We start from the raw sequence: 72,089 nt of genomic DNA on the forward strand, positions 1-72,089 counted from the left end.
TAACAGAATCTCTTAGGGAACAGAGGGCACGGGTGAAGAACTCAGGCACCTTGAACTGCAGGTCTAGCAAAGTCTCTATTTCCACCCAGAGAGTAGCCACTCGCAGCTGGGTACTTCAAGGCTGAACAGATCTCTAGCCAGAGATCATGACAGTCAGCACGTTGACTCAAACTTAAACAATCAACTAAGGGTGAATAGAAACCTTTTTCCTCCGTACCTGGAACGTTTTCCGTTTCCTCAATGGCACTGGAAAAGTGTGAATTTGTCAATGTCCTTCTCAACTCAGTAACCAGGCACTTCTCAGGTTGCCACTTGCCGGCCCTCTTCTGAAGAGTCTTCCTCCGGTCACTTCCATGAGCTGCGGTGTCCCTCCAAGCCGAGAGCACACCCGGACACTCTGAATCCTCCCTCAGTTACTGCGCCTCAGACCAGCAGGTTCCGAGACTCGGGAACGGACAGATCCCTACCCAAGACCAAGCAGGTCTATCAGGGGCCACTGACAGGAACATGTTGCGGGTGTCGAACACCCTGTGACCGGGAACCCTCACGGGTCTGGAACCAGGCCAGACCACACGGGTCTAACGAACAACTCCGGAACCCCGAAAACGTGACCCACATCCCCTTAAGTACACCTTCCCAGACTCCTCAGCGGGCCCCGACACTCCCACTGATTGGCTCACTGAAGGCCGATAGCTAAACATCCAACCAGACCTGGTTCTGGCCTGTCATGTGCGCCTCACCGTTCACATGACCAGGCAGAACTTCCAAACACAGCCTGGCCAGACTGGTGTTAAGGCCAACCTACACAATTAACCCTCAGAACCCCTACTGTTCTGAAGCCAAAAACTACATTTACATGCATATGACATTTGATCCCAAATGTGATCCGCTACAAGAATATCCCTTAATCCCCTATAAAAGACCAAAAGGAGGGTCCCTAGTACAGGGAATGATTCTCCGATGGTCAAACAACTCCCCAAAAGCTTATATGACAGGTGATCCAAATAATTCTCCTCTCAAAATAATGAAGGGGGAGATAGATCACGCAGTGGGGTAAATCCCTCCCTCCCCCAATATAACACCCCCTATGAGAACCTGTTAATTCCCCAAGCCACCTAGGGCGAGATCTGAACTGGATAACTCCTGAAGGGGACAGTGTGATTCTGTCACCACAGAAATAGTCCACACTTTTCCACTTCTGAAATAATACACGATGACCAATCATTGAGATACACGTCATTCCCACAGTAGGTCAATCAGTCAGTCAGGGAAAGAGGCCACATTAAAAAAAGATTTTTATAAACCAAAAAAGGAAAAAAAGAAGGCGAGAAAAAAAGTATCTCCTCATGATGATATGATATGTCCTCAGATATACAAAAATCCTGCTGTATTATCTTGATAGCGGCATTTGAATAATTAAACAGTAGGAGACACTGAATTGAGCTGGATGGATGACTAGACACTCCAATCCCAAACCAGTCAGGTATATTACAAGCATGAGTAGTATTGTCACGCTGCCACCAAGAAGACAAACAGAGGCCTGTTGAGCCCATAGTGCCCTTCCTGCTGCATTTTCCAATCCTAATTGGGAACCCACCACTTCTGCAGCCCCCGTACTTCCCCCATTTACTGGCCAACCCGGAATTCAGGTGGAAACAGTTGATTTTATGTCACAGACCTTTCTGGGCCTATCCCTCGACATGGGCATAACTAAAAAGAGTGAGTTGCGGTCACATTGGTCCACTGACTGTGATATGCAGTGAGGAGTGAAATCGCCATTTTACACCCTTAGAAAGCCTGAAGGCGGTGATTGGATTTCAGGGCCCCGTACGCGGGTAGGCTCCCAAAAAGTCTCACACGTGTGGTATCCTCGTACTCAGGAGAAGCAGCAGAATGTATTTTGGGGTGTCATTCCACATATGCCCATGGCATGTTTGAGCAATATATCATTTAGTGACAACTTTGTGTAATTTATTTTTTTGTCATTTTTCAATGACTTGTGACAAAAAAATAAAATAATCAACAGGCTCAACATGCCTCTCAGCAATTTCCTTGGGGTATCTACTTTCCAAAATGGGGTCATTGGGGGGGGGGTTGGTACTGCCCTGCCATTTTAGCACCTCAAGAAATGAGATAGACAGTCAAACTAAAAGCTGCATAAATTCCAGAAAATGTATCCCAGTTTGTAGACGCTATAACTTTTGCGCAAACCAATAAGTATACACTTATTGAGATTCTTTTTACCAAAGACATGTGGCTGAATACATTTTGGCCTAAATGTATGACTAAAATTTAGTTTATTGGATTTTTTTAATCACAAAAATTAAAAAATATAATTTTTTTCCCCAAATTTTCGGTCTTTTTCCATTTATATCGCAAAAATTAAAAATGGCAGAGGCAATTAAATACCATCAAAAGAAAGCTCTATTTGTGGGAAGAAAAGGACTCAAATTTCATTTGGGTACAACATTGCATGACCGCGCAATTACCAGTTAAAACAACGCAGTGCCAAATTGTAAAAAGTGCTCTGGTCATAGAGTAGCCAAATCCTCCGGGGCTGAAGTGGTTAAGGTAACTGCTGAGGAACAGGAAGTATTGACGTGCAACCCAGGTAAGTGTCCCAGCAGAACAGCGATTGCGAGAAAAAAAAACAGTACCCTTGGATCTTGTAAACAAAAGGACCCTGTAATTCTCTTAAAAGGCCACTAGAGCCCGCCAGCAGCCATATTAAGAGACGTAACAGAGCTCGTCAAGCTGCAACTATATGTTTTGAAGGTAGAGAAAATTCCCCATTACTTTTCCATTGTAAAAGAAGACATCAGCATATTTTCCCATAGGAGGTTGCCAATGGCAACAGGTGGCAACACAGCATATGGAATACAGCAGGATATTCCACAGTTCAGTGACAGATAAAAGGTTAACTAGAAAAAACACCTGGGTTTACCAGGGGCACAGTTCTTCAGTGGGTTACTTGAGAGGAACACGGTAGGCACAACAGGTGCAAAATAACAACTTGGTGGTGCACATAGGCAACGGTTTTAGCCGGTAATGACCCTGCACAGGAAATCAGCAGTTCAGAGCAGTCACCCGACCCAAAAAGGACTCAAAGCCTACAGACTCCTGCAGGGCATTGGGAAAAGGATGTAGAGCTCACCTCCCAATGGTGCCGTGGCCAAGATTCCAGCCAGGAGGATGCATCTCTGGGTGATGTAAAGAAACTGGTAGTTTTGCCATGTTGGACCCGCAGCCGGGCCATAAAGAGGACACTGTAGCGAATACCCCGGGTACGCATGGCAGCTTTAACCTGGTCAAAGGATCGCCTCAGCTTCTGTGTCTCCACCAAATAATCTGGGAAGATTCAAAGTTTAGTGTTCTGATAGTCGACATCCCTCTGTAACCTGGCAGCTCAGAGCACCTCATCCCTGTCTCTAAAGTTCAGGAGTTTCAGGATTAGGGTGCATGGCCATGTCCCCAGGGGCCCAGGTTTGGGGGGAATACGGTGGGCTCTCTCCACAGCATAGAAAGGTGAGAACTGGGCCGCAGGCAGGAGGGTATGCAGCAGCTTCTCCACAAACTTCATCGGGTGGGGACACTCCACCCCATCTGCTAGGCCCACTACGCAGAGATTGTTCCTCAGGTTGCGATTTTCTGCATCTTCAGTCTTGTATTCAAGGGCATGGATCTTGGTTTGCAGGGAGCAGAAATCATTGGAATGTTCTACAACAGTGTCCTCCACATGCCTCAGTCTTTGCTCAGCAGAGGACAGCCTGGATCTCACTTTGTCCATGTCCTGCCTGAGTAGTCCCACATCCAGCTGCACAACATCCACTTTGGATGTTAGAGTAGTGGTAGAAGCCTGGCAGGTGGCTATGGCCGCCAGGACTTCAGCCAGGCCCAGCTGTGTAGAAGAGGTTTGTCCCCCCTGCTCAGTCTGGGACGCCATATTGGCAAAGGAGCATGCAGATCTCTCCATGTGGCCCTCGCAGGCCGGGAATGATTCCTCCAGTATAGGGGGAAATGGAGCCTCTTACCCTGTCCTTTAGTTGCCCCAGAGGATCGATGTCGCATGTGGGTGTCAGCAGGCGATATTGGAGCCGGGTGGCAGGAGATTGGCCCTGCTTAACAACAGAGCTCCAGCACAGACATCCACTCAGTGTGCCATCTTGGCCACGCCCCCATGGTTGTTGTTTTTGTAGTTATTATATTTTTTTGTATTCGAATGGCTGAGATTGTTATGTGTTGTATTGTAACCAGAGATATGTAGGCCCCGTGCACTGTGTTGTTTTAACTCTTGGCCAATGAGGTGCTGACTAACTCAACTGGTTCTCCTTTCCGGTCGATGTGGGGGTGGTGCCTGGACTGGTTTTTACTCCAGCGAGTGTGTGGTCCCTTATGCAGGACACTGTGGACACCTTGCAGTCTATCTGCCATCCATTAGCTGTCACTGGGATGACATCATGTGACGACAATATCCTGTATTGCCCAGGGTGGCCAATGGATTGGACATTGTCAGCTTTCCATGGCAACCCTCCTGAGACACTACGCATGTGCTGTTTTCGGTGCATGTGCAGTACGGGATCGGGCCCGCTGACATCACCAGCAGCTGGGCAAGAGCCAGGGCTATATATAAGGGGATGGGCTCCCCTAAAATTGTCACAGACCCTCTGGCAGTGATATGCAATATTTTGAACCTGTTGGTAAGATAGAAACTTTGTATTTTCATTTTTTAAGGGATTTACCTGAATCGGTCGATCAGCTGAATTCACTTATATGTATCTTACCATGATTGTCCTGTTTTTCAATTATAGCTTTCCCTCAACTTACCCTTATCTCTCAGTCTGTGAAACTATCAGCACATAAATTATACCTTTACATGTTTTAATGGAATTACACTTATTTGCTCCACGGATGGCTGGAACATTATATGCTTAGGATTATGACATCATTACAAGTGGTATATACATCTGGAAAGGAATTGGGGGAAAGCACTGCGCTAGGGCTAAAGGTTGGGGGTCAGCAGCTAACACCTAAACAAACAAAGTTCAGTGGAAATGGGGGAAAAGTGGTGTAGCGCTAGTAATTGAATTGGTGAAAAACTCAAAAGAATATATATTAAAAGGAGGTAATAATAAAACCAATACTACAACACATACATGTAACAGAATGTGCGAAAATACGTGAAATCAAAAATGAGTAAAAATAATGATTCACTAAGTATGTAAATACAATATATATATATATATATATATATATATATATATATATATATATATATATAAGTGCACGTGAATCTTGGATATCAGTAGCTGAAATAAAAGTCCCAATACAACAGTCCACATATATTAGGTAGTGGAAATTGTCAGTGTTGGTCTTCCCAGCGATAAAATCAGGCAACCACACAATTCATTTGGACCTGGAACAGCGACTTGTCTGGAGTAATTTAGAGAGAATTAAATACTCTTACCAGAGGAAGTGGACTCATCTGTCATATGACAGTGGGTCAAATGCGCTTGTAATCCAATGTGGTGTTAATCAGGTGTTGTGCGTTGTCGGTAGGTCCCCGTTGATCACCGCACTGTCTCCGGATTTCACTGGCTCCCGATATCAGTGGCTGGAACGTATGTCTCCAGGGACAGCAGGGTCCAGTTATTCTCATTGGGGTGCCATCCCAAGTATGGTAAATCGTAGAAAAGGGGTTCAAAAAGGAAAAAAAAAGGCTCCAAATGGTGCAGGTCAGACGGTAACCAATAGGTTTTCGGGCAAATATCTCCTAAACCTATATGGCTTGGACCTACAGGTAAGCCTTAATCTAGGCTTACCTGTAGGTCAAAGTGGTTTGTAAGGGTTTACAACCACTTTAATGATTACTAGTGTTGGGTGAACCTTTCAGGCCGAACATGAGTGTGGGCCAAACATTGGCTTTTCGCCCCATTCAGGGAATACCTGAATTTGCAGGTCGTTCGGTGGGTGTTTGCACAGTGCATTCTGCACCCTGATTGGGCAAAGCTTTGCCCAATCAGGGTGCAGTAAAAGCTGGTTGTTAAGGAGCAGGGCTGGGTAGCCGGCCTAGGCTTCCTTAACAACTGATGAGCCATCAGTTGTCAATGAGCTTCCCCGCTGAGAGCTGAATAAAACAAAAAAAACATTTGCCGGTAAAAAATCTTAAACAAAACCCCCAAAGGGCCTGGTATGGAGTAGGGGGGGGGGGGCTCCACGGCATTTTTTTTCTTTTTTTTTCCCCATAACCAGGGCAATTGCAACCGTGAGTCAAATTAAATGAAATTTGACTTTGTTTTCTTTAGAAATTTCATTTTTGCTGCAACAGGTTCTATACATGCTACAGATGCGCCACTTTAGAGGCAGACTAAGGGGACTCTCACCCGGAATTTATATTTAAAGGAATTTTTCATTTTTATTGTTGCACTTTAAAAATTTTTTTTGCATTGATACATATCCCCCAGGGCAGTACCCAGCCCACATATCCCTTTTATGGCCATTAACTAGCATATAAGCCATGAAAATGGGGACTTTTTGATTTTTTTTCCCTGTTCGGCTCCCATAGACTTCAATAGGGGTTTCACTGTTTGGGTTAGAACTTTTCCCCTGTTCAGGAGTTCTGCTGTGAACTGAACCCAGGAGTGTTTGGCCCATCTCTAATGATTTCTCTCTACTTATCTATATAGGTTTGGTTTTGACCAGCTAGTACTTTTGAAGGATTCCTATTTCTTTGATCAGGCACTTTCAGTGTACAATATTCTAGGATCCTTACATCTCCTTGGTGTGTACTTTGTGCACTATGTACAACATCTTATTGGCTACCCTTACAATGCTATAATATTAAGAAATACTTATATCAAACAGAGCTTATCAGCCCTCACCTTACCTGGCTTCCAGACTGACCGAGGAGACCACCATATGTGATGTTCCCTTCCTGGATGGGTCTGTTTGAATTTTCAGGTGAGTGTTGCCCCCCTTCTCTTGTTTTCATTGGCCATATGAGTTTCCTGTACAGTACATGTGGTGATGCATTGCATATAGTGAATTATGTGTGTAAATCTTGTGTGGGCATGTGTATGTGTGTTTTATCATATATGTATACATGGGCACATACTGTATGTCTATACATGTTTTCTTGGTGTTCTATGATTTATGTCTTGTGCTCTGTAGATTATTACTCTCTTCTAAAACTCCTGAGGAAGCGGTTACCCCGCGAAACATGTTGGCAGGAAGGCTGGACTAACATCTATTCTAGGTTCCTTACATTTATAGGGGACTATATGAAGACATCCAGTCTTTGAAGGGATTTAGTTCCCTTGACTTCTTTTTTATATTATTACATTTTGTCGCTGTTGTGTGATGTATTTATTAATGATTTTGTATAACTTTTGTAATAAACATAATGATTTTACACTATATTTAGTGTTGTGAGTTCAATGGTACCATGAAAGTCCTCAGTGCCTCAAAACATTTCTATTTCTAACCTTCAACGTATCCCAGAAGTGACCCCCAGACTCTGGTGAGTAGAAAAATGGCCAATTACAGCTATTCATTCAAAAAGTGAACCCCCCAATCCTCCAGCCCCCGCTTCTATCACCATTCCTATTTTCTATTGCCTGCAGTTAGTGTCCTCTCCCCTCTGCAGATCTGACATCTCTTCTGATCCTCCATGGGCTTTCATCACCCCGTTTCCTCTGATCCCCTCCCCATTTCCACTGATCCCCCTCCCCCATGTGCTTCAAGGGACATGTATATGTACAGCTGCAGGGTGAGGAATGTCTCCTCCACTTATGATTGGCTGTCTGTGGTGCACCAACACACATGAGAATCCTTCACACTAGCAGTCGGGGGGTGGTATAACCCCCTGGTTGAGCCCAAAACTGCTCCCCCTTTAGCTGCAGAGTCAGCAGTCAGGGGTGAACACATGTTGTGGCCTCAAAGCAAAGCAGGTACCCCTTACCATCCCCCACCAAACATGACCCATTCATAGATTTCATTGGATCTGCTTCCCATCACATGATTCTGATTGCAGCTTCCAGGTCGGTCGTGCCCAGAGGAACCCTTCCCCCGGACTCTACAGTAGATAGGGACACTCTGCCACCACCCCATATCCATGTGTAATGCACACAGTTGCAGGGTGGTGGCGTTGCTTTAAGGGGTTAAAATGGGTGGTGAGGAGGTGAGATATTGTCAAACACCTCTGAAAAGTGATCTGAGTATGGACCACTTTTCGAAGGAGTGTCAGTCCCTGCCCCTAGTGTGAATGAGCCCTAAAGCTGCCCATACATGGATGGAAATTCAGCCGGTTCAGCGGGGATCGGCTCGATGTCGATCGGTGTGCGGCCGTCCCTGCTCAGCAGAAGTCAATCATTAGAACGATTTCTATAATAAGGGGCGTGTTGTAAAAATGTTCTCAATCACAACTGGCTGCCGCCATTGGTCAGTGTAAGTCGCCTATTTACAGTTCTGTGTTCCTTCAATTCTCACTGGTTTACAAAAAAAACACAAAAATTTACAAATTTGTTATTTATTAGCTCAATACAGGTCCATGTTCTAGAATTAGAAGGAATTTTGTAAGTTATGTTGTATTTGTATCCGCTAATAATGATTTTCCTGTATTTCCAGCAAAAATATTCTTTTGATAAACATTTGCGAAATTATCATGTGACTTAAATCTAAAAATCTAATAAAGCAAAAACCTAAAAATCAGTATAAGTGATATAATATAAAATCATTAGTTATAAAAATGATCCCATAGAATTCTATTGGTGATCCATTCTATGGGGACACATTATATTAGGATCCATTATAAAAGTGATATAATATATGAAATAATAATGTAGATACACTTATCAATCACACATGATGACAGCGATATATGATGGAAAAGAATGACATAATCTTCAAACTTATATTCTTATTTCTACTACATATTGTAATCTTATATTATAGATAGATAGATAGATAGATCTGGTCTTAAAGGGCCAGTACACCTCCATCGGTGCCTCCCATAAGTCATGTTACACTCTGCACTCTGTCTCAGGTTCAGCACTCTATACAATGTCCCATCTCTCTATACATAATGATCATGTACTGGGAGGAGCCATAGGAAATAATGCTCCGCCCCTTCTGTAAGTAATGCAGCAGCCGTACACCCCCTATAGAGTCTCCATGTACATCCACACTCAGAGCCGGAGAAGTGTACACTGTTATATTGCAGTCTATAGAGAACAGTAAGTACATCTCTCCAGGTAAGTACTGCACCCCCAGATCAGTGCACCCATCACCTCTTACCACTGAACATAGTCATACTGACTGAGGAACCTTTGGTCAGCCCAGAGGCGGGATAACAAGACTCCACCCACTTTGTCCTTTCAGGGTAAAGTGGGAGGTTCTCTTGAAAACCCTCCAAGCCCCCCCTATATATTCTCCTTTGCTGTTCCCCAATATGTTGTTGGTCCATCAAAGCCCTTGATAGGTTCCCAATTTCCCGGATATGAGGGATCATGTGATCTTCTCCCAGCATACAATGTTCAAGGCTAAGAAGCCAATCACCAGGCTTGAATACTGTCACATGAGGAGGGTGAAAGGTGACATCATCAATCCTGTGTAAGCTCTGACATATTCCAACATGGAACCTATACGGTGGAGGGGATGGAGCAGCAGAGGAGATCAATATTGGGGAATATAAAGGGGTTGGGATGGGCCCTGAGTGGACAAATGTCAGAGTCTCTTTAAGACCATTTGGGGTCCCAAAATAATGTGATATATTTGGGTCTCCAAAAAAATAAGTAAAGCCTCATATAGGATCCCTAGGTATTGAGACACACTTGGGGCCCCAGACAGACTCCTTTAACCCCCAAGTCAAAAAATCAAAGTGTCCGCCCCCATGAGCTGTGAACTATAGCAGTATAGATTGCAGGTTCTGCCATTTTTGTGCCCCCGTCCCACTGAAGTACCCAAGTTGGCCCCCTCGTCTGCAACTCTTTGGCTCGGCCCTGCCACCAGACCCTTGGAAATGTTTGGGGGCCACAGGCAAAGTTATATTTTTTAGGCTTCCAGAGAATGGGACATATTTGGGCCCCCAGGGACTGGGGAAAATTTGGGGAACCCTAGAGAATGTCACATACTTGTGCTCCCAAGCCATATGATATATTTGGGGCCCCTAGGCAATGTGATATTTGTGTGGCCTCCAGACAATGTCATATACAGTATTTGGGCCCCCGGCTTCCCTCGTAGGCTTTCAGAAAGATAAAGTAACAGATGAACCCCGTATTCTCCTTTTTCCCATAATACATCTCTTCTTATTCAGCACAGTAGTGCAGAATGTGAGACCCGGAGCAACCAATCAGATGGTGTGACTGTTAGCAGCACTGTGATGTATATTGGTGTTCAGCATGTTCAGGGCCACAGAGGGGGTAGAACCGGCCCGTCTGTATGGGGTCTGGGCAGCTTTATGGTGCAGCCAGTTCAAAAAGCTGCTGATCACAGCCAAGAGCCCCCACCATCTCCCCCACAGTGCAGATGACTTCTCCTTCTCTCCTTCCCACCAGCTGCTGCAGGGGGAGCCACAGGGGGATCGGTTTCAGAGATTGGAGATTGGGGACAGGAGAGGGGTGATCAGAGCAGTGGGGGGCCATTCCACACAGCTCTAATCCCATGGTGGCCCTCTTCTCCCCACAGCTCTGCCAGCTTCTCCTCCTCAACCTGGCACTGGCTGTAAGCTGCTGTGGGCACACAGGGGGACCAGTAAATATGTCATATTTATCAGCCCCTTCTTTTTCTCAGTGAACACAGTGAGTGATTGATAATGATCACTTCTGTGTTTATTCAAAACTGAAGCATGATAAACTGTGCTTACTATGCTTCAGTTGGTGAATGAACAGTAAGCCTCTGTACAGAACACTTCCTGTTCATTCATTTCCTGCAGCTTCAGCTCCAGAGAAAGAAGTGGGAATTTCTGTCCTCAATCTCTTCTTCTGCCTAAAGAGTGTATCATCAGAGGTCTGTATGGACCCCTGATATTCCACAAAAGCCCCCCACACACAGGGCTGTTAAAAAATTTAAATAATAAAACAGAAATAAACTGTAAAAAAAAAAACATAATTAAGGGTTCCTTCCCACAGGTAGTCTGGTCAAATTCATGTGGCTGAAGCCATGTTCAGAGCCATACACCTGACCCCACACACCCATCCAGGCTGGGGGGTCCCTGTCAGGTAATGTACGGGGCCCCATGATCTCTAACAGCAGCCCTGAGTGTGTTCTCCGGTCTCACCCTCTCTGTCTTCCCGTATATTCTACATATTACCAGCCTGATGTGTGCCGTGTCTCTGTAAGGTATTGTCCTCTCTGGTGGGGAAGATGAGGGTGAGACCGGAGAACATGCTGCACAGCAATATACATCTCAGTGCTGATAACAGTGATACCAACACTATTATATTACTGATACATTCCATTAAAGTCTATGTCAAGCTAAGAACTTTTCTTTATAGTTTTGGATGGAGTGAGGGAGGATTAGAACCCCTGTTGTGTTTTTACTGCTATCTGGGGATTCCCCTCACTTCCTGTCCTGCTGACAACATTGTACCGGGCAGGAAGTGAGAGGAAACCAGCAAAGGGGACCCAGACATACATTTTTAGTAGAAGAGGGGAAGGCCTAGAGCCCCAGTCAGATTTTATTATAATTGTGGAGAGCTCCCCTCACTTCCTGCTTGGTAAAATCTCGTCACCGGGACAGGAAGTGAGGGGAAAACTCTTTAATGGAGACCTGGATAGCAGTAAAAACCAGACAGGGGTTCTAACTCTCCCCCACTCCATCCAAAACCAAGAAAAGAAAACATTATGGGTGGACATACACTTTAATGATACATCACATTTTATTGTCTTAGCAGTAAATCTCTAGATCCTTTCTTCATATATTTCCTCTGAGATTGTTACATTTCTTTTCATCTCTATTTAGTATAGATTATATGGAATAGGAGGAGGAAAGAGAGGTGACCCCATCCTATCCAATCACAGCGACCGCACTGCACCCCGCACAGAGAGACTGCATGTGGGGGAGGGGCAGAGAGTAGGGGGAGGGGCCAGAGGAGGAGATTGGTGATGTCACACACTGTGATAACTTTCTGTTTAATGATTACAATGAAAGTAATTGTCATGAGATAGATAGATAGATAGATAGATAGATAGATAGATAGATAGATAGATAGATAGATAGATAGATAGATAGATAGGCCACACCCCTCTTTACTGACAAATAGGAACATGTCATTCACTGTTACTCCAGTAACTGGAGAGATCTCCTACCCAATCACAGGGAGTGACAGAGGGAGAAATCACAAATAGAAGAAAAAACTGCAGGGTCCCACCCATTGCTTTATCCTATTGGCTGAAAATTCTACCAATCCCACTACCCATCCTTGTGACATCATTAGTCTCTGGGTGGAGTTCTGACTATTACTATTATTCCCTATTCCCCCCACAGATATTTATACAACCTCTCCATACACGTATCCCAGCATGGAGGGGCTCAGTGAAGGTTGTGGTGAAGGTGTGGAGATGTCGGATCGGGTCACACAGATCATAAAAGGAGATCCGTCCGACCTCATAATCCAGATCTATCCTGACTCTGTTACTGGAGATATTGGGGGGTAAGAGGATCCCTTTCCTGTCATGTATCCCCCCATACTGATCACCATCCCTCCACAAACCCCAGGACTTCTTATTATATCCAATCGCTGACTGCCTTCCTCCTCTCCTGTCTATACTGGGGTAACACATCCCGACTATCCATATATCTGATCCCCCGACATCCACTTCCCAGTAATGTCTCCCTGAGGAGAAACTCCGACTGCTCAACACCTGATAACAATTCTGAAATCCCTCTGGTGTTTCTGGATGATTCTGTTTTCTATCTGACCAGGATACAGTTTTCCTGTCATCTGATATATGGAGATTATTATGAGCTGTATTTACATCCAGTAATATGTCTGCAGCTCCCTGTATATAGGCGGATACATCTACCCCTCTTATTATATCAGATAATGTGTGTAATGTGTGTGATATCCCATCCACATCCAGACCCCCTCCATCATGGAGGAGCTCCTCATGTCTCTCTCTGTCCTCATTATCTCCATCCTCAGTATCACACAAGTCACCTGTGTCTGATTCCTGTAAGACAGTCAGTGGATCCGTCACGTTACACAGCTCCTCAATGTGACGCAACTTCCTGGACAGCTCCTCCTTCTTTATTTCCAGATCCCGGATGGAGATGGAGATCCGCTCTGCCCTCCCGGAGATTTCCCTCAGGACTCTCTTCTCCAGGTCTTCCAGACGTCTCCTGAGATCTCTAAACAGGACAGTGACTCTCTCGGTGTCACCAGCTGCTTCTTCTTCTACTTTCCTCCTATGTTCCTGCAGACTCTGGACTCTTTCCTCCGTCTCCTCTCTCTTTGTCAGAAGTTTCTGCCGAACATTCCTCAGTGTCTCCTTCTTCTCAGAAGCCACATCCAGCATCTCCACCTGGTGTCCTTGATGTTCTCCAGCCAAACTACAAGACACACAGATACAGGTCTCATCCTCAGTGCAGTAATACTCCAGGATCTTCTTATGGACGGAGCATTTCCTGCTCTCCATGGACAAGGTGGGGTCACATAAGACGTGTTCTGGAGACTTTTTGTGGACTCTCAGGTGTTTATCACACAGAGAAACCTCACAGAGCAGACAGGATCTAACAGCAGGTACAGGAGAGTCCACACAGTGAGTACAGAAGACCCCGGACTCCTCCTGATGTGGCTGAGCAGACAGGAAATTCCCCACTATGTTACGTAGTGTTATGTTCCTTTGCAGTGCAGGACGATGCTGAAACTTCTCTCGGCATTCAGGACAGGAATATCTTCCTGACCCCTCCTGTGTATCCAGCGCACGATCAATACAGACCCGGCAGAAGTTGTGTCCACATCTCAGGTTTACAGGATCTGTATAAATGTTCAGACAGACGGAACATACCAACTCAGCTCTCAGGTTAGCAGACGCCATCGCTGACAGCAGACGAGAGAAATGACAGTGAAAATCTCTGACACCGGAGAAGAATGCAGTTGGGAGGGTCACTTCCTCCTACACAGGGCGAGGCTGATCCAGATCAGTATTATTAGTGGTGTTTCCCCCAAAAAATAAAAATATTTACTGTGCAGTAACCAACCAAAATAAATTGGATAAAAAATTTTTTTTTTAACTTACCCTTTTTTCCCTGTTGCTATGCGGTCCCACGAAATCTGCCTCTTCCAGTGCCTGGGCTAAAGACGTCACTTCCCTCGACACCTCCGCTCGCTACTGCTCCTGGGAGATTTGTGTCACCATTTCCCAGAAGGCGGTGGGCACTGCTGAGGGCAAAAATTTTATCTCTGTTGCCATCCCAACGGGACAGAACTTCCGACACTGCCACCCGTTGTGTTGGTAACCTGAGCTGTTGATGGCGCTCGGATATAAGCTTACTGCGCATGCACAAGATCGGCGATACCAGCGCATGCTGGTCTATCAGCGGCACAGTATCCCGGAAGAGGATGCCTGTGGGCTTCATATGCCCACAGGCAAGATGAGAACCGTCAGGCCGCGTACACATGCGGGGACTGTTCGCTCAACTTTGTCCGCTGAACAGTGTTTCAGCGGACAGTCCGCTCGTGTGTGGGCTTTCAGCGGACAGTTTGAGCGGACAGTTTGAGCGGACAGTTTGACGAACAAAGTTTTTCGGAAATCCCGAAAAACTGTCCGCTGAAACTTGGACTGTTCCCGCCCGGAGAAAAGTCCGCTCATTTCGAGCGCGTCTCCAGGTAGGCGGGGCCCGCGAAGGAGACGTCGCGGGCTCCGCCGCCTGGAATGAACTTAAAGGGCAACCCAACGCCGAAAAAAATCGGCGTGGGGGTCCCCCAAAGTCCACAACACACCCTTGTCCGAGCACGCTACCCGGCCGGCCAGGAAAGGGGGGCGAGCGAGCGCGCCCCCCCTCCTGAGCCGTACCAGGCCGCGTGCCCTCAACATGGGGGTGCCTTGGGGAAGGGGGGGCCGCGCGGCCCCCCCACCCCAAAGCACCTTGTCCCCATGTTGATGAGGACAAGGGCCTCTTCCCGACAACCCTGGCCGTTGGTTGTCGGGGTCTGCGGGCGGGGGGCTTATAGGAATCCAGGAGCCCCCTTTAATAAGGGGGCCCCCGGATACCGGCCCCCCACCCTATGTGAATGAGTATGGGGTACAATGTACCCCTACCCATTCACCTGTAAAATAAAAGTACCCAAAAAAAACACAACACACTAGATAAAATATTTTATTGCACAGCTCCGGGGGGTCTTCCGTCTTCGGGGGTCTTCTCGCCGGACTCCTCCGCTATCTTCTTGTAGCTCTTTTGCTAGCGGAGGAGTCCGGCTTTCTTCCTCCCCGCCGCCGGCCTCTTCTCCCGACTTCGGGGGTCTTGTCCCCCTCTTCGGTTCTTCTGCCGGGCCACCGCGCCTTCTTATAGCTCTTTTGCAGGCGGTGGCCCGGTCTTCTGTCGCCGCTGTCGCCGCCGCCTTCCGTTCTTCTTCTTCTTCGTCTTCTTCTTCTTCTTCTTCTTCTCCAGGAGATGTTGACACGACGCTCTCTCCGGCCGGAATGCCAGAGCCGCGCTGCGCGGCCACTTATATAGTGACAATGGGGCGGTGTCACATGGTATATGTCACATGGGTTGGTCACATGGTGACCCCGCCCCCTTACGATGTCATAGTCCCCATGTGACATCAACCCATGTGACCAACCCATGTGACATATACCATGTGACACCGCCCCATTGTCACTATATAAGTGGCCACGCAGCGCGGCTCTGGCATTCCGGCCGGAGAGAGCGACGTGTCAACATCTCCTGGAGAAGAAGAAGAAGAAGAAGAAGAAGAAGAAGAAGAACGGAAGGCGGCGGCGACAGCGGCGACAGAAGACCGGGCCACCGCCTGCAAAAGAGCTATAAGAAGGCGCGGTGGCCCGGCAGAAGAACCGAAGAGGGGGACAAGACCCCCGAAGTCGGGAGAAGAGGCCGGCGGCGGGGAGGAAGAAAGCCTGACTCCTCCGCTAGCAAAAGAGCTACAAGAAGATAGCGGAGGAGTCAGGCGAGAAGACCCCCGAAGACGGAAGACCCCCGGAGCTGTGCAATAAAATATTTTATCTAGTGTGTTGTGTTTTTTTTGGGTACTTTTATTTTACAGGTGAATGGGTAGGGGTACATTGTACCCCATACTCATTCACATAGGGTGGGGGGCCAGTATCCGGGGGCCCCCTTATTAAAGGGGGCTCCTGGATTCCTATAAGCCCCCCGCCCGCAGACCCCGACAACCAACGGCCAGGGTTGTCGGGAAGAGGCCCTTGTCCTCATCAACATGGGGACAAGGTGCTTTGGGGTGGGGGGGCCGCGCGGCCCCCCTTCCCCAAGGCACCCCCCATGTTGAGGGCACGCGGCCTGGTACGGCTCAGGAGGGGGGGCGCGCTCGCTCGCCCCCCTTTCCTGGCCGGCCGGGTAGCGTGCTCGGACAAGGTTCTGTTGTGGACTTTGGGGGAACCCCCACGCCGATTTTTTTCGGCGTTAGGGTTCCCCTTTAAGTTCATTCCAGGCGGCGGAGCCCGCGACGTCTCCGTCGCGGGCCCCGCCTACCTTGACACGCACTCGAAATGAGCAGACTGTTTCCTCGTGTGTGGGCGAGTCCGTTCATTTCAAAAGTTGCGCGGACTTAGTACGACGAACTTAGTTTGCCGTATTTGTCCGCTCAAAAAGTGCCGTGTGTGGGCGTGTTCGTTCATTCAAAAGTTTGAGCGGACTGTTTGACGAACTTAGTTTCGGCAGACAGTCCCCGCGTGTGTACGCGGCCTCAGTGTAAACATTTTAAAGTTTATTTTATCGGCAAAAACTGAGATCTTAATGAAAGAAAAACGGAGCAAGTGAGTTATATTGTAATCACCTCTTCTTTGTCACCCCCCCAAAAAAAGCGTTTAAGACAGTGGAACCCCGCTTTAACCACTTTTTGGGATGTGTTGTTTACAAGTTAAAAAAAACTCTTTTTCTTTTGCTAGAAAATTACTTAGAAAAAAAATGTATAATGTTTGGGGGTCCTAACACCCTAGAGAATAAAATGTCGGTCTTTGCAATACTTTCTGTCACACCGTATTTGCGCAGTGGCCTTTTGGGGGAAAAATACACTTTTTTAAATTAAGAAATAAGACAACAGTAAAGTTAGCCCATTTATTTTTATATTGTGAAAGATAATGTTACACCGAGTAGACCGAAGGTTTTTTTTCCACAGTAGTAAAGATAATCAATCCTCCCAACCTTGAGAGAAAGAGGGAAAGATGGGTGTAAAGAAGAACACACTAAGGCCTCATGTACACTGCTACTGGTAGACGGACATTTAGCAGTTGGCATTTTTTTCCTACTGCCCCTGAACTCTCCTCTATGTTATCTTATCTGTCCATGTACACGGGGTCATTTATAGTAGTTTCTAGGAAGTTTAGATTAGAGGCATTCTTTGGAAAGCAAAAAAAAAAATGCGTTCAGAAGCTGAGTTTACCGGCATTTCAAGCACTAAACGCGGTAACGTGCATTTAGCCACGTTTAGTTTAAAGGCGCTTTTCATTTTTGACAATTATTTTTTTTAAGCGATTCTAAACGCAAATGTGGAAAACGCCACTATACACGGCAAGTAAATGTGGCAAAACAGGCGTTTTTAACGTGGGTTACTATCTGTCAAGTTAAATCGTTCAGGAGAGGTGGTAAAAACATCCCTTGTACATAAAGCCTAAGGCCCCTTGTACACTAGACGTTTAGTCCAAGTTTGTCCAATTCTGGGATATTAGTGTCCCCAGGAGCCACAGTTACAGCATCTGTTGGGGTGTAGAGTGGTCTAGGGGTGAGTGGACCCTCAGTTAAGGTATCTGCCTAGAGTATCCTTGAAACCCAGCAGGCCTGGAGACCACTCTGATCAGGAAGTATTCACACACCATACAGTTCTCAACGTGGTCTGACAATTTATTTTCGGACTTCAGATCATAAGGGCAAAATGACCTCACAAAGAAAGCCCAACCCTCCTTACATTTAATTAATGTCTGTATTTTATCATATATTAACCACTTACAGACCGGACCATTTTGCTGGTCAAAGACCAGACCACTTTTTGCGATTCGGCACTGCGTCGCTTTAACTGACAATTGCGAGGTCGTGCGACGTGGCTCCCAAACAAAATTGACGTCCTTTTTTTCCCACAAATAGAGCTTTCTTTTGGTGGTATTTGATCACCCCTGCGGTTTTTATTTTTTGCGCTATAAACAAAAATAGAGCGACAATTTTGAAAAAAAACGCATTATTTTTTACTTTTTGTTATAATAAATGTCCCCCAAAAATATATATAAAAAACATTTTTTTCCCTCAGTTTAGGCCGATACGTATTCTTCTACATATTTTTGGTAAAAAAAAAAAATCGTAATAAGCGATTATTGATTGGTTTGCGCAAAAGTTATAGCGTTTACAAAATAGGGATAGTTTTATAGCATTTTTATTAATATTTTTTTTTTTTTACTAGTAATGGCGGCGATCAGCGATTTTTATTTTGACTGCGACATTGTGGGGGACCCATCGGACATTTTTGAGACATTTGTGGGACCATTGTCATTTATACAGTAATCACTGCTATATAAATGCAGTGATTCCTGTTTAAATGACACTGGCAGTGAAGGGGTTAACCAGTGGGTGGCAGTGTAGGGGTTAAGTGTTCCTAGGGGTGTGTTACTAACTGTGGGGGGGTTGGGCTTTCATTTAGTGAACACTGATCTCTGCTCCAATTACATGGAGCAGAGATCAGCGTCACTAGTTGCTAGGCAGAATGGAGAAATGCTGTTTACACGGCATTTCCTCCATTCAGCCGTCCCGTGAGACGATCGCGGGTATGCCCGCGGCGATTGAGTCTGCGGGTCCCGCGACCAGACTCACGGGGGTCCCGACCAGCGTGGGAGCGCGCCGCCGGCGGCGCGCTCCTGATGGCAGGGCGGCATTGAAGATTGGACGTACCTGTATGCCAATATTCCTGCCCGTGCCATTCTGTCGACGTACATTGTCGTGCGCTGGTCGGGAACCGGTTAAACAAGCAGTGGAAAATTACTGAGTACGTGCAGAAACAATATACGCCCCCAAATTCATATAGAAATTGGCCACAGGAATGGCTAGTAGAGAAAAATAGATTGTTCTCGAGAACATTTGTTCTCAATAAGAGGAGCTTAACTCTTAATTTAACTCCTAACAGACTACATGAATATTTATCGTAAAATGGATACTCATATTATAGGTTACAATATTTAACATGGCAGGCAATAAGCTAAAACAAAAATTAAGCTAAAATATCCCTTCAGCATCTAGGCCTGCTTCCTGCAACATCAAACCAAAAAATAGTTGGCGCACAAATGAATGGTCCCTTTAAAAAACGCTTATCTATCTCGTGGGATATTCGTTATTTAAATGAGTGTCCTGTAGTTGGTCTCCATGTGCAGCTGTTAACCCATTATGGACTTGGCTAAAACATGGATGCAGCAAACAATCAAAAACAGCGCATCAAAGAAACTCGTAGTATAATGTGAAAAAAACATTAAAATGTCATTTATTAAATGTAAAAAATGAACAAAGACATGTGATCCCGTCAGGATCTAAAAAACATCAAATACACCAATCCTAAAAGAGACGGATGTTTGATAATAAAAGCCCCTCGGATCTCACGGTGGCGCTTCAGTCCAATAGAACATCAACGAAGTGAGTGACTCTTGGAACAAAGTTCCATTCATTTGCACTGGCTTTTACACACATTTTGGGTTCCCCCATCTTTATGAGAAAGGATTGATTTTAGTTATTAGGTACAAGGAACTGGTAGCAGTGCAGATTGGTCTTTGTTCTCACCATCTCAAAGCCACAACTGAGAGATCCGAGGGGCTTTTATTATCAAACATCCGTCTCTTTTAGGATTGGTGTATTTGATGTTTTTTAGATCCTGACGGGATCAGATGTCTTTGTTCATTTTTTACATTTAATAAATTACATTTTAATGTTTTTTTCACATTATACTACGAGTTTCTTTGATACGCTGTTTTTGATTGTTTATTGCCTGCTTCCTGCAGCCTGTCACAGTCTTTGAAAGGCTGACATACACGGCAGCTGGATGGGGCAGAACACTTTACTGCCATAGTGTCAGTTCACACTGAGGCAGCATGACTTGCAGCGCAACTCACTCAGGCGACCTGGACACGACCGCTGCAGAGATTTGCAAAATGACTTCTTTATAGAATTCAATGCAAGTTGCCTCAAGTCGTACAGGAACCTTTTTCTAAGATGGAGCGACTTGTGTCGCTCCGATTAGAATGGTTTCATTGTACAGAATGGGACGCGTCTTTTCAAGCAGCTAAGTCGCCTGACAAGTCCTCCCAGTGTGAACCGATCCTTAGGGAGAAAGGAGGCCCGGGGCAGGGACTAAAGACCACCATTTCTTTGTGAAGAAAAAGGAAGGGTTTCTTACTGGATAAGATTGATAATTCTGAAATCTGTCTCATTGGCAGAATACACTGATAAATCCCACCTAAGTAAGGTCAGCCAAGTGAATATCCTGAATCAGCTCAAGGGGAGGCTTCTGTAGAACCAACATGACCAAATTGAGATCTCGTTGTGAAACAGGTGAATGAAAGTGGAAGGAATGTGAGCCACCACTTTAACAAAGGGCTTTAAAAAGGGAATAAGTGACCAGCAGTCTCTGAAAGAGAATGGCCAATGCTAAGACTTAACCCTTCAGGGTGCTTAAGGGTATTACTGCCCCAGAGAAGCTTTACAGAGCCCCCTAAGGTGATAGACCTTGTGAGAGGTTGATTTCCAGCCTTAAGCAGCATAGAAATAACAGTCAGAGTCAGAGAGACCTTAAACTTTCAGGACTTGGGTTTTAACAGCCAAGTGTTAAAGCCAGCGACCATGAAGCAGGATGGTACATTGGTCCTTGAGACAGCATGTCTGATTGGTCTGGAAATGACCACGGATTGTCTCCCAGGAATTGGAGGTTGTCCAAGTACCAACTCCTTCTTGGCCAAAATGGTTCCACTAAGATGACTAGAATGCCCTCTATCTCGATCCTGCAAAGCTGTTGAGAGACAATCTGTAGCAAATATAAAATGTATCAGTGGCGACCCATCCATTGGGGGCACAGGGGCCACCCTATCCATGCATCCAGTCCCCTAATCTACATGCGGGGTGCTCGACACATGGATTCCAATGTGGGGTTTTTTTTTGAAGCACGTGATTGGCTTCAAAAATGATGGGCATGGGTTGAAGAGCACTTTTTCCCCCGAGCCCACCAAATTGTGTGACATTAGCAAATTAATATTCGCCAATGTATTCCTGCTTCTCCGCCTGGTCAATCAGGGAGCCAGTCCTGAGACCCAGGAGTCTTAGAATGGGTCTCAGGACCCGCCTCCTGTTCAGCCGGGAGGAGAAGCATCAGCCTCGGCAGCAGTCCAGATACTGACCCGCATTACTGACAAGCTCCACTATCTATAAAAAGGAAAGGAAATTGCGATAAAATAGTCCAAAGTCAAACTTTTTTTTTAACTGTGATGAATATAGAATTCCAAATGTTTGAGCAGCTGGAGATAAATCCAAAAATCCTAGTGCAAACCCACAACAGAGTGCGTCATCAATCTATAGAGAACACACTCACCAGATTGCAAGCCAAACATGCATGTGGCTTTGTCAGAAACCATGAATCAGACTGAGACAGAAGTACAAATAAATCACACTTGTTTATTAATAAAAATAAAAAGGTAAATAGAGAAAGCGTATCCAACACAAAAAAGAAAGCTGCGCTGAAAATCATGTACCGTAAATAGTGCTAAATTATATCATTACCACCATAACAAAGCTTATTCTCCACCATGTGTACAAAAATTATTGATATAAACACAAATAAGAAAGTGAAAAAAAAATTATAATAAAAAGACAAATATAAATATAAGTAGTCCAAAAGGAAATGGGAAACCAATATTAGATATAGAAGCAGGAGGATAAGGAGATGAAACTTCAGTCCACTTAGGTGACTCCACACACAGCACCCTCCGAGTATGAAGCAAGTGCACCCAGGAATGAATCCTCCACCACTAGATCCAGTGAGGCTTACCAGCTAGCCAGATCTCTTTTAAAGGGGATCACACGTGCCTGTAATTTTAACCTCTGAACCAGACCTTTAAGAAACACCGCTGATACCTCCAATCAGTATATCTCCTCCTCAGAACGTCTCTCGTTCCAACCACATTAATTTAGTGAGATAAAACAGACAGAAAAGGTCCCATAGCGTAACTCTATATAAAACTTTTATTAAACCATATAAAATCAAGATTGCAAACTCACAATTCAGCCGTATACAAGCGTGTATGTAAAATAACGAGCCGGCCGGCTCTCTCTCATTCACACTGCCCGTCCTTCCTAGACCAACGGGGAACGGCAATGACGTCAGCACGCCGCTCAACCCTACGTCGTTTCGTCAAAGCTGACTTCTTCCTGGGGTACGCGTGGCGCACTGAGCCACCCCCTTAAATATACACTGGCTACAAATGTAAACACCCACTTCTGAGTTCCTGGTTCACGCTCCCAATTCACCATTTTGGAATGGGGCAACACTGACCTAATCATCAGGCGTATACTATGAGATATCTTTAAAGGAGAAGAGAACCACTTCGCTGTTTTATTGATAAGTTCCATTATATAACTACTGCCAATAAATGTGTATATCTCAAGCAGGGACATCCGACTCCCATCACTCAATACACGCATACCGGTGCACCAATTTGAACAAAAGGCTGAATGCCCAAAAATCCTATACAAAAACCATAAAAAAAATATAAAAATATAAAAAAAATGCATAATATATAAATTGAAATAGAGTAATGATCATAGTAATTAGGGAAAAATTAATTGTCCACAATTACTAAAATCTCAATTATTCGATTATGGAGTCCAGTAACTGGATCGAGTAGTCAGCCTGTCCAAAGTTCAATAACCAGATCGGGTAATCAGCCAGACCAGAAGTCAGGGATCCAAGTGGAGCAACAGCAAACAGGATAAGGAGGCAGAAGGGATGTCAGCAATCCAGTCTTTAAACAGACACACAGGAGGCGCGCATGCGCGGCATGAAACGGAGCGGCCGCATCTGAGGAGAGCTCCGGCATCCACGGGGCTTTCAGCCACTATCCCGGGGCAATAAACACCCAAAAACGCTCCCATTATACGCACCCCTGACTACAAGACCTTGTGCATGCCTAATTCGCAGAAGGGGAGACGTGGGAGCCACCAGAAGTCCCGTTCTCTATACCCTCTCAGATCACAGACTCCTGGAAGTATGGCAAAAAATGGTGCTGGCAGCGTGCCACCTTCATCTGCTACTTTCCCTCATACAACAGAGCCTCAGCAACAAGATACAGCTCCTGCAAACAACTGTGAGTACAATCCACTTTCAAAAGCTGAACTGGATGTCAGCTTAGAGGCTTTATATACTAAATTACACTGTAATTTCCAAGCTGAGATACAAAAATCTACAAATACACTGTCTCAGGAGATAGCAGCAATAGGGACACGCACAGACCTGTTAGAGAACAAACATGATGAGCTTGCAATCGCTTTCAATGACCTCTCGAGAGAGCATGAAACGCTTTCTTCTGCATTTACACAGTTACAGGCACACATTGAAGATTTGGACAATCGTAATAGAAGAAACAATCTTAGAATTAGAGGAGCTCCAGAATCGATCACAGATTTAATCGCCTATTCTACTAAACTATTCCAATCCCTGCTTCCTGATCAGGATCCTATTTCCTTTAAATGTGACGGAATTCACCGTGCTTTGAGGGCTAAACCCCCTCCTGACAAGCCCCCTAGAGACATTGTTTTATGTCTTAAAGATTTTCTTATTAAAGAAGAAATAATGCGTGTTGCACGGGGCATCAGGAACATCACATTAGATGGAGTGCAACTACAACTCTTTCCAGACATCTCCCATGCAACACTGGACAGACGCAGAAATATGAAGGAGATTACATCTGCTTTCTTCACAGCAAGAATCAGATACAGATGGGGCTTTCCCTTTAAATTGATAATCCCTCACAATGGCACCACTTATATAGCTACCACCATTCCAGAAGGCAGAGACAGTCTAACTAAACTGGGTCTCCTTGACCCCAGTAACACTCCTCGCACCCCAGTTACACCACGTCCTGCTCCAATCTGGAACACCCCAGCTTCACTGAGAGATGGCCGCAGAACGAGACTTGAAATTGCTCAGTGGAACTAATATAAATCCCCTTCATACCTGAAGATTGACCAGATGAACTTTCCCTTTACACCATTTTATCTCCAACAGAAAGAATACTCACCCTTTTTTTTTCAGACTTCTCATAATCTTTTCTTTTTTCCCTTAAATTTTATTTTACTTTTTTTTTATATAATTTTTTTATTTTTTTATTTTTAGTCCATTAATACAAAGATTACTATTCCATATATCAAAGTGATCAGATTCATATTTAATACTGCATTTATTAGTTATAACTGATTTAACAAAATATCACTCATTTATATATGTAATTTATTGCTGGAGCTTATAAATATCCAATGCTGCCATCTTGTGTTTTTTTTTTATAGGAACTGCAGTACCGATGGCAGATTTGTTTGAATACAATGAGTTTGCTCCACTTAAATTAATAGAGACCCATTTTTTCCCACTTTTTCTTATGCTTTTCTTTATTTAGTTTTATTTAGGTTTGTTCATTTATGATTATTCTAATCATATATTTTCCTCTTCAGAATGGTCTAAGCTACAGATTTGTTAATTATATTAGATTCATTTCCTTCTACAAAAAAAAAATAATAATTTTTAAGCGATTCATGATAACTCCTGAAACTAAATGCTTGTAGTCCAAAATCAACAGGTCCATTATGTTTTCTCCACCTCTAGGTGTAGCTGTTTGGCTTATAGTAGTTACATATTAATATAACAGGCTAAACAAATTTTCTATACAGTTTTTTCTGGATACTGTTGAAAATACTGTTTATAGAGTGGCTCTCTATGCTCCCCCTTTTTATTTTTTTACATAGGTAGCACAGACCTACACACTGGTTTTAACTACCGTGGCTGCCCCGCCCTATGCCCTCATGATTTCCCCCACTCAGTTACTATGTTCTCCCTATCCGTAGGGATTTCTCAAGTTTTACTTAAATGTGATTCCAAGGTTTTGGCCATTGGATATTTTATACTCTTTTTGATTAAACTCACAATCCTTGTTTGTAATTTTCTCACACTGAGTTTTAGACCTGTCGGTTTAAATAAATTTCTCTGTCGGTTGAGAAACCTTTTTTTTCTCAACCCCATACAATTTTTTTCTTTATTATTATTATCATTACTTCTATTATTATTGCACTATTATTTTTGGCAGAACCAAAGATTTATTGAATTATTTCTAATGTTTTCATTTAATTATATATACGGTACATTCCTCCTACTAAGCTTAGATATACATAGTTCACAGAAAAACGTAATTTCTGCTAAATCATTACGCACATTACTGAACTCAACTACACAATATCATTTAAGTTATTATTTTATTTTAATGATTACTTTTTATTGCCCTTATTTTCTGACGATTCCGAGACCCGTAAAAAGATACAATGACTATCACAGTAGTATCACATAATGTTCAGGATTTCAACTCCCCGAACAAAAGGAAAAATGCCTTTGTACAATATAAAAAACTTAAATGCAAAAATAGTAATGCTGCAAGAAACTCATTTTATGAAAGACAATCACCCTACTTTTTTCCATAAAGCATTTAACCAATCGTTTTACACAACTGCCTCCTCCAAAACCAAAGGAGTTGCTGTTATTTTTCATCATTCTTTTCCATTAGAAGTTCAACAGGTTTACAAGGATCAAGATAGTAGGTTTAAAATCATTAAAGTTACCCATTCAGGCAGAGACATTACAATTGCCAATATATACGCACCAAACGATGCGCAATCCACCTTTTTCTTACAATTTTTTAATACACTTCAACAATTCCACTCACCACATATTATTTTAGGCGGAGACTTCAATTCAGTACCCCAACTCAACCTCGACCACAGCAAACAAAACCCTAATTCTAAATCTTTCTCAAAAACAACCATCTCACGCATGGGCATCCACAGGTAGGGGCAAGGGGGGTCAAGTGCCCCCCCCCCCTGGAATCAGGGATGAGATCTTAAATTCAACACAGTTCCATCCCTATCGGGGTGCGGGCAGCCCACACCCATGTGCCACCCGCCAGTGGGGTGACACCATCAAGGTTCTGCCAATCCTCCCCTATCAGTGTAGCGTGACCGCGGGCTCTTTTCCGTGCTCAGTCCAGCAGAGAACTCGGCAGAGGTGCTATCAGGTTTACCCCAGTCACCCCCTCCTTTCTCCTGTCAGGGAGAAGAGACGACGGCTCTCACCAGGTTCATCGCCCAGCTTCCTGCCCGCTCTGTTCCTTCCCTATTGGCCATAACTGTTCCTGCCCACTCGGTTCCTTCCCTATTGGCCATAACTGAGGGCCAATCAAAAGAGACTAGGAGAGGAGAGAATCATAGGACATGTAGTCCCAAAGATTGGTGGCCCCATTTTCCACAGGGAGGAGGATACAGCTTGATCGAGAGATTGAGAGACTGTAGCATGGGAAAAAAGCTGAAGGAGAGGGTGCTACAGGAAAAAGAACAAGGATTGTGCTGGGCAGAAGCCAGAGAGAGAGAGAGCCACGCTGCCCAGCGCCACCAGAGAGAGAACTACACTGCCCCATGCCACCAGAGAGAGCCATGCTGCCCAGCACCACCAGAGAGAGAAAGACTGAGTCACTGCCAGGGTACATACATGCTACACTACTGACCAGAGTCGCCCCCGGGGTGCGTGAGCGATCTTCCAGCCGGAGGGATCACTGGTGTTGTTTCGCTGGGTCTGGTAAGAGGGCCTGTTGGCCATTATCCATTACCTATCCTAGGGATTGTACTAAGTCTGCAGTCTCTGACCATGATAATCTGACAATGACATTGTCGAAAAGGGGCGGCGTATGGGTGACCCTAAAATTATGCCCCCCCTTGAAAAAAGTTCTGCGGACGCCCATGATCTTACGTATAAATGATCTACAACTGATTGACTCCTGGAGAGCACTAAATGTAGGAGCACGAAAGTACACTTTCTACTCACACCCACATGACTCATACTCACGTATTGACCACATATTGTGCACCCCAATAATCCTAGCAAACGCAAAAGATGCTGCTATACTTCCATGTTTCTGGTCGGATCATCATATAGTCACTCTTAGTACCCATTTTATTGGCCTAACCTCTACTCCCTACTCATGGAGACTTAATGAATCCCTATTAACAGACCCCACCCACCAACATGAAATTGAAATAGAAATAAAAGAATATTTTTCACTAAACTCAACACAAGACATTTCCCCATCTACGCTTTGGCTAGCACACAAAGCAGTTCTAAGAGGTCACCTTATCAAATGAGCAGCACAAAGAAACAGACTTAAATGGGAAAAAAATCCACTCTATCACTAAGGACCTCAATAAACTATACAAAATTCATACAAACACTCATGACCCTGATATCTTTAATAAAATCTCCCAAAAACGTAATGAATTAGACTCACTACTAACGTATAAAGCTGAAAAAGCACTTAGATGGTCGAAAGCAAAATTCTTCTTATCCAGCAATACTTACTCTACTATGTTCGCACGTAAGCTTAATCAATCCATTAAACCCACCCATGTCTATAAACTTAAAAATAACTCCAATCAAATAATCACCCACCCACAAGACGTACTCTCCATTTTCAAAAACTTTTACTCAGATTTACTCTCGGCCCCGTCCTCACCAATCCCCCCTGCAACACTTTCTTGGTTAGATAACCTCACATTTCCTAAACTTACCCAAACACAAATAGATAATTTAAACGCCCCATGTACAGAAGATGAACTACTCCTTATAATTAAATCTCTTAAGAAAAACTCCGCTCCAGGCCCAGACGGATTCTCCTCCTTCTATTACAAATAATATCACCAACTATTAATACCAAACTTAATAAAATGATATAATAATGTTCTAAAAGGAGATCAATTCCCAGACGAGATGTTACATGCAAATATATCTCTCATCCCAAAACAAACAAAGACCACACATTACCACAAAACTACAGACCAATCTCAGTAATAAACAATGATCTCAAAATATTCAGCCGACTCTTGGCAATTAGATTAGCATTAATAATCCCCTCAATTTCTCCCTATCAATCAGGTTTCATTCCAGGCAGACAAATCACAGACAATATAAGGTTAGTTACAAATATTATTCAAGACGCCAATATCAATTCCAAGTCAGTCCTCTTACTCAGCTTAGACATCAACAAAGCTTTCGACAGCGTATCATGGAATTTCCTAGACATAGTTCTAAATAAATATGGTTTTAAAGAGGAATTTACACATGCATTTCATGCTCTGTATCATAACCCATCTACTAGAATAAGATTACCAGGTTGTAATTCGGACTTCTTCAAAGTCGGTAAAGGCACTCGTCAGGGCTGCCCCCTCTCCCCATTACTTTTCGCTCTAGCGATTGAACCCTTAGCAACAGCTATCCTACTAAACCCAGATATTAAAGGCTATATTGCAAACAACAACACATATAAATTAAGCATGTACGCGGACGACATGATCCTCTTTCTTACACAACCAAATATCGCCCTACCGAACCTGCTACAGACACTCAACACTTTTGCATCTTTATCAGGACTGACAGTAAATGTTTCCAAATCCATAGGTATGCCGATTAATATTCCACCATCCCAATTAGATTCCTTACGCTCCACATTTGATTTCTCTTGGTCACTAGAATCACTCCCCTACCTGGGCATCTTTCTTACCCCTAATATCAATGATTTATCTTCCAAAAATTATATACCTTTAATGAATAAATTAAGATCGACTCTTAAAATGTGGAAATCATTTAAAATATCATTCTTAGGCAGAATCACAGCAGTTAAAATTACCATTCTACCAAAAATATTATATCTATTTAGAGAACTCCCAATTAGACTAAACAAAATAATGATCTCTAAATTTCAGACAGTAATTAATAAATATGTATGGCTAGACTCTCACCCACACCTATCCAGACTGGTATTATATAAACCACAAAGAAGTGGAGGACTCGGCCTCCCAGACCTTTGGTTATACTATTTGTCTGCAAGATGGTCTCAAATGGCCCAATGGCATATTTTCAACTCTAAGATACCATGGGTCAGATTTGAAAAAGAGTCCATCAAACCACTATCCATCTCAGGTATTCTCTGGGGCAATAAAATCCCAATATACGCCATCGACGCCCTCAACCAAATAGTCTCACACTCATACCAACTATGGAAACTACACAATAAAAAATTAAATCTTATTTCTAGATCTCCACCCCACGCCTCCTTTGTAGGCGATCCAAAATTTCCACAAAACACTAATGACGTGGTTGACTTGTCTTGGTGGATCAGCAATAATCTGATATCTCTCACGAACTTTATAGAAAACAATAATTTCACCTCATTCGCCTCCCTTGAGTCCAAACACCAAATCCCAAATACATAATTTTGTAGATTCTTACAGATCAGACATTTCTTCAATACGTATTTCCAAATAGCAAATTCTCATCCCCCTCATTCTTTGAAAATATCTGTCTTAAAACACCAAGAAAATCCGGTCTGATCTCAGAAATATATCTTAACCTTCTCAATAACACTGAAATAACCAAACTCCCATATATGATCAATTGGGAACAAGAAATAAATCTCTCGTTCTCATCTCACGAATGGGACATTTGTATTAGCAATTTACACAAATGTACGAGATCAATCACAGTTAAAGAGACTGCATTAAAATTATTTACCAGATGGTACTACACCCCAGTCAAATTACATTCCATATACCCCACAACACCTCATATATGCTTCAGAGGCTGCAACTCCCCAGGCTCATTTTCACATATCTTCTGGGACTGTACTAAAATTACACATATATGGAAACAGTTAGAGAATTTTGCCTCAGTGATTTCAAATAATAATATACAGCTAACCTTACAGAATTGTCTCTTATATGCCCCTATCTCCGGTCTTTCCACCTATAATATGAGATTGATTCATACAATTCATTGGTTAATAGTATTCCATTGGAAATCGCAATCCATTCCTTTGGAACATCTTAAAAACAGAATTAACAACATTAATCTGATGGAAAAGATATTCCATATCACACAGAATATCACCCATTTATATAATAAGAAATGGGACCCCTGGTTTAACCACTCCACCTTTTTTTAATCCTCTCTGAAATTTGGTATCTCAAAAAGGGCTGTTCAAAACTTACTGCACTATTATGGTTCTTATCCAACACTACACTAAACTAAGTCACGAACCATGGCAATATATATGCATTGATTTTGTACAAGATTTTCATGAAGATTTTCTATGTATAACTTGTCATTCATTGTAATTATTATGTTATATCTATGCTCACTCTTTGTACTACATTTATGTACCAAATAAAATAGTTTAGTTTGTAAACAAAAAATAAACAGACACACAGGAGATGGTTTCTTGTGATGTGACCAAGGAAAAGGCATATATGAAGTGAGCTGGAAAGCTTGAGGCTCGGTTCACACAGGGGCGACTCAGATCCGACTTCAGGACGCCCCTAGTCGCCTTAAGTCGCGCTACATGTAAAAATCAATGTAAGTGAATGAGAGCCGTCTTAATGCACACTACTGAAGTCACTCCGACTTCAGAAAAGGTTCCTGTACTACTTCAATCCGACTTGTAGGCGACTGGTACCCATTGATTTCAATGGAGGTCACCTTCAAGTTGGATCTCCGTCTATGCAGAGGCGACTCTCACAGAATTCTCAGCTCTCAAGAGGGAACTCCACGCCAAATTTATTTTAAAAAATTGGCGTGAGTTCCCCCTCCGAGAGCATACCAGGCCCTTAGGTCTGGTATGGATTTTAAGGGGAACCCCCTACGCCGAAAAAATGGCGTGGGGGTCCCCCCAGATCCATACCAGACCCTTATCCGAGCACGCTACCCAGCCAGCCAGGAAAGGGGGTGGGGACGAGCGAGCGCCCCCCTCCTGAGCCGTACCAGGCCGCGTGCCCTCAACATGGGGGTGTGCCTTGGGTGAAGGGGGGCTGCGCGGCCCCCCCATCCCAAAGCACCTTGTCCCCATGTTTATGAGGGCAAGGGCCTCTTCCCGACAACCCTGGCCATTGGCTGTCGGGGTCTGTGGGCGGTGGGCTTATCGGAATCCGGAAGCCCCCTTTAATAAGGGGGCCCCTGGATCCAGGCCCCCCACCCTATGTGAATGAGTATGGGGTACATTGTACCCCTACCCATTCACCTGTGGAAAAAAAATGTAAAAAAACACAACACACAAGGGTTAAAATAGTTTATTGCACAGCTCCGGGGATCTTCGGGGGTCTTCTCGCCGGGCTCCTCCACTATCTTCTGCTAGCTCTTTTACTAGCGGAGGAGCCCAGCTTTCTTCTTCGCTGCCGCCCTCTTCTTCTGACTTCGGGATCTTGTCCCACCTCTTCGGTTCTTCTTGCCAGGCCACTGCGCCTTCTTCTAGCTCTTTTACAAGCGGTGACCCGGTCTTCTGTCGCTGCTGCCGCCGTCTTCTGTTCTTCTCTTCAGGAGCTGTTGCCTCGTCGCTGTCTCTGCTCACAATGACAGGGACGTGGCGTGCAGCGACTTAGATAGGGACATCGCTGGATGATGTCCCCGCCCATTATGATGTCACAGTCCCAGTGTTACACAGGCATTCCTGTGTAACACTGGGACATGGCATTACACAGGCATTCCCAGAAGTTGGGGCAAAGTTGCAGCAAAATAGTGTGACTTTCAGGTGGCAGCAGTGTAAATGAGATTCAAGGATAACACCTTTGAATTTGGCCCTATTGTCACTAGTGCATCTTGAAAGTGTGGGAAATTAGTCTCTGCACTACCTTGGTTTGATTCTGATGCGATTTGAGGTCCATACACCACAAGATTACACAGAAATTACTCCAAGTCATGGCAAAGCTGTGCAATTTTAAGGTCGCACAAGTGCAAATGGGGCCTCATTCAAAGGTGTTATCGATTAATCTCATTAGGTTTCTTTCACACTTGGGTGACTTTTCGTGCAGCTTTGGAACTCAGAGTCACATGAAAAGTTGTCCCCCATGATTTCCATTCATATTTATTAGAGCTGCACGATTAATCGTCAAGAATCGTTATCGCAATTTTTTCCCCTTTGCGATCTTGAAAAAAGTGTTTCATGATTCTTGCTATGCGAATAATTCTCTCTGCTCTTCTGAAGCCACAGCCGTCCAAAGAAAGGAAGAGAAAAGCGGACAGTCTGCCAAGAATTAGAACATTCTTTATCAGTGAGCTTAACTAGAACATTGTAACAATTTGTCAATGAAATTGTTACACATACACTTCTATGTAAATGTGGAAAGTTTAACCACTTAAAGAGGAAGTAAACCCTGATGAGTTTACTTCCTCTTTGATTCCCTGCAAAGGTAAAGCATAATGGACTACTGTGCATCGCATAGCAGTTCATTATGTGTCACTTACCTGACACAGGAGCCAGCGAAGTCCCCGCTGTCCCCTGTAGTTCCGAGCGTCCATCTTCTTGGTGGGTCTCGCTGCTCCGGCTTTAAATGGGGCCCCCCCGTATAAAAAGCATAAAGGTCAAGGACCAGTACTGGGTGGCAACATACTTAGACCCCCGGTACAAACACAAAATGGCGGAAATGTTACCACCATCACAGAGGGCAGTCAGAATGGAGCACTTCCGGGCCTTGCTTAGAGAAATGCTGCATTCTGCTTTTGCGTGCACTGGCACAGGAGCAATTCCCACTCCCAGAGAAGGAGTTGCGGGTACCAATCCAACAGCGCCTGCAAGAAGAGGGCGGTTTGAAGATGTGTTGGTGACTTCTGATATGAGGTCATTCTTTCAGCTGACCCATCGACAGGTGTCATCCGGATCCAGCATCAGGGAAGGCCTAGACCGGCAGGTGTCCGACTACATCGGGTTAACGGCCGATGTGGACTCTCTGAGAAGTGATGAACTCCTGGACTACTGGGTGGGCAGGCTTGAGCTCTGACCAGAGCTTGCCCAATTTGCAATGAAACTGTTGGCTTGCCCCTCATCCAGTGTCCTGTCCGAAAGGACGTTCAGCGCAGCACGGGGGATCGTGACCGATAAGCGCACTCGCCTAGCTCACGACAGTGTTGACTACCACACATTTATAAAAATTAATGAGGCATGGATCTCGGAGGAATTCAACACATGTGACCAGTAGACCATGTATATGCATAACTCTATAAATTATTTATTTAATCTAGCACACGGACTTGGCTGCAACTAGCTCCAGGTCGCGACCCCCAGGGTCCCCCAGCTCACACCCACAGTAGGCAACAGGAGGATAGGGATGGTGAGGGACAAAGCCAAGGTCGGGGCCACAAGCAGACAAGAATAGTCGGGGACACGCCAAAAGGTCAGGATCACAGGCAAACAGGGATAGTCAAAAACACGCCAAAGTTGGTAGTGGAAAACAGTAGAAGAGTACACGGCAGGAAACAGGAAGCTAACACACAAAGGTATACACAATGGTTGATCAGCACTGATGGCCTGCAGTGCACAGGTTAATATAGGGCTCCCTGATAGGGCCTGGGGTGGAGCCATGCTTAGAGGAGAGGTTATAAAAACCACCAGGTGGAAGTGGCTGGCCTCTAGTCTGAACACATGAGGGGAGGTAAGCAAACACAGGAAGATCACTGCATAACCATGACAGGGAGATAGCAGCGGAAAAGCCAATCAGCAGGCAGTGCCAGCACCATGGCTGAGGATCAGCACTGGACTGGCACCTCCGGACCACCGCAGTGGAGCATAGGTGGGGATAAGGGCCGGGCAGAGGGAGGGGCTCAAGCACATGTTGGCACACTGGGACACTGGCACAGGAATGCGCTGCCCTGACTGTGGCACTGATCATCTCCTGCACCCCCTTCATAGCCTGCCCTGACCTTGCCTCTCCTCCATGGCCTTCATGCGCTCCTGAATTGTCAAAATTTCACAGATAAAAAAAAAGAATGCTTGTCGTTGTTGATCCCAGATTGACTTAATACTTTTGTTATGTCAGTGTCCATGTTGTGGGACTATGTGCACAGGTAGGAAGCATTTTGTTGCTGAAAATATGACCTGGAGGTTTTTAAGGTTCGTCTGCCATTACAGTCAATGGGGCCCACCGCAAACCTTTGGCCACGTTCGTGGGTTCACGTTCGCAAAACGTCCCGTCGGAAGTCCGTCCATCACTAATGACAGGTACAGAAAAATTCACTTTCAATAAAATCCCATAAAATAAAGTCAGGAGACTCTACAGCTCATCTGTACATTTTGTCACGGTTGAATTTACAGGTCATCAATGAATTTCAGGCTCATATAATATCCTCTTCATTAACTGACCGGCGGTTTAGACACTTGTTTGTGGATCGCACAATCGCTGACAAATTGCAGACCATTCTACAAACCCATCATAAAGTCCAAAAATTGACAAATTTAATCCGAATCCCATTGAAGTCTATGGGAGGTAAAGCTTGAAAATCAATTCTGGCAATTATCAAGGGTAATAGACAAGGAGTTGTCTAATAAAAGGTTATGAGAAGCTTCGGACTACTGGCGGGGGGGGACACGTACCAATGCAAAAAAAGTACCGTACAGCCCAGAGACCTAATTATTTTTTATCAGCTCTCAGAATTTACTGGTGAAAGTAGCAGTCACAACAGAGTTAAAAATCTATAAGAATATTTTACTGGAAAAAAAATAAAGCGAAATCCCCCAACTTCATACCAATCTATACTACAAAAAGCTTCATAGTATAACTTGTGATGCCCTCTTTTCACACTACCAACAGCATTAAAAGTTTAGCAATTACCAACACGGAGCACACAAAAACTCTCTTAACCCCCAACCCCACATTACAGAGATGAGGCAGTTTTTAGCCTAAAATAAAGACGACAGCCTCTTATTTCAGGGGCAATAGTCAGATGCATACAAGTGTAAAAATTGTATCCATGCTTAGAAACTAAAACAAAACAGCAGCTGTGCAGTATAACCCAGATATCAGACACAGACAATATGTAAGTAAAGAGTTCAGTGCTAAAAATATACTTGCAATATATAACAGATGCAAAGATTAATAAAGTGCATTCACTGCAATCAATAGTGTATGAACAATACATAGGAAATCAATAGCGAAATATTGCAGAAAAAAGAAATATGCATACATTTAAAATAAAACATACTAACTGCAAAAAGTGCAATAAGTGCCATCAGTTGTGCAAAACGTAGAATTCAGCTAGAGATGAATTTTCAGCATAAATATCAGTGCAATATATAAAAAAGGGTGCAGATCTCTGCAAAAAAATCATGTGGGACTAAAGTCAACGTGTAAAGTCCTTTGCAAAACCATGTTGAAATGATGATCGAACACCCAGTTGTGTGACACCCATCACCAAAGTAAAAGATGGAGGCTTACCAGAAAGCCTGCGACCCCCCCCCCCCCTTACTCAGGGAGGTCATACAGCTCTTGACTGGATCTCTGATCCACTGAAGAAAAGCCCAGGTGGTCTCTCAGGTGTCCTTAATTGGTCAACCAGAAGGCTCGGTTCACACAGGGGCGACTTGTCCAGGCGACTTAGCTGCCTGACAAGTCGCGCTCCGTTCTGTACTATGGAACCGTTCTAATAGGAGCGGCTCAAGTCGCTCCGACTTAGAAAAAAGGTTCCTGTACTACTTTTGGGGCGACTTCAGGTGACTTGCATTGACTTCTATACAGAAGCTGAAGTCGTTTGCAGGTCGCGTCTGTGAGTCGCGCTGCAAGTCGTGCCGCCCCTGTGTGAACTGAGCCGAAGGCTCTCAACAAACCAGGAAGTAGTGCCAAAAACCACCAATGGATCAGCCAGCTGAAGTATATATGGAACAAAAGACTCCACATAGTGTGATACTGTATCAGCTTCAAATTTAATAAAAAGTAATGCACTTACATCAGATAAGTAAAATTCAGGCAGATAGATACATAAATCCAAACAAATCCCTTGTAAATGTACAGATAGCGATCACAAATGCACAGTAGCGTCAGTTACCTATCAGTCCTGGAGGATCGTTTCATCATCAATGATGTCATCAGGGGTATGCACACACACGCCTGAATCTGCCCTATAGATACTCCCATTGGGGAGACAAGGAAGCATTACCATAGGTCAGATAGAAATGGCCTACACAGCCATTGGTGAACAAGAACTGGCCCACCATAGATTAAAAAAGATTTACTTATGGAGGAGCCATTGGATACAAACTATGCCCATCAAGAATGATGTGCAGTTATTCCATTTCAATTGAAAGGGAACAAAATAAATAAATAAATGCACAGGGCCATCTTGTGGATCATAGTAGAAATGCCTTAAATAAATTACTTTGTATAGATTGAATGGATAGAATCCCTCATCAACCCAATGTACTATAAATAAATTAAATAATACATTGATGTATTATATTTATAAAATTGATCCAGTATCTATTCAATAAAATATATATAACAACAAAAAACGATTGGATAATATAAAGCAATGATATATAAAACCCATAAAACTCATAATACACAAATGCATGCCCAATCTATATACCCCAAAAGTGCATCTAAACTTTACTTTGACCTTATAGAAATGGAAAATAAGTACGAAAAAAAAAAACATAATTATATATATATATATATATATATATATGTAGCACTGACCCCCAAAGGAGCTGCTGGTTTTATTTGGGCTTACCGTCACCTCGCTTGCTCGTTTCTCCGTCACACGGGTCCCATTGGAAAGTAGCCCAAATGATGTTGAATCCGACACGTAGTCCTTTTTTTAACATTTATTCAGGATAAGCATAAAGTCCTTCAATAGAGGGTCGAAGGATAAAGGGGGAGTTCAGGCACCTGGTAATTGCGGGTTAGAGGTATTGGTCAGATCCAGAGGACAAACAGCCCCACAGACTGGATCCAGCTACCATCGGATAGGCCCCTCTCCCTTGACCTAGCAGCCAATGAGATGCTCAACAAAGTCTCTGCCACAGACTTGTCAATTAAACTAAAACATTCTTGAGCAAGAACTACCATACAGTAGCAGTTTCTTTCAGCCGACCTAGCGATACTGTATGGGTATTGATCCGCGTTGGGTCCTCTAACTGAGTCTCCAGGCTCCTCCAGAGATACCAGCCTTGCGCTCGGTCTTCTAATACAAAAGTCCTCCCCTGGATCCTCCAGTTTTCTTTGCCTCTCCCCACAGGCGAGACAGCACAGGACCCCCCCTGGATCAGCAGGCCCCAATACTTTTCTGGGCCTACCCTCTCAGTTGCAGAGCCTCAGGACAGCCGGCCCCAAGGCACAGGACCATGTGACACAGGCCCCGGGCCAGGAGGGCCATGAGGTCAGGATAGCGGACCCCGGAAAAAAAGCCACCAAAAGTGGCGTCAAAAATGTTCTGCCCCTGTTTAACAGGGGCGTGTAATTACAACTTTTGCTGTAATATTTTGCAGCAGGACTTGTTCCTGTGCTCAACTAGAGTATCTGTGAGGGGTTGCAGTGTTGTGGCACCAGCACCAGTGTCTAAAGCCCAATTTTTCTGCCCCTGTTCAACAGGGATGTGTGATTACAATTTTTGCTGTAATATTTTGCAGCAAGGCTTGTTCCTGCACTCAACTGGAGTATCTGTGTTAGGTTGCAGTGTTGTGGCACCAGCAGTAGTGCCTAAAGCCCAATTTTTCTGCCCCTGTTCAACAGGAGCATCTAAATACAATTTTTGATCTACTATATTGCCAGGGCCAGACATTACAGCCGCAAGCAGTTTTAAATTACTTTTATTCCTTTAGAAATGTCATTTTGTGCAGGGACTGTTCTAAACATGGGAATCACGCACCACTTTACAGGCATACTATAGACACCCCAGGTATGATATTTAAAGTAATATTTCACTTTTATTTTAAGCATCAAAATCACTGCTCCTGAAAAAACGGCAGTTTTTAAAAACCATTTTTAGAACAATAACTTGCATATTAGCCTTTAAAATTTTGATTTCTCACATTCGAGTTCCATAGACTTTAACGGTGTTTGAGGGTTTACGTGAACTTTCGGTCCGTTTGCATGTTCTGGATGCAAACCGAACTGGGGGGGGGGGGGGTGGGGGTATGGGGGGTTCGGCTCATTCCTATAGCAGACACTGAATTGAGCTGAATGGATCACTAGACAATCCCGAACCAATCAGGTATATTACACTAATAAGAACAGTCTCTGTCAGTATACTGTCAGTATAGCCGTATGCCAGGGTTCCCACAAAATTCAGGTCTGTCTCTGCACACTGCATCCACCCCTCACCCCCTCCCTGCACTCTGCACTCACCCCTCCCTGTACTCTGCACCCACCCCTCACCACTTCCCTGCACTCTGCACCCATCCCTCACCCCACCCCTCTGCACTCTGCACCCACCCCTCACCCCCCCTCTGCACTTTGCACCCACCCCTCACACCCTGTCTGCACTCTGCACCCACCCCTCACCCACTCCCTGCACTCTGCACCCACCTCACCACCTGCACTCTTCATCCACTCCTCACCCCCTCCCTGCACTCTGCACCCACCTCACCACCTGCACTCTGCATCCACCCCTCACCCCGTCCCTACACTCTGTACCCACTCCTCACCACCTCCCTGCACTCTGCACCCACCCCTCACCCCGCACTCTGCACCCACCTCACCACCTGCACTCTGCATCCACCCCTCACCCCCTCCCTGCACTCTACATCCACCCCTCACCCCCTCTCTGCACTCACCCCCTACCTGCACTCTGCACTTACCCCTCACCCCCTCCCTGCACTCTGCACCCACCCCTAACCCCCTCCCTGCACTCACCCCTCACCCCCTCCCTGCACTCTGCACTCACCCCTCACCCCCTCCCTGCACTCTGCACCCACCCCTCACCCCTCCCTGCACTCTGCACCCACCCCTCACCCCCTCCCTGCACTCACCCCTCACCCCCTCCCTGCACTCTGCACTCACCCCTCACCCCCTCCCTGCACTCTGCACCCACCCCTCACCCCTCCCTGCACTCTGCACTCACCCCCTCCCTGCACTCTGCACTCACCCCTCACCCCCTCCCTGCACTCTGCACTCACACCTCAACCCCCCCTGCACTCTGCACCCACCTCACAACCTCTAGCAACAAATCAGCAAGCGGAAATGATGTGCTGTAACCTCTATCAGCCAATCACAATCGCTACCTGATCTGCTGCAGTAAACTCACTTTCAGTCTAGCTGGGGGGGGGGGCATTAAAATATTTGCCCAGGGCCCTGTTCCTATATGTTCTACAACAACGTCTGTGGCAGAGACTTATTCCTGTATGTTCTACAACAACGTCTGTGGCAGAGATTTGTTCCTGATCTAAGCACCTTGTTGGCTGCTAGGCCCTTGTGAGAGAGGGACTGTTCAACTTGAGTGAACATCCAGTTGTGAATGGCCATTCTCTGGATTTAGTCAAAGTAAGCAAGTCCTTCATTAATGGCTTTGACACTAAAGCCGCGTACACACGGGCGGACTGTATGGCCTACTTAGTCATACAATCCGACGGACAGTCCGTCATACTTTCGACTGAACGGACTTGACTACACACGGATAGCCAAACAGTCCGTCAAAAGCTTGCGTGATGACGTGTACAGCAAGTACGACGGGACTAGAAATAGGAAGTCCAATACACAGCAATGCACCCGTCCGCCGTGTAAATCCTTTCTGGGCATGCGCCATTCTTAGTCCGTCGAACTTGCCTACTCACGAGCGGATTGTCCGCTGAAACCAAAGTAGGACGGACAGAATTTCGAAAAATTCCGAAATACTTAGTACGCCAGACTGCACGCTGAAAAAGTCCGCTGAAGCCCACACACGAGCGGACTGTCCGCTGAAATGTGTTTCGACGGACTAAGTAGGCCATACAGTCCGCCCGTGTGTACGCGGCATAAGAGTACCTGAACTTTCTTCCTAACCTTCTGATCCTAATTTAAGAGACTGTTCGTTGTCTATGTTTTTTTGCAAATAAAAATCCCTTTATGCGGATCTGTTGTCAGTCTCTCAAGTTACTGGGCCATCTACCACGGGAAACCCCTAGACGTGAATTGAGGAGAAGAAGGTAACGGTAAGCCCAATTAAACCAGCAGCTCCTTCGGGGGTCAGTGCTACAACAAGATGGCACAAAACCCCCCAAATGACACCATTTTGGAACGTAGACACCCCAAGGTATTTGATGATAAGCATGTTGAGTCCATGGAATATTTTATATTTTGCCACCAGTTGCAGGAAAATTACACTACTTTTTTTTTTTTTGCACAAAGTTGTCACTAAATAATATATTGTTCACACATGGCATGGTTATATGTGGAATTACGGGGATACCACACATGTGAGACTTTTTGGGAGCCTAGCCGCATACAGGACCCTGAAATCCAATCACCGTCTTCAGGCTTTCTAAGGGGGTAAAATTGTGATTTCACTCCTCACTGCCTATCACAGTTTTGGAGGCCCTGAAATGACAAGATGGCACAAACCCCCCCCCCCCCCCCCCCGAATGACCCCCTTGTGGAAAGAAGACACTTCAAGCTATTTGCTGAGAGGCATGTTGAGTCCATGGAATATTTTATATTTTGCCACAAGTTTCGAGAAAATGACAAATTATTATTTTTTTTTTTTTACACAGAGTTGTCCCTAAATGATATATTGCTCACACATGGCATGGTTATATGTGGAATTACATCCCAAAATACATTCTGCTGCTTCTCCTGAGTCGGGGATACCACATGTGTGGGACTTTTTGGCAGTCTAACCGCATACAGGACCCCGAAAACCAATCACCGCCTTCAGGTTTTCTAAGGGCGTAAATTTTTGATTTCACTCCTCACTGCCTATCACAGTTTTGGAGGCCATAAAATCCCCAGATAGCACAACCCCCCCCCCCCCCCAAATTACCCCATTTTGGAAATAAGACACTGCAAGCTGTTTGCTGAGAGACATGTTGAGTATTCTGCAGATCGCGCTTTTTGTCACAAAGTTTTGAAAATTTAAATAAATAAATAAATGAGAGCTGCAAAATACTCAACATGCCTCTTAGCAAAATACCCTGGAGTGTCTACTTTCCAAAATGGGGTCATTTGGGGGGTTTTGTGCTATCTGGACATTTCAGGGCCTCCGTAACTGTGATAGGTAGAGAGGAGTAAAATCACAATTTTACGCCTTTAGAAATCCTGAAGGCGCTGATTGGTTTTTGGGGCCCCGTACGCGGGTAGGCTCCCAAAAACTCTCACACATGTGGTATCCCCATACTCAGGAGAAGCAGTAGAATGTATTTTGTGGTGTAATTCCACATATGCCCATGGCATGTTTGAGCAATATATCATTAATGACAACTTCGTGTAATTTTTTTTTCTTGTCATTTTTCAATCACTTGTGACAAAAAAATAAAATAATCAATGGGCTCAACATGCCTCTCAGCAATTTCCTTGGGGTGTCTACTTTCCAAAATGGGGTAATTTGGGGGGTTTTGTACTGTCCTGCCATTTTAGCACCTCAAGAAATAAGATAGGCAGTCATACACTAAAAGCTGCTTAAATTCCAGAAAATGTACCCTAGTTTGTAGATGTTATAATTTTTGCCCAAACCAATAAGTATACACTTATTGAGATTCTTTTTACCAATGACATGTGGCTGAATACCTTTTGGCCTAAATGTATGACTAAAATTGAGTTTTTATTGGATTTTTTTAATAACAAAAATTAGAAAATATCATTTTTATCAAAATTTTCGGTCTTTTTCCATTTATATTGCAAAAATTTTAAATTGCAGAGGCAATTAAATACCATCAAAAGAAATCTCTATTTGTGGGAAAAAAAAGGACTCAAATTTCATTTGGGTACAACATTGCATGACCGCGTAATTACCAGTTAAAGCAACGCAGTGCCAAATTGTAAAAAGTGCTCTGGTCATGGAGTAGCCAAATCCTCCGGGGCTGAAGTGGTTAAGGTAACTGCTGAGGAACAGGAAGTATTTGTGTGCAGCCAAGGAAAGTGCCCCGGCAGAACAGTGATTGTGAGAAAACAGTACCCTTGGATCTTGTAAACCAAAGGTCCCTGTAATTCCCTTAAAAGGCCACTAGAGCCCGCCAGCAGCCATATAAAGAGGAGTAACGAAGCTCGTCAAGCTGCAACTATATGTTTTGAAGGTAGAGAAAATTCCTCATCCCTTTTCCATTGTAAAAGAAGACATCAGCATATTTTTCCATAGGAGGTTGCCAATGGCAACAGGTGGCAACACAGCATATGGAATACAGCAGGATCTTCCACAGTTCAGGGATAGATAAAGGTTAACTAGAAAAAAACACCTGGGTTTATCAGGGGCACAGTTCTTCAGTGGGTTACTTGAGAGAAACACAGTTGGCACAGAAGGGGCAAAATAACAACTTGGTGGTGCACATAGGCAACGGTTTTAGCCGGTAACGACCCTGCACAGGATATCAGCAGTCCAGAGCAGTCACCCGACCCAAAAATGACTCAAAGCCTACAGACTCCTGCAGAGCATTGGGAAAAGGATGTAGAGCTCACCTCTCCATGGTGCGGTGGCCAAGATTTCAGCCAGGAGGATGCATCTCTGGGTGATGTAAAGAACCTGGTAGTTTCGCCACCTTGGACCCGCAGCCGGGTCAGAAAGAGGACACTGTAGCGAATACCCTGGGTACGCATGGCAGCTTTAACCTGGTCAAAGGATCGCCTCAGCTTCTGTGTTTCCACCAAATAATCTGGGAAGATACAAAGTTTAGTGTTCTGGTAGTCGAGATCATTCTGTAACCTGGCAGCTTGGAGCACCTCAACCCTGTCTCTAAAGTTGAGGAGTTTCAGGATTAGGGTGCGTGACATGTCCCCAGGGGCCCAGGTTTGGGAGGAATACGGTGGGCTCTCTCCACAGCATAGAAAGGTGAGAACTGGGCCGTAGGCAGGAGGGTACGCAGCAGCTTCTCCACAAACTTTGTCGGGTGGAGACACTCCACCCCTTCTGCAAGGCCCACTACACGGAGATTGTTCCTCCGGTTGCGATTTTCTGCATCTTCAGTCTTGTATTCCATGGCATGGATCTTGGTTTGCAGGGAGCGGAAATCATTGGAATGGTCTACAACAGTGTCCTCCACATGCCCCAGCCTTTGCTCAGCAGAGGACAGCCTGGATCTCACTTTGTCCATGTCCTGCCTGAGTAGTCCCACATCCAGCTGCACAACATCCACTTTGGATGTTAGAGCAGTGGTAGAAGCCTGACAGGTGGCTATGGCCGCCAGGACTTCAGCCAGGCCTGGCTGTGTAGAAGAGGTTTGTCTCCCCTGCTCAGTCTGGGACGCCATGTTGGCAAAGGAGTGTGCAGATCTCTCCACACGGTTCCCGCAGGCCGGGAACGATTCCTACGATATAGGGGGAAATGGAGCCTCTTAGCCCATCCTTTAGTTGCCCTAGAGTATTGGTGTTGCATGAGCAAGCTATCAGCAGGCGATATTGGAGCCGGATGGCAGGAGATTGGCCCTGCTTAACAGCAGAGCTCCAGCACAGACATCCACTCAGTGTGCCATCTTGGCCGTGCCCCCATGGTTGTTGTTTTTGTAGTTATTATATTTTGTGTCTTTGAATGGCTGAGATTGTTATCTGTTGATTTTGAAATTGTATGGTGTATGGCTATCCCAGTTTGTTTCCATCATTATATATTGAATAGTGGTTTGGCCATGTGTTCACTGTTACATTTCTTGGGTTGTAGGTGTGTGAGCGAGTTATATATCATTATATCATTCTGAGTGACCTCAATACATTATCACATGTGTTTTTAGTTACACATATATTGTTGTGTTTACACGGGAACAGTGCTGGGTTTGGTTGGTCTCAATCCAGTCTGTTTCTTTGATTACCATGAGTCCAGCGATCAAAATGGTTGAGATTGGTGGTTACCAATGTTAATGCTAAATCACACGCACTATAGTACTGGGCTAGCTGTCTTTATTAGCTGCACACCGAATAACAGTGGAACAGTTAATAGATTTGTTGGTTGTGGCCATTTTTAGGACACTATGGCTTACATATATATATATATATGTATATATACACTATGGCACACCTTGGTTTTGATCTGTTGTTTGTGGCCAATACGTTTGCAATTTGTCATATATACATATATAGCATTTTTGTTAACAATAAAAAGCTTTAGGTCCAGCTATAGTGTTATGTAGTTGATAGCTGCAGGCTACTACCAATCTACTGCTTTATGTGGAAGACACCAATATATTGGTCCCATCTAATTCATCATGAGCGATTTTGAATCACGATGCATATGCATGATTCACCCCTTATAACAGTGCACTATTTAATCATTGATTTTAGATGATTTTTGGTATGACAGACGACCTTGAGTCGTACCGTATGTAGACTATGTTTTCATTTACCATTATTTCTATTAGGATTTAAGCCAATCTACCTTAAACAGGTGTATCTTGTGATCTATAACTCTAACACACCGAACTTAAGACTAAATAAACCATAAAACATTACTTATAAGTGTATACAGTGAATATATATATTCCCTCAAAGGCTATGAACCAAAAAGGAAAAAACATGTGCAATTCAAAGAAAAGGCATATAAAGTAAACTCAAACGGTTCTAACACTATATGTGATAACATAAAATCCATAAACAGTCCAACTGGAGAGACACCCTGTGTGGAAGGGATCTATTCACTCGTAAAGCTTTTCAATCAGCGTGAAGAAAAACCAGGTGCACCTCCACCAGACAAGTAATAATAGCCCCTTACCAGATGTCCCGGTAGGGAGCGCTTATTCACAAAATGGGTCTGCAGATGGATCAAACTTGAGCCCTCCAAATGGAACACTATCGTAAGGCAGGTTAGGAGATACAACAGTCATACACCGTCCAGCATGGGAAGACGCTGTTTGAAGCGGGTCTCAGATGTATAGCATTGTAGAATCAAGGAGGGTTCACCATAGGGAGGAAAAAAAGCGCTCCAAATAGTGTAAAATCATTTATTAAAATGAATATAAAAAACAAGAGATGCACTTACAAACATGAAAGAACATCGGGCATATCATCAAACTGGGCAAGCGTCGGCCGATCGCGAACACCAATCGATATCCCTTCCAGTACCGGTTCACATGAGGCAAGTAAGCGTGTCACGCCACCCAACGCGTTTCGTGAAAAATTCACGTCGTCTGGGGTATGGGACATACCCCAGACGACGTGAATTTTTCACGAAACGCGTTGGGTGGCGTGATACCCCAGACGACATGAATTTTTCACGAAACGCGTTGGGTGGCGTGACACGCTTACTTGCCTCATGTGAACCGGTACTAGAAGGGATATCGATTGGTGTTCGCGATCGGCCGACGCTTGCCCAGTTTGATGATAAGCCCGATGTTCTTTCATGTTTGTAAGTGCATCTCTTGTTTTTTATATTCGTTTTAATAAATGATTTTACACTATTTGGAGCGCTTTTTTTCCTCCCTATGGTGAACCCTCCTTGATTCTACAATGCTATACATCTGAGACCCGCTTCAAACAGCGTCTTCCCATGCTGGACGGTTTATGACTGTTGTATCTCCTAACCTGCCTTACGATAGTGTTCCATTTGGAGGGCTCAAGTTTGATCCATCTGCAGACCCATTTTGTGATTAAGCGCTCCCTACCGGGACATCTGGTAAGGGGCTATTATTACTTGTCTGGTGGAGGTGCACCTGGTTTTTCTTCACGCTGATTGAAAAGCTTTACGAGTGAATAGATCCCTTCCACACAGGGTGTCTCTCCAGTTGGACTGTTTATGGATTTTATGTTATCACATATAGTGTTAGAACCGTTTGAGTTTACTTTATATGCCTTTTCTTTGAATTGCACATGTTTTTTCCTTTTTGGTTCATAGCCTATGAGGGAATATATATATTCACTGTATACACTTATAAGTAATGTTTTATGGTTTATTTAGTCTCAAGTTCGGTGTGTTAGAGTTATAGATCACAAGATACACCTGTTTAAGGTAGATTGGCTTAAATCCTAATAGAAATATTGGGGATTGCGCAGTTCTTTTCTTTTTTCTTTGTCTCTATATGTATATTACACTTTGGGTATATATTAGAACTGCTGCATCACACATTTTCGTTAAGTACACACTGTAGCACAGATTTCCTCTCCGTTTTTTTTTCTATGTTTTCATTTACCTTTTGTCATTACTGCACTGGATTGTGGGGTTTGTTTCACAGATCCCCTATTCTATCTTGCATCGTTCTACATGCCCATTGGCGTACTAGTCGTCGATCTTTGGACCTTTTCGATTCTGTCTCTGGCCATTGCCAGTACTCACTAAAGGTTAACTAAAATTATAAGTGCGGTTTACTGGTTCTGTTTTCATTCGGTCATGAAGCTTTGTATAATAATCATTTTTTGTTAAAACTTACACCAGCTTTCGGGGGTTGCTTATATTTATGTTTAGGTTTAGGTCTATAACATTTAGGTCATCAGAGGTTCTGCTGCTGAGATTTGAATTTGCATCCACACTACAGTTGACCTTGCGGCTCGCCCGGCGGTCGGTTTGCGGTGAATTTTGCTCGTTCGCGATTCGCCAAACCGGCGGACTTCGGGCGCTTTTCGCGCGGTGGACATATGCGTTTACACTGTGAAGAACTTTGACCCATGACACATCCATCATGGGGTACAGGACAGCCAATTGAGACATTTCAGCACATGGACATACCCCCTACCTTATAAATAGACCTGATCTGGCGGCCATTTTACATTCTGTCTTTTGTCAGTGTAGGGAAAGAACGCTGTGTGGAGCAGGGACAGTCATTCTAATCACTAGCTATTACTATTAGGTCCACGAAAGTCCTTTTAAGGACTGGTATAGGTGTACAGTATATAGGGTTGTACACTTATAATATACTTTCTTTCAAATATAGAAAGTATATTATGGTGCACTGCTGAGTGCTGACCGATTCTGCAGCTGTCTTTTATCAGTGTAGGGACTGAGGGACAGTTTGGTGTTTGGAGCAGGGACAGTCTGCAAATCACTAGCTACTAGGTCCACAAAGGTCCTTTTAAGGACTGGTATAAGTGTACTATTTGGTGTGCAGTATATAGGGGTGTAATAGACGTATAAAATACTTACAAATATAGAAAGCATAGTATAGTGCATTTCCACTGTGCAGCATTGTGACTGCTGAGCGGTTCTGCAGCGATACTACAAAGAGTGACAAACGCAATTAGAAAAATGTATTATAACTGGTGTGATAGACCAGTGGCCCCCCAAAACGACAGACTGAAGCAGGGTATTATATACCTCCTTCCACATACATACTGCACTTCTCTAGAGACTTTTGTCACAGGGACATTTAAAAAATGACAGGCAGAGGAAGAGGCAGGCACTTCCGCAGGGGTGGTAGGGGTAGAGCAGGAGCAACAGGCTTGAGCCAAAGTGGCAAATTGCAGAAGGTGCGTGCGATTACGTCAAAGGAAGCACCAGACTTGGTTGAGTGGCTCACTCAGCCTTACTCTTCTGCACCCTCCTCATCCTCTCGATCTGCACCCTCTTCTTCACTCTCTGCTGTGTGCACCCCCAAAGACACTACCACCAACACCACCACCCCCATATACCCTCTGCTTGAGTCACAGGAATTATTTTCTGATCCATCACAAGACATTTCCGATACTCAGCCACTCTTGGCATTGGATCAGGAAGAGGAGGTAGCAACAACCACCACTCAGCAGTCTGACGACAGTACACAGATCAGCCCAAGGAGGAGGTTGGTCCCCGGTGTTGCTGCCTACTCCGAGATCTCTAATTATAGCGGTGGGGAAGGTGACATCGATGATGACGTGTCTAGTGATGTCACATGGGTTCCCACAAGAGAGGAAGAGGAGGGGAGTTCAGAGGAAGATATGGACCAGCAGATAGGGAGGAGAAGCAGGCTGAACTTACATTGCACAGGAGGGACAAACCAGACTGCTAATGTATCAGGAGTGAGGCATCAACCATGTACGGTCACATCTGACGCTCCCAGGACGCCTGCACATGGCTATGCAGTGTGGGATTTTTTAACGTGTCTGCTGCTGACAATATCGTTGCCATCTGCAGCCTTTGCAGTCAACGCATAAGTTGCAGTAAGGCCAACACTCACCTAAGGATGACCGCCTTAAGAAGGCACATGAGCTGCCATCACCGAGCCCAGTAGGAGCAACGGAACCCACAAAGCCACACTCCAGGCTCTACCTTCCATCATGCCGTCCTCACGTTTTTCTGCAAAAAGTCAGGCTTCCATGGGCCAAATGTTCGAGCAAAAATGATGACGCCGGATAACCCTCTTGTCCAACGGTTGATGGCTGGCTTATCAGAACTGATAGCCCGCCAACTACTGCCATATAACCTGGTGGACTTGGAGGCCTTTCGCAGATTTGTGGCCATTGGAACACCACAATGGAAGGTCCCAGGAAGGAAGTATTTCTCAGAGAAGGGCATCCCAGAGCTATATGGCCATGTTCAGCGGCAAGTGAATGTATCTCTGGCACACAGTGTCGGTGCCAAGATACACCTGACCACAGACACGTGGTCTAGCAAGCACGGGCAGGGAAGGTATTTAACTTTTACTGCCCACTTGGTGAACCTTCTGACGGCCGTCAAGCAAGTAACCTGCGGCACCCGTGTAGATTTGGTTTTACCACCACGGATTGCATGCAGGCCTGCCTCTTCCCCATCCTCCCTCTCCTCCTCGGCTGACTCCTCCTTTTCCGCTGCTAGTGTCTCTTCCTCTGTGCCGCCCAAGCTCCCCAGAACCTATTTGACATGCCAGGTGAGACGTTGCCATGCTGTGCTGCCTCTGTTGTGCCTGGAAGCCAAGAGCCACACTGGCCCTGCACTCCTTTCAGCTTTGCGTTCACAGGCAGATCAGTGGCTAACATCGCTCAATTTGACAGTTGGTAAAGTGGTGTGTGACAATGGTGCCAATCTGCTTAGCGCATTTAAACAGGGCAAAATTACACACGTGTCATGCATGGCACACGTCTTGGTCATGCAGTGATTTGTTTTCAAATACCCTGGGGTCCAGGACATCTTGCGGCAGGCAAGGAAAATCTCGGCCCATTTCAGAAGATCTTACATGGCCATTGGCTCGCCTTGCTGACATTCAGCCGCGATACAATCTGCCGGTCAGACGTCTTATTTGCAATTGCCCGACGCAATGGAACTCAACCTTCTATATGCTTGATAGGCTGCTCCAGCAGAAACGTGCAGTTAACGACTACCTGTATGAAATCTGCGGCAGAACAGGTTCTGGGGAGCTTGGTTTTTTTTCACTGCGCCAGTGGCTGCTCATGCGTGATGCATGCAAATTTATACGGCCATTTGATGAGATCACCAAACTGGTCAGTCACAGCCATGGCGCCATCAGTGACATCGTACCTTATGCCTTCTTTATGGATCGTGCATTGCATCGTGTCATTGATCAAGCTGTGGAGGAGCAGGAAGATGAGGAAGTTGCAATGCTGGATGAATTCCCAGGGGGGATACTCTATCTGAGACAAGTCAACAACAGGAGTCTGAAGAGGAGTCAGAGGAGGATGGTGCCGGGGCGGATGAGGAAGAGTAAGAAGAGCACGCTTTAAACCTTTCTGGGATCCCTGTTGTTGTCCGTGGATGGGGAGAGGAGAACGAGGAGGACGACATTATCCTGGATGCCAGCCCACCACACCGCTTCCAGTTTAGTGCAAATGGGGGCCTTCATGCTCCAGTGTTTTAACAGGGACCCCGTATAAAAAGCATAAAGGTCAAGGACCAGTACTGGGTGGCAACGTACTTAGACCCCCGGTACAAACACAAAATGGCGTAAATGTTACCGCCGTCACAGAGGGCTGTCAGAATGGAGCACTTCCGTGCCTTGCTTAGAGAAATGCTGCATTCTGCTTTTGTGTGCGCTGGCAGAGGAGCAATTCCCACTCCCAGAGAAGGAGTTGTGGGTACCAATCCAACAGCGCCTGCAAGAAGAGGGCGGTTTGAAGATGTGTTGGTGACTTCTGATATGAGGTCATTCTTTAAGCCAACCCATCGACAGGTATCATGGATCCAGCATCAGGGAGCGCCTAGACTGACAGGTGTCCGACTACATCGGGTTAACGGCCGATGTGGACGCTCTGAGGAGCGATGAACCCCTGGACTACTAGGTGGGCAGGCTTGACCTCTGGCCAGAGCTTGCCCAATTTGCAATGGAACTGTTGGCCTAGCCCTCGTCCAGTGTCCTGTCTGAAAGGCTGTTCAGCGCAGCAGGGGGAATCGTGACCAATAAGCGCACTCACCTAGCTCACGACAGTGTTGACTACCTGACATTTATAAAAATGAATGAGGCATGGATCTCGGAGGAATTCAACACATGTGACCAGTAGACCATGTATATGCATAACTCTATAAACGATTTATTTAATCTAGCACACAGACCCTTTTTCTACCTTTGGCTCACTTCCTTGTACAAAAAACCACCATGGCTGAGGATCAGCACTGGACTGGCACCTCCGGAACACTGCAGTGGAGCCCTGCATAGGTGGGGGTAAGGGCTGAGGGAGGATTCAAGGTGTCCGGGTGTGCTCTCGGCTTGGAGAGGCACCACAGCTCGTGGAAGTGACCGGGGGAGGACTCTTCAGAGGAGGGCCGACAAGTGGCATCCTGAGAAGTGCCTGGTTACTGAGTTGGGAAGGACATTGACGAATCCACATACATTTTTTCAGTACTATTAAGGAGACAGAGAACGTTCCAGGTACTGAAGAAAAATGCTCCTGTTCACTCTTAGTTACAACTTGTACACCTTGAATTGTTTCAAGTTTTGAATCAACGTGCTGACTGCCATGATCTCTGGCTAGAGATCTGTTCAGCCTTGAAGTACCCAGCTGCGAGTGGCTACTCTCTGGGTGGAATTAGAGACTTTGTTATATCTGCAGTTCAAGGTACCTGAGTTCTTCACCCGTGCCCTCTGTTCCCATGAGAGACTGTGTTATTGGATGTTACCCCTGCAAAATAAAACCTTTCAAAAGGACACTATTGGTGTCAGCATTCAAGTTGTTGGGTATCAACCCTGGGAACCCCTAGACGTGGAAGAACAAGCCAAGCGGAGGTAACCAGTAAGCCCAATAAGTTAAGGCCACCCTACAAAGGGTTATGGCCGCTACACATATGTGTGTGTTTATTAGCGGATTGAGGTTTGATAGTGTTAGGGTGCAATAGATTTACATTGTATCTCATGGATGGTTAAGGTTTAACATGTTGGGCTTTGGTTGTTAATGTTTCAATTTTGATTCAATACATCCGTTCCATGTTGATTATAAAAGATTTGTGATTCGTTAATACATGATTGATTCTGAGGAATTTATACTCAGCCATTAAACTAGGTGTCTACTACTCTCTGTCGGAGCGCTTCCCTTTCACACTTTATTATAATTGTTTAGTTATATATATGCATCTCTTAGTATTATAAAGAATTTACTTTATTGCGTTCATTTCATTGATTGTGTGTGGATAATTGGGTTAGTGCTGCGACAGTGGGTCAGCGTAATCCTCAAGGAATCAATACACATTAACCCCTTTAATGCATACTATGCATGCGCGCTGGGGTTTTTGTGATATCCATGAATATGCAAACACCCAGTGCCTTAGACTTGAGGACATTTTTTTCAGTAGAATTATAAGAGTTTTTTTCTATATGTCTTCATATGCCTCTACATAAGCCTATACACACACACTATGAGATATGTAGTGAGGTTTATAACCTTTTTATTTACAGGTAGGTTATTAAATGGTCGTTTCCGTTTTATTTATTTATATATATATATATAGATATATATCTATATATATATATATATATATACACACATGGGTTTCATGTGTGGGAAAGGGCTTTATAGCAACACGGACAAGGGTACTTATTTATTTATTTAACTTTATGGATGTAAAGCACTCATTTAACATAATTTAATTATTTGTTCATTTATTTATTCAATTCATTAGTTCATTAAATTATGATTAACATTTGAGTATTATATGTTGAAATCTCTTTTTTTTCCTATAGTAAGCTAAGCCATGAACTTTTATTCTTTGTGGTTTATTTAACAATTTATTGCATTACAGATTTCTATTTTTCTTATATTTTCTCATCACTCATATTTTTTCATTTCTCATACAATCACATTTGTTCACACGTTATCACACATTGTTAGGTGATAGATGATAACAATCTGATTTATATTTTCACTCATTCACATTTGCATTTTAAGAAGATATTCATTAAATTCTCTAAAACATTATGCTTTTTAAAAATAATGCTTTTTTTTTACTTATTTTGTGGGTTTTAATTATTTAATTTATTTTTCAATTAACTATTTAAATCGTTTAATTAGACACGGTATTTAATAAATTTTCTGAGGTGTGATTGTTTGCTATGATTAAGCACTATAGCTAGTGCGAAACGTCAGCATTTTCCTTCTTTGCTGTGCTTGTTAAGCTGTGATGTGATCCTTCAATAAAGTAAGATGGCTTTTCTGAGGAGTGCGGCAGTCCAGAGCTTTTTTTTTCGTCTGTTGAGATTGTTATGTGTTGTATTGTAACAAGAGATATGTGGGCCCTGTGCACTGTGTTGTTTTAATTCTTGGCCAATGAGGTGCTGACTGGCCCAACTGGTTCTCCTTTCCTGTTGATGTGGGGATGGTGCCTGGACTGGTTTTTACTCCAGCGAGTATGTGGTCCCTTATGCAGAACACTGCGGACACCTTGCAGTCTATCTGCCGTCCACTAGCTGCCACTGGTTTGACATCATGTGACGACAATATCCTGTATTGCCCAGGGTGGCCAATGGATTGGACGTTGTCTGCTCTCCGTGGCAACCCTCATGAGACACTATGCATGTGTTGTTTTCAGATAGGGCCCGGCGACATCACTGGCGGCCAGGCAAGAGCCAGGGCTATATATAAGGAGATGGGCTCCCCTAAAATTGTCACAGACCCTCTGGTAGTGATATGTGATCTTTTGGACCTGTTGGTAAAATAGAAACTTTGTAATTTTGTTTTAAGGGACTTACCTTAATCGGTCGATCAGCTGAATTCACTTATATGTATCTTACCATGGTTGTCCTGTTTTTCAACTATAGGTTTCCCTCAACTTACCCTTATCTCTCAGTCTGTGAAACTATCAGCACATAAATTATACCCTTACATGTTTTAATGGAATTACACTTATTTGCTCCCTGGATGGCTGGAACATTATATGCTTAGGATTATGACATCATTACAAGTGGTATATACATCTAACCTCGGGGCTGCTGTCATGATGTGCCGATTCAGGCTAATTTTTCAGGTGAGCTATGAAGTCCATCTATAGAGCCCGAGATGCCCGCAATTTTCCATAAGGGTTAATGATTACTAGTGTTGGGTGAACCTTTCAGGCCGAACATGAGTGCGGGCCAAACATTGGCTTTTCTCCCCATTCAGGGAATACCTGAATTTGCAGGGTGTTCGGTGGGAGTTTGCACAGCGCATTCTGCACCCTGATTAGGCAAAGCTTTTCCCAATAAGGGTGCAGTAAAAGCTGGTTGTTAAGGAGCAGGGCTGGGTAGCCGGCCGTGGCGTCCTTAACAACGGATGAGTCATCAGCTGTCAATGAGCTTCCCCACTGACAGCTGAATAAAAACCAATTGCCAGTAAAAAAATCTTTAAACCCCCCCCAAAGGTCCTGGTACGGAGTGGGGGGGACTCCACGCCATTCCCCCCCCCATAACCAGGGTCCCTGCAATTGCAACCGTGAGTCAAATTACCGTATATACTCGAGTATAAGCCGAGATTTTCAGCCTCTTTTTTGAGGATGAAAGTGCCCCCCTCGGCTTATACTCGAGTCATCGCCGTCTGTCTGCCCGAACAGCGTGTCGAGCAGACAGACAGCGGCCATTCTAACTTTCAAAAGCCGCGCCTCCCTGTCTGTGATAGGCGGAACACAATTTCCCAGCAGTCTGTGTTCCGCCTATCACGGACATCCGCTCATCCTCATACTACGGACGAGGATAAGAGGATGTCCGTGATAGGCGGAACACAGACTGCTGGGAAATTGTGTTCCGCCTATCACAGACAGGGAGGCGCGGCATTTGAACAGGGGAATGGGCGCCGACGAAGAGCGGTGATCCTGGGACGGGACCGGACGGAGGCTCGGCTCGGGACGGGACGGGACCGGACGGAGTCTCGGGACGGGACGGGACCGGACGGAGTCTCGGGACGGGACGGGACCGGACGGAGGCTCGGGACGGGACGGGACCGGACGGAGGCTCGGGACCGGACGGAGGCTCGGGACACAGGTAGGCTGGACACACAAGGCCACACACACACACACACACACACACACACACACACACACACACACACACACACACACATGGATGGACACACACACACACAGGGATGGATGGATGGACACACACACAGGGATGGATGGATGGATGGACACACACACACACAGGGATGGATGGATGGATGGACACACACACACACAGGGATGGATGGATGGATGGACACACACACACACAGGGATGGATGGACACACACACACACAGGGATGGATGGATGGATGGACACACACACACAGGGATGGACAGGCATATCTCACCCTCGGCTTATACACGAGTCAATAGGTTTCCCAGTTTTTTGGGGGTAAATTGGGGGCCTCGGCTTATACTCGGGTCGGCCTATACTCGAGTATATACGGTAAATGAGATTTGACTCTTTTTGTTTTCTTTAGAAATGTAATTTTTGCTGCAGCAGGTTCTATACATGCTACAGATGTGCCACTTTAGAGGCAGACTAAGGGGACCCTCCCCCGGAATATATATTTAAAGGAATTTTTCATTTTTATTGTTGCACTTTAAAACATTTTTTTGCATTGATACATATCCCCCAGGGCAGTACCTGGCCCCATATGCCTTTTATGGCCATTTAACGGCATATAAGCCTTCAAAATGGGGACTTTTTGATTTTTTTTTGCTGTTCGGCTCCCATTGACTTCAATGGGGTTTCATCGTTTGGGTTAAAACTTTTCCCCTGTTCAGGAGTTCTGCTGAGAACTGAACCCAGGAGTGTTTGGCCCATCTCTAATGATTTCTCTCTACTTATCTATATAGGTTTGGTTTTGACCAGCTAGTACTTTTGAAAGATTCCTATTTCTTTGATCAGGCCAGTGTACAATATTCTAGGATCCTTACATCTCCTTGGTGTGTACTCTGTACACTATGTACAACGTCTGGTTGGCTACCCTTACAATGCTAAATTAAGAAATAGGTATATCAAACAGAGCTTATCAGCCCTCACCTTACCTGGCTTCCACGCTGACTAGGGAGACCACCATATGTGATGTTCCCTTCCTGGATGGGTCTGTGTGAATTTTCGGGTGAGTGTTGCCCCCCCTTCTCTTGTTTTCATTGGCCATATGAGTCTCTTGTACAGTACATGTGGTGATGCATTGCATATAGTGAATTTATTATGTGTGTGTATCTTGTGTGGGCATGTGTATGTGTATTTTATCATACGTGTATACATACTGTATGTCTATACATGTTTTCTTGGTGTGCTATGATTTATGTCTTGTGCTCTGCAGATTATTACTCTCTTCTAAAACTCCTGAGGAAGCGGTTACCCCGCGAAACATGTTGGCTGGAAGGCTGAACTAACATCTATTCTAGGTTCCTTACATTTATGGGGGACTATATGAAGACATCCAGTCTTTGAAGAGGTTTAGTTCCCTTTACTTTTTTTTATGTTATTACATTTTGTCGTTGGTGTGTGATGTATTTATTCATGATTTTGTATAACTTTTGTAATAAACATAATGATTTTACACTGTATTTAGTGTAGTGAGTTCAATGGTACCATGAAAGTCCTCAGTGCCTCAAAACATTTCTATTTCTAACCTTCAACTTATCCCAGAAGTGACCCCCAGACTCTGGTGAGTAGAAAAATGGCCAATTACATCTATTCATTCAAAAATTGAACCCCCCAATCCCCCAGCCCCCGTTGCTATCACCATTCCTATTTTCTATTGGCTGCAGTTGTCCTCTCCCCTCTGCAGATCTGACATCTCTTCTGATCCTCCATGGGCTTCCATCACCCCGTTTCCTCTGATCCCCCTCCCCTCATGTGCTTCAAGGGACATGTATATATACAGCTGCAGGGTGAGGAATGTCTCCTCAGCTTATGATTGGCTGTCTGTGGTGCACCAACACACATGAGAATCCTTCACACTAGCAGTCGGGGGGTGGTATAACCCCCTGGTTGAGCCCAAAACTGCTCCCCCTTTAGCTGCAGAGTCAGCAGTCAGGGGTGAACACATGTTGTGGCCTCAAAGCAAAGCAGGTACCCCTTTATTGCATTCGGCAGATACCACCACCCACCAAACATGACCCATTCATAGATTTCATAGGATCTGGTTCCCATCACATGATTCTGATTGCAGCTTCCAGGTCGGTCGTGCCCAGAGGAACCCTTCCCCCGGACTCTACAGTAGATAGGGACACTCTGCAACCACCCCATATCCATGTGCAATGCACACAGTTGCAGGGTGGTGGCGTTGCTTTAAGGGGTTAAAACGGGTGGTGAGGAGCTGAGATATTGTCAAACACCTCTGAAAAGTGATCTGAGTATGGAGCACTTTTCCAAGGAGTGTCAGTCCCTGCCCCTAGTGTGAATGAGCCCTAAAGCTGCCCATACATGGATGGAAATTCAGCCTGTTCAGCGGGGATCGGCTCGATGTCGATCGGTGTGCGGCCGTCCCTGCTCAGCAGAAGTCAATCATTAGAATGATTTCTATAAAAGGGGCGTGTTGTAAAAATTTTCTCAATCTCAACTGGCTGCCGCCATTGGTCAGTGTAAGTCTCCTACTTACAGTTCTGTGTTCCTTCAATTCTCACTGGTTTACAAAAAAAACACAAAAATTTACAAATTTGTTATTTATTAGCTCAATACAGGTCCATGTTCTAGAATTAGAAGGAATTTTGTAAGTTATGTTGTATTTGTATCCGCTAATAATGATTTTCCCGTATTTTCAGCAAAAATATTATTTTGATAAACATTTGCGCAATTATCATGTGACTTAACCACTTGCCGACCGCCTCACGCCGATGTACGTCATCAGAATGGCACGGGCAGGCATAAGCACATATATGTACGTCCTTTGCCTCCCGCGGGTCGGGGGCCCGATCGGGCCCCCGCCCGGTGCCTGCGGCGGTCGGTTTTCGTTCGGGAGCGATCCCGGACGAGGGGACGGCCATTCATTCATGGCCACCCCCTCGCGATCGCTCCCGACGAATGGAAATCCCCGGTGACATCACTTCCTCTCCTGTAATGTAAACACAGGAGAGGAAGTGATGTATTCTCTCCTCCGTGTCGGTATTTTTCGTTCCGACACGGAGGAGAGCGGATCAGTGAGTTGCACCAACACATCCCACACACAGTAGAACATGCCAGGCACACTCACACCCCCCCTTTACCCCCCGATCACCCCCCCAATTACCCCTGCCCCCCAGTCACAGTGACACCAATGTCATTTTTTTTTTTTTTTTTTTTTTTTTTGCATTGGTGTCATTTGTGACTGTAATAACTGTTAGGGCAGTTAGGGTTAGCCCCCTTTAGTTCTAATGTACCCCCCTAACCCCCCCAATAAAGGTTTAACCCCGTGATCACCCCCCGTCGCCAGTGTCACTAAGGCTGGGTTCACATTGCAGCGGTTTATGAGAACGAATGTGATTCGCACCGCACTGCAGTGCAAATCACATCCGATCTCTGTGCGATTCGAGTTCAGCCATTCGCCGCACCCGCCGCACCCGCCACACCCGCCGCACCCGCCGCAAATTCGCACGGGACCCTTTTTTTGGCCCGCAGCAGAATCGGATCGCATGGGTGTTCACACCATGCGATCCGAGTTTGCAGATCGCACTGCGATATGCGAACTGATCTGGGGGTGTCAGTAACATTTCACTGACACTCCCAGCAGTTCGCATAGGGCAGTGTGAACTGCCGCCGGGAGGCATGCGATGCGGGAACCCGCCGCGGATTCGCGGCGTTTCCGCATCGCTCCAGTGTGAACCCAGCCTAATAAGCGATCATTTTTCTGATCGCCGTATTAGTGTCACAGGTGACGCTAGTTAGGCAGGTAGGTATTTAGGTTCGCCGCAGCTTTTTATAGCGCTAGGGACCCCCATATACTACCGCATAAAGCCCCCTGATTGCCCCCTAGTTAACCCTTTCACCAGTGATCACCATATAACTGTTACAGGTGACGCTGGTTGGTTAGTTATTTTTTTATAGTTTCAGGGCACCCGCCATTTATTACCTAATAAAGGTTTAACCCCCTGATCACCCGGCAGGTGTCATTTGTGACTAATAACTGTTAGGGCAGTTAGGGTTAGCCCCCTTTAGTTCTAAGGTACCCCCCTAACCCCCCCAATAAAGGTTTAACCCCGTGATCACCCCCCGTCGCCAGTGTCACTAAGGCTGGGTTCACATTGCAGCGGTTTATGAGAACGGATGTGATTCGCACCACACTGCAGTGCAAATCACATCCGATCTCTGTGCGATTCGAGTTCAGCTATACAGATAGTATGGCTGAATTCGTGTCGCACCCGCCGCAAACTCGCACGGGACCCTTTTTTTGGTCCGCAGCAGAATCGGATCGCATGGGTGTTCACACCATGCGATCCAAGTTTGCAGATCGCACTGCGATATGCGAACTGATCTGGGGGTGTCATTAACATTTCACTGACACTCCCAGCAGTTCGCATAGGGCAGTGTGAACTGCCGCCGGGAGGCATGCGATGCGGGAACCCGCCGCGCATTCGTGGCGTTCCCGCATCGCTCCAGTGTGAACCCAGCCTAATAAGCGATCGTTTTTCTGATCGCTGTATTAGTGTCACAGGTGACGCTAGTTAGGCAGGTAGGTATTTAGGTTCGCCGCAGCTTTTTATAGCGCCAGGGACCCCCATATACTACCGCATAAAGCCCCCTGATTGCCCCCTAGTTAACCCTTTCACCAGTGATCACCATATAACTGTTACAGGTGACGCTGGTTGGTTAGTTATTTTTTTATAGTTTCAGGGCACCCGCCATTTATTACCTAGTCTCACTAGTGTACCCCTAAATTTAGGGGTGTCTACTTTCTAAAATGGGGTCATTTGGGGGGGGGGGGTTTGTGCCATCTTGGCATTTTATGGCCTTCAAAACTGTAACGCCCTTAGAAAGCCTGAAGGCGGTGCTTGGTTTTTGGGGCCCCGTACGCGGCTAGGCTCCCAAAAAGTCCCACATATGTGGTATCCCCGTACTCAGGAGAAGCAGCAGAATTTATTTTGGGGTGTCATTTCACATATGCCCATGGCATGCGTGAGCAATATATCATTTAGTGACAACTTTGTGAAAAAAAAAAAAAGTTTGTAATTTTCCCGCAACTTGTGGCAAAATATAAAATATTCCATGGACTCAACATGCCTCTCAGCAAATAGCTTGGGGTGTCTACTTTCTAAAATGGGGTCATTTGTGGGGGTTTTGTGCCATCTTGGCATTTTATGGCCTTCAAAACTGTAATAGGTAGTGAGAAGTGAACTCAAAAAATTACGCCCTTAGAAAGCCTGAAGGCGGTGCTTGGTTTTCGGGGCCCCGTACGCGGCTAGGCTCCCAAAAAGTCCCACATATGTGGTATCCCCGTACTCAGGAGAAGCAGCAGAATTTATTTTGGGGTGTCATTTCACATATGCCCATGGCATGCATGAGCAATATATCATTTAGTGACAACTTTGTGAAAAAAAAAAAAAAAAAAAAAAAAGTTTGTAATTTTCCCGCAACTTGTGGCAAAATATAAAATATTCCATGGACTCAACATGCCTCTCAGCAAATAGCTTGGGGTGTCTACTTTCTAAAATGGGGTCATTTGTGGGGGTTTTGTGCCATCTTGGCATTTTATGGCCTTCAAAACTGTAATAGGTAGTGAGGCGTGAAATCAAAAATTGACGCCCTTAGAAAGCCTGAAGGCGGTGCTTGGTTTTCGGGGCCCTGTACGCGGCTAGGCTCCCAAAAAGTCCCACATATGTGGTATCCCCGTACTCAGGAGAAGCAGCAGAATTTATTTTGGGGTGTCATTTCACATACGCCCATAGCATGTGTGAGCAATATATCATTTAGTGACAACTTTGTGTAAAAAAAAAAAAAAAATTTTTTTTTTGTCATTATTCAATCGCTTGAGGCAAAAAAATAAAATATTCAATGGGCTCAACATGCCTCTTATCAATTTCCTTAGGGGGTCTACTTTCCAAAATGGGGTCATTTGGGGGGGTTTTGTACTGCCCTGTCATTTTAGCACCTCAAGAAATGAGATAGGCAGTCGTAAACTAAAAGCTGCGTAAATTCCAGAAAACGTACCTTAGTTTGTAGATGTGACAACTTTTGCGCAAACCAATAAATATACAATTATTGACTTTTTTTTTACCAAAGACATGTGGCTGAATACATTTTGTCCTAAATGTATGACTAAAATTGAGTTTATTGGATTTTTCTAATAACAAAAAGTAGAAAATATCATTTTTTTTCAAAATTTGCGGTCTTTTTACGTTTATATCGCAAAAAATAAAAATCGCAGAGGCAATCAAATACCATCAAAAGAAAGCTCTATTTGTGGGAAGAAAAGGACGCAAATTTTGTTTGGGTACAACATTGCATGACCGCGCAATTACCAGTTAAAGCAGCGCAGTGCCAAAGTGTAAAAAGACCTCTGGTCATTTACCAGCAAAATGGTCCGGTCTGAAAGTGGTTAAATCTAAAAATCTAATAAATCAAAAACCTAAAAATCAGTATAAGTGATATAATATAAAATCAGTAGTTATAAAAGTGATCCCATAGAATTCTATTGGTGATCCATTCTATGGGGACACATTATATTAGGATCCATTATAAAAGTGATATAATATATGATATAATAATGTAGATACACTTATCAATCACACATGATGACAGTGATATATGATGGAAAAGAATGACACCATCTTCAAGCTTATTATATTCTTATTTCTACTACATATTGTAATCTTATATTATAGATAGATATATAGATAGATAGATAGATAGATAGATAGATAGATAGATAGATAGATAGATAGATAGATAGATAGATAGATAGATCTGGTCTTAAAGGGCCAGTACACCTCCATCTGTGCCTCCCATAAGTCATGTTACACTCTGCGCTCTGTCTCAGGTCCAGCACTCTATATAATGTCCCATCTCTCTATACATAATGATCATGTACTGGGAGGAGTCATAGGAAATAATGCCCCACTCCTTCTGTAAGTAATGCAGCAGCTGTACACCCCCTATAGCAGGGGCCTCAAACTGGCGGCCCTCCAGCTGTTGCGAAACTACAAGTCCCATGAGGCATTGCAAGGCTGAAAGTTACAAGCATGACTCTGTCAAGCAGTGGCATGATGGGACTTGTAGTTCCGCAACAGCTGGTGGGCCGTCAGTTTAAGACCCCTGCCCTATAGAGTCTCCATGTACATCCACACTCAGAGCCGGAGAAGTGTACACTGTTATATTGCAGTCTATAGAGAACAGTAAGTACATCTCTCCAGGTAAGTACTGCACCCCTAGATCAGTGCACCCCATCACCTCTTACCACTGAACATAGTCATACTGACTGAGGAACCTTTGGCCAGCCCAGAGGCGGGATAACAAGACTCCACCCACTTTGTCCTTTCAGGGTAAAGTGGGAGGTTCTCTTGAAAACTCTCCAAACCCCCCTATATATTCTCCTTTGCTTTTCCCCAATATGTTGTTGCTCCATCAAACCCCTTGATAGGTTCCCAATTTCCCGGATATGAGGGATCATGTGATCTTCTCACAGCATACAATGCTCAGGCCTAAACAGCGAATCACCAGGCTTGAATACTGTCACATGAGGGAGGGGAGGGGTGACATCATCAATCCTGTGTAAGCTCTCACATATTCCAACATGGAACCTACATGGAGGGAGATGGAGCAGCAGAGGAGAGGTATATTGGGGAATATAAAGGGGTTGGGATGGGCCATGAGTGGACAAGTGACAGAGTTTCTTTAAGACCATTTGGGGTCCCAAAACAATGTGATATATTTGGGTCTCCAAAAAATAAATAAAGCCTCATATAGGGTCTCTAGGTATTGAGACACACTTGTGGCCCCAGATAGACTCCTTTCACACCGAAGGCAAAAAGTCAAAGTGTCCCCCCCATGAGCTGTGAACTATAGCAGTATAGGTTGAAGGTTCTGACATTTTTGTGCCCCCATCCCGCTGAAGTACCCAAGTTGGCCGCCTCTTCTGCAACTCTTTGGCTCGGCCCTGCCACCAGACCCTTGGAAATGTTTGGGGGCCTCCAGACAATATTAGATTTTTTAGGCAGAATAGGACATATTTGGGCCCCCAGGGACTGGGACATATTTGGGGAACCCTAGAGTGTGAGACCCGGAGAAACCAATCAGATGGTGTGACTGTTAGCAGCACTGTGATGTATATTGCTGTTCAGCGTGTTCAGGGCCACAGAGGGGGTAGAACCGGCCCTCCTTTATGGGGTCTGGGCAGCTTTATGGTGCAGGCAGTTCAAAAAGCAGCTGATCACAGCTCAGAGCCCCACCATCTCCCCCCCCCCCCCCCATAGTACAGATGGCTTCTTTTTCCTGGTGGTTGCTGCAGGGGGAGCCACAGGGGGATCGGTTTCAGTGACTGTCCAACTGCCCCTCTGATCACCCTTCTCCTGTCCACAATCCCCATCCCATTCAGCTCCGATCCCCCTGTGCCCCTTAGCTCTTCCAGCTTCTTTTCCTCTCCCTCCCATTGGCTGTCAGCTGCTGTGAGCACAGAGGAGGACCAGTAAATTTGTCACATTTATCAGCCCCTTCCTTTCCTGAATGAACACCATGAGTGATTGATAATGATCACTTCTTTGTTCATCCATAATCGAAGTGTGTTTACTATGCTTTAGTTTGTGAATGAACAGAAAGCCTCTGTACAGAGCACCTCCTGTTCATTCATTCTCTGGAATGAATGGGGATCCCTGTCCTCAATCTCCTCCTCTGTCACAAGAGTGAATCATCAGGAGTCTGTTTAGACCCCAGATATTTCACCCCCCCCCCCCCCATAGGGCTGTTTAAAAATGTAAAAAATAAAAAGATTCAATTGTAAAAAAAACATAATTAAGGGTTCCTTCCCACAGGTACTCTGGACGCATGAATGAGTGATTTGTTCATACATCTGAAGCCGTGTTCAGGGCATACACCTGACCCCACACACCCACACCCGTGTCTCTGTAAGGTATTGTCCTCTCTGGTGGGGAAGATGAGGGTGAGACCGGAGAACATGCTGCACAGCAATATACATCTCAGTGCTGATAACAGTGACACCCACACTATTATATTACTGATATATTCCATTGAAGTCTATGCCAAGCTAAGAACTTTTCTTTATAGTTTTGGATGGAGTGAGGGAGGATTAGAACCCCTGTTGTGTTTTTACTGCTATCTGGGGATTCCCCTCACTTCCTGTCCTGCTGACAACATTGTACCGGGCAGGAAGTGAGAGGAAATCAGCAAAGGGGACCCAGACATACATTTTTTGTAGAATAGGGGAAGGCCTAGAGCCCCAGTCAGATTTTATTATAATTGTGGAGAGCTCCCCTCACTTCCTGCTTGGTAAAATGGAGACCTGGATAGCAGTAAAAACCGGACAGGGGTTCTAATTCTCCCCACTCCATCCAAAACTAAGAAAATAAAACATTATGGGTGGACATACACTTTAATGATACATCACATTTTATTGTCTTAGCAGTAAATCTCTAGATCCCTTCTTCATACATTTCCTCTGAGATTGTTACATTTCTTTTCATCTCTATTTAGTATAGATTGTATCGAATAGGAGGAGGAAAAAGAGGAGAGGGGACCCCATCCTATCCAATCACAGCGACCGCACTGCACCCCGCACAGAGTGACTGCATGTGGGGGAGGGGAAGAGAGTAGGGGGAGGAGCCAGAGGAGGAGTTTGCTGATGTCACACACTCTGATAACTTTCTGTTTAATGATTACAATGAAAGTAATTGTCATGAGAGAGATAAATAGATAGATAGATAGATAGATAGATAGATAGATAGATAGATAGATAGATAGATAGATAGATAGATAGGCCACACCCCTCTTTACTGACAAATAGGAACATGTCATTCACTGTTACTCCAGTAACTGGAGAGATCTCCTACCCAATCACAGGGAGTGACAGAGGGAGAAATCACAAATATAAGAAAAACCTGCAGGGCACGGACTGAAGTCCCTCCCACTGCTTTATCCTATTGTCTGAATATTCTACCAATCCCACCACCCATCCTTGTGACATCACCGGTCTCTAGGCAGAGTTCTCCCTATTACTATTATTCCCTATTCCTCCCACAGATCTTTATACAACCTCTCCATACATATATCCCAGCATGGAGGGGCTCAGTGAAGGTGGTGGTGAAGGTGTGGAGATGTCGGATCGGGTCACACAGATCATAAAAGGAGATCCGTCCGACCTCATAATCCAGATATATCCTGACTCTGTTACTGGAGATATTGGAGGGTAAGAGGATCCCTTTACTGTCATGTATTCCCCCATACTGATCACCATCCCTGTACAAACCCCAGGACTTCTTATTATATCCAATCTCTGACTGCTCTCCCCCTCCTCTGTCTATACTGGGGTAACACATCCCGACTAGCCATTCATCTGATCCCCCGACATCCACTTCCCAGTAATGTCTCCCTGAGGAGAAACTCCGACTGCTCAACACCTGAGCACGATCCTGAAATCTCTCTGGTGTTTCTGGACGATTCTGTTTTCTATCTGACCAGGATACAGTTTTCCTGTCATCTGATATATGGAGCTTATTATGAGCTGTATTTACATCCAGTAATATGTCTGCAGCTCCCTGTATATAGAAGTATACATTTACCCCTCTTATTATATCAGATAATGTGTGTAATGTGTGTGATATCCCATCCACATCCAGACCCCCTCCATCATGGAGGAGCTCCTCATGTCTCTCTCTGTCCTCATTATCTCCATCCTCAGTATCACACAAGTCACCTGTGTCTGATTCCTGTAAGACAGTCAGTGGATCCGTCACGTTACACAGCTCCTCAATGTGACGCAACTTCCTGGACAGCTCCTCCTTCTTTATTTCCAGATCCCGGATGGAGATGGAGATCTGCTCTGCCCTCCCGGAGATTTCCCTCAGGACTCTATTCTCCAGGTCTTCCAGACGTCTCCTGAGATCTCTAAACAGGACAGTGACTCTCTTGGTGTCACCAGCTGCTTCTTCTTCTACTTTCCTCCTGTGTTCCTGCAGACTCTGGACTCTTTCCTCCGTCTCCTCTCTCTTTGTCAGAAGTTTCTGCAGAACATTCCTCAGTGTCTCCTTCTTCTTCTCAGAAGCCACATCCAGCATCTCCACCTGGTGTCCTCGATGTTCTCCAGCCAAACTACAAGACACACAGATACAGGTCTCATCCTCAGTGCAGTAATACTCCAGGATCTTCTTATGGACGGAGCATTTCCTGCTCTCCATGGACAAGGTGGGGTCACATAAGACGTGTTCTGGGGACTTTTTGTGGACTCTCAGGTGTTTATCACACAGAGAAACCTCACAGTGCAGACAGGATCTAACAGCAGGTACAGGAGAGTCCACACAGTGAGTACAGAAGACCCCGGACTCCTCCTGATGTGGCTGAGCAGACAGGAAATTCCCCACTATGTTACGTAGTGTTATGTTCCTCTGCAGTGCAGGACGAGCCGGAAACTTCTCTCGGCATTCAGGACAGGAATATCCTCCAGACCCCCCCTGTGTATCCAGCACACGATCAATACAGACCCGGCAGAAGTTGTGTCCACATCTCAGGTTTACAGGATCTGTATAAATGTTCAGACAGACGGAACATTCCAACTCAGCTCTCAGGTTAGCAGACGCCATCGCTGACAGCAGAAGAGAGAAATGAAAGTGAAAATCTCTGACACCGGAGAAGAATGCAGTTGGGAGGGTCACTTCCTCCTACACAGGGCGAGGCTGATCCAGATCAGTATTATTAAAGTACAGAAAAGGAAGTTTTTTTTCCCACAGTAGTAAAGATAATCAAACCTCCCAACTTTGAGAGATTTTCAACTGCCCCTGAACTCATCCAATGTTATCTTATGTGTACATGTACACAGGTTTGTTTAATGTCATTTTTAGGCAGTTGCATTTATAGGCTTTTCTTTGAAGGCAAAAAAATGAGTTTAGACGCCAAAGTTCCTGACGTTTCAGACACCAAGCGGGCTAAACGTGGCTAAACGTGGTAACTCATGTTCAGCAGCATTTCGTTTACCGGCATTTTTCATTTTTGCCTATTTTGAAAAAAATAAAAAAATTTTAAACGCAAACACGGCTAAACATGGCATGTAAACGAGGCAAAACTGACATTTTAAATGTGGATTACTATCTGTCAAGTTAAATCGTTCAGGAGAGGTTGTAAATATGTCCCGTGTACATTAAGCCTTAGGCCTCATGTACACGGCTGCTGGTAGACGGACGTTTAGCAGTTGGCAGTTTTTTTCAACTGCCCCTGAACTCTCCTCTATGTTATCTTATCTGTCCATGTACACAGGGTCGTTTATAGTCCTTTCTAGGAAGTGGAGATTAGAGGCATTCTTTGGATGCATTCAGAAGCTGAGTTTACAGGCATTTCAAGTGCTTCTAAACACGGTAACTTGCATTTAGCCACATTTAGTTTAGAGGCATTTTTCATTTTTGGCTATTTTTTTTTAAGCGCTTCTAAACACAAACGCAGGAAAACGCCACTATACGTGGCATATAAATGTGGCAAAACAGATGTTTTAAAAGTGGGTTACTATCTGTCAACTTAAATCGTTCAGGAGAGGTTAAAAACATCCCTTGTACATAAAGCCTAAGGCCCCTTGTACACCAGACGTTTAGTCCAAGTGTGTCCAATTCTGGGATATTAGTGTCCCCAGGAGCCACAGGTGCAGCATCTAGGCCTGCTTCCTGCAGCCTGGCTAAAGGCTGACATACACGGCAGCTGGATGGGGCTGAACACTTTACTGCCTTTGGAAGAAAGAAGGCCCAGGGACTAAAGACCACCATTTCTTTGTGAAGAACAAGGAAGGGTTCCTTACTGGATAAGATTGATAATTCTGAAATCTGTCTCATTGACATAATACACTGATAAAACCCACCATATAAGTAAGGTCAGCCAAGGGAATATCCTGAATGAGCTCAAGGAGAGGCTTCTGTAGAGCCAACATGACCAAATTGAGATCCCGTTGTGACACAGGTGAATGAAAGTGGAAGCAATGTGAGCCACCTCTTAAACAAAGGCCTTTAAAAGGGAATAAGTGACCAGCAGTCAAGAAAGGCACGGAATGACACTGCAAGTGATAATGGAGGGCCAGGCATGACAGTGTGACTAAGGGACACTGAGGGTTAATATTCTGGGCAAGGAAGAGAGGAAGTCAGGTGGCTGGATATCAGTTAACTTTGTGGAGGAAAGGGAGGAGCCTTATAAAGGGAGTGGGCGGAGTAAAATTCAGTCTGTGGAGAGAATCTGGAAGAGAAGGCAGCTTTTACTACTGCTCCTCTCACAATGGCGGACGTGGCCGAAATCTTGGCGGGATTGAAACGGGCGGCAGCGGTGATGGGTCCGGAGTGGCTGCGGGACCAAGTGGCATCGCTGGCGGTGCAGTCTGGGAGCGATCGGCGGCAGGGTGAGCGGACACACCGCGCGCGGAGGTCTCGGCCTCCGGCACGTTATTCGCCCGGGCCTGCCTCTCGGCCGCATCGTGGGGTCCGGAGCCCTGGGGAAGATGGAGCTGTTCCCCCTGCCAAACGGGTGCTGTGCGAGGCGGTAGGCTCTGGGCGGTCGGGACGCCGCCAGCCTATCGCGGGGGGCGGGGCCACGGGCCGACATGGCGCCGCTTCCCCGCAGGGGGGGGGGGTCGGGACTGGGGGAAGGGGTGAGGACTTGGCGGGCCCCAGCAACGCAGGGGGGTCATCCAGTGGACTGGTGGGAGGGGGCTATGGATCCCGGGGGACCGCCAGCTAGGCCGCGAGTTCCGCTCGCCCGGCGCGGGGGCGGAGCTTACCGGATGGAAGGTCGACTGCAGCAGCGGAGGCGGGATCGTCACGAGATGCCCTCAGGTCTGGTCTGTCACGCCGGTCTGAGTCGCGGAGTTCAGTCTGCCGGGGGCGGGCCCCATCGGAAGCGGAGGGGACGGCCTCGGGAGTCCCGTCGCTCGGGGGGCTTCGTGCACCACTGGCGGAGGATCGTTCGGATCGGTCTGAGGGCGAGCTTTCGGAGGAGGAGGAGCAGACTGCGCCAGCGCGGGAGAGCAGCAGACCGGCTGTGGGGCGTGCCCCTGGTCAGCCTGGTGAGTCCATTATTCCTTTGAATGTATCTCATGCTTTGCAGGATTTGCTGGGGGTGGTGCGGGTAGGCACAGGGGTGTCGGTGGTTCCTGCCACGGGGGAGGGTCGGTGGCTGCCCCTGCCGGGGACGGGGCCGCAGCTCAGGTTCACGAGCTTTTGGAGGGTCTGCGGGTGTTGGTGGCTAAATTTGATAAGGGAAGGCCCCCAGCGGGGCCAGCGGCACCGTGGTCGGCGCCGGGGGTGGGGACCCCTGAGAAGGACGATCGGCAGGCGGGGGGGGCGCCCTCCCTGGCCCCTGTCGGGGTTCAGCAGGGGGGGGGGGACGGGCACCAAGGAGGCGACCGTGCGGACCGACGTGGTCAGGATCTGTTGGCATTGGGTTTTCGGGACGGGTTCAGGATTCCTTGTTCTTTGGCGGTGGTTCCGCCGGAGGCAGGGAATTTGAAGTCGGCTTTGGAGCACCCAGGGGTGGTGGATGAAAAGCTGGGGAAAGAGGTGGCATTGGGCCGTATGGGGGCCCCTTTGTGGCTAACCCTTGTGGGGACTTGGTGGTTTCCCCATTGGGAGTTGTTCCCAAGAAGGAAGCTTCAAAGTTCCGGCTGATCCACCACTTGTCCTTTCCAAAAGGGGTTCGCTCAATGACTTTATTGACCCAGATGCGTGCACGGTTTTTTATACGTCCTTTGACGCGGCGGTCAGCTGGGTGCGCCGGTATGGGCGGGGAGCGCTTATGGCGAAGGCAGACGTGGAGTCGGCTTTTCGCCTGCTTCCGGTACATCCTGACAGCTTTCGGTTGTTGGGGTGCCGCTGGCGGGACAAGTTCTATGTGGATAAGTGCCTGCCGATGGGCTGCTCCATTTCGTGTGCGTTTTTTGAGTCCTTTAGTACCTTTTTGGAATGGATGGTGCGGGATGTGTCCGGGCTTGATTCGGTCATCCATTATCTGGATGACTTTTTGTGCATTGGGCCCCCTGCCTCCGCTGTGTGTGCGATTCTCCTTTCCACGTTGCAGCACATCGCGGGCAGGTTTAGAGTGCCCCTGGCAGCGGAAAAAACGGAAGGCCCGACCTCAGAATTGAGTTTTTTGGGGATAGTGATAGACTCAGTGGCCATGGAGTGTAGGTTGCCGCAGGCTAAGCTGGAGGATCTGCAGGGGGAGATCAGCGCGATTCAAGGACGGCGCAAGGTGCAGTTGAGGACGTTGCAGTCGTTGTTGAGTAAGTTGAACTTCGCTTGAAGAATCATTCACATGGGGAGGGTGTTTTGCCGGCGGCTGTCGGCAGCTACAGTGGGGGTGACGGTCCCAACTCATTTTATTCGTTTGCGACAGGCTCACAGGGAAGACCTGCGGGTGTGGCATGCCTTCTTGGCGGCGTACAATGGCAGGGCCATGTGGATGGCCGGCCCAGTGAGTAATTTTGATGTAGACCTGGTGACGGATGCAGCCGGCTCATCGGGTTATGGGGCGTACTTTCGGGGACGGTGGAGTGCGGAGCCCTGGCCACGCTCTTGGAGCGAGGTTGGGTTTCTTGGGAACTTGGTGTTGCTGGAGCTCTTCCCCGTGGTGCTGGCGTTGGAGCTGTGGGGGGAGGACTTTAAGGATCTGAAATTGCGCATCAACTGCGACAATATGGGGGTGGTGCAGGTCATTAATCGGATGTCGGCTTCCTCGCCTCCGGTTATTAAACTGTTGCGTCAATTGGTTTTCAGGTGTTTGCAGTTGAACATTTTTGTTTATGCTGTGCACATATCCCGGGGGTGGAAAACTCATTGGCGGATTCATTGTCTCGTTTTCAGTGGGACAAGTTCCGGATTTTGGCGCCGGGCGCGGAGGAGACGGGAGTTCCTTGCCCGGCTTGGATGTGGGAGCTACCTTTGGACACGCCGCAGGATGGATCCGGCGGTCTGTGAGTGCATCCACTTGGGCGGCTTACTCTAAGGTTTGGTCCGAGTGGGTTGAGTTGGTGCAGGAAGTTGGGGCGCGTGATCGGGGAGCCGATCGGCGACTGCTGGTGCTGTACCTGGTGGTTCGGTACATGGAAACAGGGGCGTCGGTCTCAGTCATTGACCGGAAACTGGCGGGTTTGGCCTTCTTTTTCAAATTGAGTGGGGGGGTGGATGGTACGAAGGATTTTTGGGTTAGGCAGGCGTTGAAAGGTTATCGGAAACAGCATAGGACTAAGGACGCGAGGCGGCCGGTCACGTTTGCTAATTTGGTGGCTATATGTGAGCGGTTGCGGTCTGTTTGTGGTTCACGATATGAGGTGTTGCTGTTTACAGCGGCGTTCTCATTGGCGTTTTATGGGGCGTTCAGGATTGGGGAGCTGGTCAGCCCTTCCAAGAGGGCGGTGGGGGGTTTGTTGGTGCAGGATGTGTGGGCGGACGAGGATCGAGTTGCACTTCGGTTGCGCAGGTCAAAGACGGATCAGCTGGGGAAGGGGGCTGTGGTGTTGCTGTATGCGATGCCGGGTTCTGGTGTCTGCCCTGTCGCGGCAGTCCGGGAGTTCCAGAAGGTTAGGTCAGGGGGGGGTGGCTCCCTTTTGCGTCATGCGGACGGTTCATTTCTGTCCAAGTTCCAATTTGTTTCGGTCTTCCGGCGGTGTTTGTCGGAAGTGGGATTGGAGGGCAAAGCCTATGCGTCGCACTCCTTTCGCATCGGGGCGGCCTCTGAGGCTGCCAGGTACGGGTTGGACGAAGCTGCAGTTCGCAGGATTGGGAGGTGGGAGTCACGGAGGTTCCGGTCTTATGCACGGCCGCAGTTGGCAGTGGATTGAATTTTTCTACTTCCTGGGTTCGGTTGGGCAGTGGGGGATGTTGGTTACTGGTTGTGTACAGTTTTGTTCCATGTGTCATGATTGTTGTTTTGTTTGGTTTTGTTCCAGGTGGAGGTTCTGAGCGCCTCGTCTGGATTTTGGGGCATTCCTATGTTTGTTGGGGGGCCCAGACAGGTGACGCACGACCGGATGGACGACAACTGGGTATTTCCAGGAGGGAGGCATGTGTGAAGTGGCTGGGTTTTCCGGGGATGCTGTGGGAACGAGTAATGAGGGAAGTGGAAAGGTTTGCGGGGAGGGACAGACCCCCCGATGTGTTGGTGCTCCACGCCAGGGGCAATGATTTGGGGATTCGCAAAGTAAGGGACATAATGGCGGACATAAAGGCGGACTTTACGCGTCTGCAGGCGCAGTTTCCGGGTACAATTCTGGTATGGTCCCATATTGTGGCCAGAACAGTGTAGCGGTGGGCCCGGTCGGAGGTGAGCATTGAGAAGACCCGCATTAGGATCAATAAGGTGA

General features: G+C 45.7%; 1 protein-coding gene across 1 annotated transcript; it reads right to left on the bottom strand.

Annotated features, from left to right (window-relative positions):
* Positions 1–12,380: 12,380 nt before the first annotated feature.
* LOC143961895 (E3 ubiquitin-protein ligase TRIM39-like) lies at positions 12,381–14,034 on the bottom strand. The gene has a single exon (XM_077471228.1). The coding sequence runs from the start codon at positions 14,032–14,034 to the stop codon at positions 12,460–12,462; it is 1,575 nt and encodes a 524-aa protein (XP_077327354.1). The 3' UTR covers positions 12,381–12,459.
* Between the last annotated feature and the right edge of the window lie 58,055 nt (positions 14,035–72,089).

Source organism: Lithobates pipiens, unplaced genomic scaffold (genome assembly GCF_037356315.1).
Source record: "Lithobates pipiens isolate NorthernLeopardFrog02 unplaced genomic scaffold, aLitPip1_a1.2 Scaffold_8, whole genome shotgun sequence".
NCBI lineage: Eukaryota > Metazoa > Chordata > Amphibia > Anura > Ranidae > Lithobates > Lithobates pipiens.

Excerpts from the sequence above, each read along its gene's own strand:
- LOC143961895 (XM_077471228.1), bottom strand. The coding sequence starts at position 14,034 with ATGGCGTCTGCTAACCTGAGAGCTGAGTTGGTATGTTCCGTCTGTCTG.